The sequence below is a fragment of the Rattus rattus genome, unplaced genomic scaffold (assembly GCF_011064425.1).
Source record: "Rattus rattus isolate New Zealand unplaced genomic scaffold, Rrattus_CSIRO_v1 PGA_scaffold_81, whole genome shotgun sequence".
Taxonomy (NCBI): Eukaryota; Metazoa; Chordata; class Mammalia; order Rodentia; family Muridae; genus Rattus; species Rattus rattus.
This window is the reverse complement of record NW_022651198.1, coordinates 159,470-230,515: the sequence shown is the minus strand read 5'-3', so window position 1 is coordinate 230,515 and position 71,046 is coordinate 159,470. Positions and strand designations below refer to the sequence as shown.

General features: G+C 42.2%; 4 protein-coding genes, 1 non-coding gene and 1 pseudogene across 6 annotated transcripts; 4 read left to right on the top strand and 2 right to left on the bottom strand.

Moving 5' to 3' along the window:
• Window positions 1-6,438: 6,438 nt before the first annotated feature.
• LOC116889757 (uncharacterized protein KIAA2012-like) lies at window positions 6,439-25,943 on the top strand. The gene is made up of 4 exons (XM_032890619.1): window positions 6,439-6,508; window positions 23,001-23,091; window positions 25,058-25,220; window positions 25,783-25,943. Coding segments are annotated over exons 2-4 (300 nt in total). The 5' UTR covers window positions 6,439-6,508; window positions 23,001-23,089; the 3' UTR covers window positions 25,918-25,943.
• Trnap-agg lies at window positions 10,551-10,622 on the bottom strand. The gene has a single exon. It is a non-coding gene; the product is annotated as a tRNA-Pro (tRNA).
• Window positions 11,431-13,526, top strand: LOC116889756 (heterogeneous nuclear ribonucleoprotein H-like). Of its 2 annotated transcripts, none has more exons than XM_032890618.1 (2): window positions 11,431-12,705; window positions 12,756-12,875. In XM_032890618.1, the coding sequence occupies exons 1-2, from the start codon at window positions 11,488-11,490 to the stop codon at window positions 12,873-12,875; spliced, it is 1,338 nt and encodes a 445-aa protein (XP_032746509.1). In that variant the 5' UTR covers window positions 11,431-11,487. The 2 variants fall into 2 exon arrangements, with proteins under 2 accessions (XP_032746509.1, XP_032746508.1); XM_032890617.1 differs by having other exon boundaries at window positions 11,778-11,885; window positions 12,025-13,526.
• A 418-nt stretch (window positions 25,944-26,361) lies between the features above and the next one.
• Window positions 26,362-33,316, top strand: LOC116889763 (uncharacterized protein KIAA2012 homolog). The gene is made up of 6 exons (XM_032890623.1): window positions 26,362-26,407; window positions 27,761-28,116; window positions 28,992-29,194; window positions 29,945-30,117; window positions 30,753-30,972; window positions 33,085-33,316. Exons 1-6 carry the CDS (start codon window positions 26,362-26,364, stop codon window positions 33,221-33,223), a joined length of 1,137 nt encoding a protein of 378 aa, XP_032746514.1. The 3' UTR covers window positions 33,224-33,316.
• A 3,513-nt stretch (window positions 33,317-36,829) lies between these two features.
• Window positions 36,830-66,090, bottom strand: Sumo1 (small ubiquitin like modifier 1). The gene is made up of 5 exons (XM_032890626.1): window positions 65,937-66,090; window positions 52,487-52,561; window positions 43,400-43,477; window positions 41,291-41,362; window positions 36,830-37,677 (listed from the first exon to the last, which is right to left on the bottom strand). The coding sequence occupies exons 1-5, from the start codon at window positions 65,946-65,948 to the stop codon at window positions 37,609-37,611; spliced, it is 306 nt and encodes a 101-aa protein (XP_032746517.1). The 5' UTR covers window positions 65,949-66,090; the 3' UTR covers window positions 36,830-37,608.
• Window positions 66,091-66,128: 38 nt separating this feature from the next.
• LOC116889765 lies at window positions 66,129-70,810 on the top strand (annotated as a pseudogene).
• Window positions 70,811-71,046: the final 236 nt, after the last annotated feature.

Sequence of the window (71,046 nt, the reverse complement as noted above, 5' to 3'; positions counted from 1 at the left end):
CAAGGAACACTCACTGGTCCCTGCTAAGGCCAAGCCCCTGACTCATTGAACCTTGTTTAAACTTCCCACCTGCCTTTTCAGATCCCCCTCACTGGAAAAGCTGGTGCTCACAGAGGCCCCCACAGCATGGCCGACACACAGAGAGCTAGGTCTCTCTATTCTGCTTCTGTGAAGAATTTAATTTCACATCTTTGCTCTAGCCTCAGAACCTGAGGAGAAGCAATTTGATAATTATTTCAAAAGCATCCACAAAATACTTTATGAATTTCATAAGTTAATTTTTTATTGTAAAAAAAGAACAGGGTTTTTGTTTCATTTAACACTATTTATTTATTTGGTGTGTGTGTGTGTGTGTGTGTGTGTGTGTGTGTGTGTGTGTGTGTGTGTGTAGGGTAGAGGACAACTTTTCAGTCAGTTCTCGCCTTCCACCATGTGGATCCCGGGGATCATACTCAGATCTCCAGGCTTGGCAAAAAGTGACTTAACCACTGATCACTGTCACTAGTCCCTTATTATTCCTATTCCTTCTTCTTAGGTTGGTTGGTTTGTTGGTTGTTTTTATGTAGCCCTGTCTGCCTGGCACTGTGGAGATCTGCCTGTCTCCCACATGATGGGATTGAAGGCACGCACCGCCACCCTGGCCCTTGGGACATTTTTGCTTGTACCATTGTTTGGCAATGCTGGAAGTCAGGGTCAGGTCTGTGGTGCGTGCTGAGCAAGTGTTTTATCACTGAGCTACGTCCCAGACCCTAGAGTCTTCATAAAATGCCAGAAAAATTGGACTACTGTAGAGGTTGAAACTGTCAAACAAGAGACTAACTTTGGAGAGTTACTGGGTAGGAGCACTTGCTGCTGGATCTGAGTTTCCATCTCTAGCACTTTTTAAGAAAGTAGGGCAAGGTGTGTGTGTGTGTGTGTGTGTGTGTGTGTGTGTGAGAGAGAGAGAGAGAGAGAGAGAGAGAGAGAGAGAGAGAGAGAGAAATACTTGTCTATCATTAAGAAAGTGTTGAAAGAGCCAAGAGGTAGTGGTACACTCAGGAGGCAGAGACAGGTGGATCTCCATGAGGCCAAGGACAGCCTGGTCTACAGAGCAAGTTCTAGGATAGTTGGATACATAGAGAAGAGAATCTGCATCTTGAGGTGGGGCAAGAGGTGTTGAACCCACTTGGTGGCTAACAACCATGTGTAATCCAATTCTAGGGTATCTGATGCTTGTTTCTGGCTCCTCTGGGCCCCCAAAATTAAAGATTCTGCTTTGGGGTATCAAATGTCTTGTTATACAGAATATCCAAATGTATTTTCCAAGTTGCACATCTGGGGAACTTTCTGTAGCATCTGTCTTCTGTTCATTTCTTAACAAGGTCTTTGGTAGTACAGGTTAACCTTGAACTACGTTGCTGAGGATGGCCTTAAATTTCTGATCCTCCTGCCTCCACCTCTCAAGGGCTGGGACTTAAGTCCACCCTTAAGCTCTCTGTGTTACTTATTATCCTCACCTCTCTGACAGAGGGCCAGAGACAAGTGACAAGGCAAGTGGAGAAAGACAGAAGCCCCCTTCCTCCTTCTGTATCCCATGCTCCCCGTCTTGTGGTGCCCTGGAGAAGCCTAATGTTGGTTGGGCATTAAGGCACCATGCCCAGACAGAGCGCCCAGCCTGAGGGTGGAGGTCTAGGCTGCTAGAGGTTTTCCAAGATTAAGGAGTGGAAACTGAGGCTCGGGAGTCAGGTGGTTCCTGGTCTGTAAGTCACAAGGGCTGCAGCTAGGTCTTGTGAGTCAACCTTGGACTCTACTGGCCTGTGTGTCACTGAACTGCCTCACACACTGTCCCAGAATTGCCTGGGAGTTTACAGTGTTTTCGATGCTAACCGCTTCCCACTCAGGCCTCGAATTCCCCAACACTGTCATGGCTCTTTCTAAATACAGGGCTAGCACCAGTTTGCTTAAAAACCCCTACCACAGCCACACAGACTATTCCGTTGAAGTCTTTCCTGTCTCCGAAGTTGTATTTCTTTCACAAGTAGAAAAGTATAACAAATTCAGCTTTTCTAAAACTCTGAATTGTTGCATGTAAGATGTGGCCTCTAGCCAATTTACACCCGTCTGCCACTGCAGCCACCAGACTCCACCCTAACAAACACAAGCTGCTCCCTCTGCTTGGAACTGCTCAGCCTTCCCACTCCTCCAAGACTTCACACTATGCCTACTGGTAAACAAACCTCCTGGCCTAATTTAGCTTCACCTCCCTTGAGGTCCTGAGGAAACCTGTTACAATCGATCACAACATTTACACTCTGTCTTACCACCCGTTTCTTGTGAGGTTTCTTGAAAATTATCCTACAAGAAAGTGAGCTTTTTACAAATAGATCCTCAACTTTCTGTTCCCAGTTCCCAACACAGTACTTGGCACATAGCAGATAAATGTCAAAAACTGTCATTTGCTGAAGGAACAGAAGACACACAAATGACTTAGCCAGCGTAACAGAGCTGGGATGTGAATTTTCATCTGTTTTGATCACTCAAGATGAGCATCTATAGTTCCAAAATGTGAAATCTGAAATGCTCCCAAATCAGAAAATTTTTGGATAATGGAAAAAAAATGCCATAAATAGAAAAATTCTACATCTGAGCTCTATGAGAAATCCCAGTAAAAATGCACTTTAAAAATGTTGTGTAAAATTATCCTCAGGCTGTGTGCATAAAACATATCTGAAACATAAATGAATTTTGTATGTACATTTGGGTCTCATTCCCAGGATAGCTCACTATTTGAATGCAAATATTCCAAAATCGGAAACGTGTGTGTGTGTGTGTGTGTGTGTGTGTGTGTGTGTGTGTGTCTGTGTCTGTGTCTGTGTCTGTGTGTGTACTTGTTCTGATCACCCAGTTTAGTAATTTCATTTTTGTATTTTGTTGCTGTTTGTCTGGGTTTTGTAACATTGAAGATCGAACCAGGGGCCTTGCATGCTAGATAAGGGCTCTACCACTGAACTGCACCCCAGCTCTTGGTTTGGAGTTTTTCAGACTGGGTCGCACCTGAAATTTTGATGGTTAATCTCGAATGGCAACTTCATTGGATGGAGAAGAGCCTAGGAGATGCGTAAAGGTTACCACCAGTGTGTCTGTAAGGACGTGCCCAGGGAGGATTAACTAAAGTGGGAAAAGCCTGTCCTGAGACCATCCTTAGGCTGAGGTCTGGATGAAATGAAAATGGGAAAGGCACAGGCCACTGAGAGCACAGGCGCAGGAGTCTGTCTGCCTGCTCCCTGGCCGCAGTGATGTGAACTGCTCTGCCCCATGCCTTTCTGCCACGGTGCACTGACTCCTTGGAAACTGGAATGCCCCATCTTTTCTCCCTTCAAGTTGTCTCTCGTGGGTCTTTGTCACAGTAATGGAAGTTTTGCGCTGTTAAAGCCTGGGAGGCCGACCTTCTCTGGGTTAGCCTCCTGTATCCGGGACTGGTTTTAGTCCAGTTCAAGTTTTGAATCTGAAGTGCGCGAAGAAGACTTTTATTTACTGGGGGTAGACGGGGATGGATGACGGCTTCACACACCCACTGTGCAGCTAAGGATAACATTGTATTACAGGCATGTGCCACCGAGCCTGGCCCTGCGTGTGCTCTCACTGACGTGTAAAATGCAATGCAGATAAAAAGAAAGCTGGATTTTCACGGAAATTGGGTGTGCGACTACATTTTGTTTGGAGTCGTGGTCTTAGATTTTTTTTTTCTTTTTGGTTTGGTTTTTTTAAGACAGGGTTTCTCTGTGAAGCTCTGGCTGTACCGGAACCCACTCTGTAGACCAGGCTGGCCTCACACTCAAACATCTGCCTGCCTCTGTGTCTCAGGTGCCACCACTGCCCAGTCACTCTCAGATTTGTTGGAGTTCTGTGTCAACTCAGTTACCTTGCTCTCCCTAAATTACCGTGATTACCAAATCCAGCTGATAGGCCATGTGAGCTATTTCCAAATTTCCAAATGAATGGCTCTAGGTACATGATTTCACATGTGTACTCATATGTTGTGCTTCTCAATATCTGAAAGAACTGAATTTTAAAATTTTTTTTTTCCGGAGCTGGGGACTGAACTCAGGGCCTTGCGCTTGCTAGGCAAGTGCTCTACCACTGAGCTAAATCCCCAACCCAAGAACTGAATTTTAAAGTATGTTGGTTTCTCTAATAAGGATTCAGTTGAAGAGTTTCCAGATCACTGACTCTCCCGGCCTCCATTTCCCCATCTCAAAAATAGGAAGAATTTTCCTCACCCCTGCGGGAATAGGGATGCATGTTGTTGAGACCAGCCATTTTTCTGCTTTCAAATTCTTCCAATACAGGAAGCTCGTTTCTCTCTTTCCAGCCAATTTCCTGTTAGATTGAAAGGCATTATAAACAAGGAGGCAAAAACATATATATTTTTTTGTTTTGTTTTCTAACTCAGTGGTTTACAGTGACTAAGGAAGGGTTTTGTACAGTGTTTGGTTTGGTATAGGTTTTTCCATGTTTGGATGGCTTTTGGTTTTTTTGTTTGTTTTGTTTTGTTTTTGCTGCTGCTGTTGTTGTTATTGTTTAGCCTTTCTCTTATTTCTCTTATTTGACAAACACTTGCTAACACTGCGACCCTGTAATACAGTTCCTCATGTTGTGGTGACCCCAACCATGAAATTATTTCATGGCTACTTCATAACTGTAATTTGCCACTGTTATGAATTGTAATGTAAATATCTGTGTTTTTCGATAGTCTTAGGCAAATGACCCCGTGAAAGTGCTGTTCAACCCCCCAAAGGGGTCAAAGCCCACAGGTTGAGAACCACTGCCTTAGCAGATGATAAACTTTCTCTTCCCGACGTGGGCAATTTAATAACAAGTGGACTGTTGCCCACTAAAGGGTGGGACTATCGGAGGGACTTCCACGGCCCACAACATTCAGGCTCAATCCAGCTGTGCAACCATGGGCTTTTTCACTGGCACCCAAGTTCACGAAATAATGACTCAAAGACTGAATTATTATTTGCCTAAGGCAAAAGCTTTGGGTCATTCCCAACCCGGTTATCCTGTTTGTTCTATTCTAAGTCCCGCCAGGTCGTTGGTTACCTCTCCTCAGTTTCAGGCGACCATCTTCCTCAGAGTTTGGGAGGACGCTCTCTGGTGTCTGCCTCCTTCCCAGAATCCCAATCTTTCTTCTGAAATGTCCCACCTTCTAATCCCGCCTCAGCTCATTGGCCATCAGCTTTTTATTGACAGGTAATGCTTCCATTCAGTGCACAGAGATTTTTCTCTACACAGCTGTATCACTGAGACACAATCTCATGACAGGCTGGAGCAGAGGCGGGGATCAGCCTCATTTAACAGCACGAGGTCTCCCCGCCCTCGCCAACTCCATGGCTTTTTGGTTGCTAAGGGGCGGCCCTTCAGCTGCTAGAGGACAGGGGTTGCGCGATGGAGAAAGACGCCTTAAAACCTACTATCCCACAGAGTCCTGCTTTCTTGTTTGGTTAGTTTGGATTTCTTTAACTCTTCAAATGATTCTCGTGAGCAGCAGCTGAGATTAGACAGCTCTGTGAGATCATTCATGTGACTCAGGGGAAGAGGGAAAAGGGTATCAAATGGGAGAGCAAACCCACGGTAATCCCGGGATAGCCATCAAAGGCCAAGCTGACCCTTTGGCGTCCCTGCCTTTCCTCAGTGGTGTCTATTTGTTCTCAAGGTAAAGGATGAAATCCTTACCCTGCCTTGGAGGCTGTGACTCCTCCCCAACCTTCCCTTCTCTCGGCCTTTACTCGCTCTCGAAAACTCTCGTGTCTGCACCCTCCCAGCAGCTGGCCTTAGCTGTGCCATCCTTTGCCCCTTCACATCACAATGGTGCCAGGCCTTGGACACTGCACATTAAATAAGGCAAGGCTGCATCGAGTTCAGTGGGACTAAAGTTCCCACAGTGTTATGCACTGCCCGGCCCTCCTGGCTCCATAGAGCTGGTCTCTGCACACTTACGCTGAAAGAGGTTGGCAAAGAAGACCGGTGTGGGGGTGGAGCTCTGCCGCAGAGCACTTGTCTGACATGGGAAGACACCCTGATTACAATCCCCAGCACTGGTGGTTCAGACCTTTAATGCCGGCACTCTGGAGAAAGAGGCCGGAGGATCTCTGTGAGTTCAAAACCAGCCTGATCTACACAGTGAGTTCCAGGATAGCCAGGGCTACATAATGACACCCCGTCTCAAAAATCCAGTAGTAGTAGTAGTAGTAGTAGTAGTAGTAGTAGTAGTAGTAGTAGTAGTAACAACAACCATCATCATCATCATTGTCATCGTCCCCAGCACCACTAAGAAAAAAGGAGGTGGGAAGACAACTAAGGACGCTGTGGTCCACTTTACCCGAAGGGCATGGACAGAGGGGAGTTTGCACTTCTTTTGTCTCATTCTTCTTTTGTGTGTAAACCCAACAGGAACATGGAGATGAACTTGCCTATCGTGAAGAAGCAGGAGGACCCCACAGAGGAAACGTGGAAGGCAGCCAAGGTAGTGTCAGCTGGTGATTTGGTTATCTATCACTGAGACTGCCCAGATAGAGCTGGTGCTGTCCGATCTATGATCAGAGAATCTTTCCACTTCCCTTCAGATGGTGCACTGGAGGTTAAAAGCAGAGTCCTCTGACTGTCACAGGCAAATGTGAGAGACACGCTTTCTGTTCTTCCACTATCTAAAGATTTCTTCCCGCTGGAGACTGCGGACTGATAGTAGGGACTCGAGGGCGTGCACAACCTCAACCCCACCCCAAGCATCTGCACTTCTCTGTCTCCTGCTTTCATGGAGGTGTGCACATGCTGGTGAGGAGGCTGGAGTTCTGTGCCTACAGACATGCTGGTGTGAGGAAGCAGGACCTTTCTGTTGTTTTTAGAGACCTAGCTGCTATCATCCAGAGCTGGCGAGAATGTCTTGATACACCTTGCACAGAGGCACAGGCCTTTAATCCTAGCACTTAGGAGATAGAGACAGATCTCTGGGAGTTCAAGGCCAGCCTGGTCTACTTAATGCTAGAACAGCCAGCACCACAGAGAGCTCCTTTCTCAAACAGTACGCCTTGGTGGTAGCTATATTTGACTGTGATGGGTGGTGGTAGTTCTCTGAAATACTGAGCCTGGGACCACTGGGTGTGGGGGCACACAGTTCACAGCTCAGAGACTGAGTTAGGCTCTAAGCTCCTTTGTGGGCACCTGGGCACATTACTATCTGTAGTCAACTGGGGTTCTGGCTGTTCTTTATCCTTATTGCTTCTTGGTTTGGTTTGGTTTTAGTTTTGCTTGTGTGTTTTGAGACAGTCTCAATGTATGACTTTGGCTGTCCTGGAACTCACAGACATTCCCCTGCCCCTGCCCCTGCCCCTGCCCCTGCCCCTGCCCCTGCCCCCTGCCCCCCCTGCCCCTGCCCCTGCCCCTGCCCCTGCCCCTGCCCCTGCCTCATACTGGCATCAGAGGCGGGTGCCATAACGCCATAATCCTCATTGCTTCTTGCAGAAGTGGAAGTGGAAACCGCTTACATTTCTAAGAGTGGGTTCCAGGCCAGACAGAAGCCATGCGCTTAGTGTTGCCATACAAACGTGTGCAGCAGAGGGAGCACACGGGACAGAACGCCTAAACCATGTGAGGCACAGAGGGGCGCTTTCTCTCTTACCTGGTCCCTTAAAGTCACAAGCGAGTGCACTGCCCGGGCAGACAGCCGCAGGTCTGTGCTACTAAACTGAACTTCAACTATGTAACGGGGTACACACCTTCACCTCTCAAGCATGGCACACCAGGGGCCGCTAACAGAACTCTGCTCTCTAAGCCGTGATTAGGGATGAGGAAAAAAAATGAAGCCCCTTAATGAACACCAGTCTCACTTTGGCGTGACAGCAAACTAACATCTACCCTCTTGTGGTTGCTACCAAACTGTGAAACAGCACAGACTCTGTCTCCTTAAGAGGAAGGTTTCGATCTTCCACTATTTCTTTCCATTGACGTCCTACTCAAAAATAATTTATACCGATTTATTATTTCTAAAGATGTATTAATTTTTATTTTCTGTGAATGGGTGTTGTACTGGCATGTATGTCTGTGTACCATGTGCATGCTGTGCCTTGAGGAGGCCAACAGAGGGTGTCAGATCCCCTGAAATTGTACTTACAGACAGTTGTGAGCCACCATGTAGTTGCTGGAAATAGAACCCGGGACCTCTGGAAAAGGAGCCAATGCTCCTAATCGCTGAGCCATCCCTCCACCCCATACTGATATTTAATGGTGTCATTCTTTGTGGGTATCTGACAAGAATATATTATGGTAGTATGAGGCCTAGGTTGGTCAAGATTTTAAGCGAGGATTCTTCTAACATGAGCCCTGTCACCCCTATCCTCAAAGCTGGGTGACACTAGCCAGGAGAATGTACCCTGACCTTCAGACTGTCCCTATTGTAAATCACTGGTCCAGAATGTGAGCCCTGACAGCTCCGGCGTCTCGGCCAAGTGCAGCGGAGGCTTTAGGCAGCACAGAACAAGCTAAGCAGTGACTGAGTCCGTCAAAACAGATTTCCTGTCTCATGACGCCAGGGCAGGCTCCGGCCAAGTCCTCGGAGGTTAGCCAGACACTCTCAACGCAACAAAATGCCACCGCTGAAAGTCACAAGAGGCCTTCGCCTGTCTCAATGACAAATGCTAATTTTTAGAAAGGCTTTCCGGTCTTGGAAGGCAAGAAGGAAATACCAAGGAAGTGCTTTTAGCTGTTTAAAGAACAATTCTCCCCTTTGGTCTTAATGGTCATGCCGTTTTTCCTACTTTCAATTCAGTAGTGACCTGCATGGTTTATTATAAGGAGTGAGTCAGAGCCTGGATACAACTCAGTGTTAGAGCATTGTCTGGAATGTGCGAGGCCCTGGGTTCAATCGCCAGTATTACATATATTACACATACATACATAAGTACATTTTTTAAAAATATGAGTGAGCTAGTGAAAGGACTTAGAATTTTCTTGCAAGTTTCCACAAGATAAGGTCCACCAGCAACCTCCAAATCTTGGGCAGACTGGGGAAATGGCTCTTTTCCCAAAGTCCAAAGAAAGGATAAAAGGTCAATTCTAGTTACTTCCTAGACCAATGGTTCTTAAAGATTAGTGCACTTCAGAAGCACCTGCAAGTTTTGTTTTAAGACAGGGTTTCTCTGTGTAGCCCCGGCCATCTTGAAACTCACTCAGGTAGACCAGAGATCCACCTGCCTCTGCCTCCTGAGTGTTGGGATTAAAGATGTGTGCCCCCACCACCGCCGCCCACAGCCCAGCATCACCTGGAAGGTTTCTGGTGGCCCTTGCCTGAATTCTGGCAGTTGGAAGGCAGCGTGCAAATTCAAGGCCAGCCTGGGCTATAGACAGACCCTGCTTCCAAAATTAAACAAAGAGAGTTAGAGAGATGGCTCCATAATCCGGAGAGCTCTCTGCTCACGAGTTCAATTTCAAGCACTCACATCAGGTGCTAAATGACTGTCCGTAACTCTGGCTCCAGCATATCTGTCACCCTCTTCTGGCCACCAGAAGTACCCACACATACACAGCATACATTTACAGACACATGTATATACCGGTAAATAAAAACAAATCTTTAAAAATGTTTTAATTAAAGGAGACAAAACAAGCAGAACCAACAATGGTGGAAAAAAGATTTCTGGGCTCCTCTGAAACATTTTTAGCTTTGTTTGACCTGGACAGAGGCCTGGCAATGCGGATTTTTAGTGAATTTCTCACTTGATGCTGGAGGCCCAGGGACCACACTCTCGAGCCACAGTCCTGAAGCCTGTTTCCAGTATTATTTCTCTGAGTTTTCCAGGGTCTTTCTTAATCTGTTCTTTTAAAAGATAATAGGATTTAGGGAAGGAATTAGTGAGCAGGCAGTATTTAGAATATGCTTGGAATACCTGTCTGAGGGGGCTGAGGCCAAGGCTTAGTCAGTACACTGTGAGGCAAACACCAAGCAGAGGATCCCGTCCCCAGCACCTCACAAACTGGGTGTGGTGGACTTATCTATAATCCCAGTACACAAGAGGTGGAACCAGGAAGATTGGACCTTCACAGTCATGCTGGCTATGAAAAGAGTTCGAAGCCAGCCCTGGACACATCTCCAAAAGACAATTTAAAAAAGGAATACCTGTCATAGATCAAATGCTCACCAACGGTTGGCCGTGAGTCCATTGTTTAAGTTTTAACGTCTGTGTGTGTGTGTGTGTGTGTGTGTGTGTGTGTGTGTGTGTGTGTGTGTGTACATCTGGGTTAGATATATGTATATGATGCAGGTACCCGTGGGAGCTGAGCTGAATCAGGTCCCCCTAGACTTACAGATGCAAGCAGGTGTGAGCCGTCCAAAACGGGTCTAAGGACTTGAACTCAGATCCTCTACAAAACCGTTAGCACTCTTAACTGCGGATGGGGCCATCGCTCCAGACCCCATTCTGTCTTGTCAAAGCCTTGATTATATAGCCATAATTTGCATCCTGTCAGATGCTTGCAAAATTATTTCTTTCCTTTTTCTTTTTTTTTTTTGGGGGGGGGGGGGCTGGGGATCGAACCCAGGACCTTGTGCTTCCTAGGCAAGCGCTCTACCACTGAGCTAAATCCCCAACCCCTATTTCTTTCCTTTTAAGCACTCGGACACTTGTTCTTTGATGGACTTATTTACTTTTCTGTGGCAATCCTTCTTTCGCTGAAGTCCAGACATCACTGTGATTAAGAACACTTACTTCCTGGGTTCGAATCCCCACTCTACCACTTACTAGCTGTGTAGCCTTGAGGAAATTACTGAATTTCTCTGGACATCTTCCCTGGGGTGGTTATGATAAAGGAGTTGACTGGACAGGCCTAGACAAGTAACTGTCCCAGATGGTCTTCAAGATGTGCTATTAGCAACTTTCTTTGATCTGTATATTTTGGGGTCTTGAGATCTAGGCTGGCTTCAAACTCACTGTGCAGCTAAGGATGACTTTGAACTCCCTGTTACTTCTGCCTCCCAAATGCTGAGATTATCGGCCTGTGCCATCATGCCCAGAAATCTATTTAAAAATAAGCAGAAAAGACATCTTTAATTATATAGTCATAATTGGTATTAATACCTTATCAAGAGAGCCTTGGGCTAACATGATAACTACTTTCCAAGCCAGTCTCCATTACAAGGCACTTGTTATTAAGGACTCAATTAATCCTCTGCCTTGGTCCTTTAGATGAAGACCTGACAAGGGTGGGGATCCTGAGATGAACTAGGAAGCCTCTGTTCTGTACAGTGGGCACAATATCACTCCTTGAGAGCCAGGTGTGGCAGTCCCAGGTGTGGCTACATATATGGCTACCCTGATCTATATAGTGAGAGACTCTCTCTGAAGAAACAAAAGCATTCCTTAAAATGTGGTAGAATGGATTTTTCCTCAGCCACGCCGAGGCTTTGTGTGGAGCCCTGCAGTCTGTTTGGACGCCAGGACCAGCGAAGAGACGATGATGCTGGGAGCAGAAGGCGGAGAGGGCTTCGTGGTGAAGGTCCGGGGCTTGCCCTGGTCCTGCTCCGCGGATGAAGTGCAGCGGTTTTTTTCTGACTGCAAAATTCAAAATGGGGCTCAAGGTATTCGTTTCATCTACACCAGAGAAGGCAGACCGAGTGGCGAGGCTTTTGTTGAACTTGAATCAGAAGATGAAGTCAAATTGGCCTTGAAAAAAGACAGAGAAACTATGGGACACAGATATGTTGAAGTATTCAAGTCAAACAACGTTGAAATGGATTGGGTGTTGAAGCATACTGGTCCCAATAGTCCTGACACGGCCAATGATGGCTTTGTACGGCTTAGAGGACTCCCTTTTGGATGTAGCAAGGAAGAAATTGTTCAGTTCTTCTCAGGGTTGGAAATCGTGCCAAATGGGATAACATTGCCGGTGGACTTCCAGGGGAGGAGTACGGGGGAGGCCTTCGTGCAGTTTGCTTCACAGGAAATAGCTGAAAAGGCTCTAAAGAAACACAAGGAAAGAATAGGGCACAGGTATATTGAAATATTTAAGAGCAGTCGAGCTGAAGTTAGAACTCATTATGATCCACCACGAAAACTTATGGCCATGCAGCGGCCAGGTCCCTATGACAGACCTGGGGCTGGCAGAGGGTATAACAGCATTGGCAGAGGAGCTGGCTTTGAGAGGATGAGGCGTGGTGCTTATGGTGGAGGCTATGGAGGCTATGATGATTATAATGGCTATAATGATGGCTATGGATTTGGTTCGGATAGATTTGGAAGAGGAATGTCTGACCACAGATACGGGGATGGTGGCTCCACTTTCCAGAGTACAACGGGACACTGTGTACACATGCGGGGATTACCATACAGAGCTACTGAGAATGACATTTATAATTTTTTTTCACCACTCAACCCTGTGAGAGTACATATTGAGATTGGACCTGATGGCAGAGTAACTGGTGAAGCAGATGTTGAGTTTGCAACCCATGAAGATGCTGTTGCAGCTATGTCAAAAGATAAAGCAAATATGCAACACAGATATGTAGAACTCTTCTTGAATTCTACAGCAGGAGCAAGCGGTGGTGCTTATGGTAGCCAAATGATGGGAGGCATGGGCTTGTCAAACCAGTCCAGTTACGGTGGCCCGGCCAGCCAGCAGCTGAGTGGTGGTTATGGAAGTGGCTATGGTGGCCAGAGCAGCATGAGCGGATATGACCAAGTTTTACAGGAAAACTCCAGTGATTTTCAATCAAACATTGCATAGGTAGCCAAGGAGCAGTGAACAGCAGCTACTACAGTAGCGGAAGCCGTGCATCTATGGGCGTGAATGGAATGGGAGGGATGTCTAGCATGTCTAGTATGAGTGGTGGATGGGGAATGTAATTGATTTTGATCACTGACTCTTGGTCAAAAAAATTTTTTTAAAACCCTTCAGTTTAACAGTTTTTGCAATCCAGCCTTGTGGTTTTAATGCCTGCTCTCTTAAGTGAACTTTGGCATCGATCACTCAAAGAAGGTTCAATGTTGAACATAGCAGTCACCTAGGATGATAGGGCAAAGTTGAGTAACTTTAACTGTTAAACTTAATTCCTAGCTTTTCTCTAGTTATGTAGGATGTATGTAAGCAGTAAGTGTATTTAGGTTAAAGCAGTTGAATTATGTTAAATGTTGCTCTTATACATACATACATTGAACACTGTTGATGCATGTTGAAAAGACATGCTTTTTTTGTAAAACTATAGGAGCTGCGTCTACAATTAAAAGTGAAACATTTGACATGTTTGTTAATTCTAAATTCATTTGATAAACCTGTAAGGCACGTGAGTTTAAAGCTCTTTTCTTTTTTTTAAGTTAATGGAGAAATTCTGAGACGCGATACCATTACTTTTTAGGATTTTTGGTCTTGGTGTTTGTACGAAATTCTGAGGCCTTGATTTAAGTCTTTCATTGTATTGTGATTTACTTTTAGGTGTATTGAGCTAAGTGAACCTTGTCAAATAAATCTTCCTTTTAAAAGCTAAAAAAAAAAAAAAATGTGGTAGAATGGGGTTGGGGATTTAGCTCAGTGGTAGAGCGCTTGCCTAGCAAGTGCAAGGCCCTGGGTTCGGTCCTCAGCTCCAGAAAAAAAAAGAATAAAAAAATGTGGTAGAATGCTTTAAGATTTATGCTACGCAACAAGCTTGGGCCCTCGTGCTCACGAGGCAAAGCCTCCATCACTCCTACCTCCCCAACCTTGCCTTAAGGTAGTCTGAGAAAGTTCTCAGCTCCTTCCTGAAGGACCAGCCTAGAATAGTAATGGGGGGGGGGGAACCTTAGAAAACAGTGAGCCACTTCTACAACTCTATTCAGGAAGAGAAGGCCCAGGACCTGCTGCCTCATCAAGAGAAATGTGGGGGACTGGAGAGATGGCTCAGTGGTTAAAAGCACTGGCTGCTCTTCCGGAGTGCCTGGGCTCAATTCCTGGCACCCATGTGGTTTCTTAGGATTACTATTGTAATAAATACCGAGACCAAGTCCCTGGACCCACCTACAGAAGCTGGGAAAGTCAGGGTCCTGCAGCTGAACCGAGCTAAACACAGGGGGACGCCGCTACCCACAGGCATTAGCAGGCATGCATACAGCGGGACAGGTTATGTTTCTGTCCTGTAGAGCCCACATTCCCACCTCTTAGACTCGTAGTCACTCTTCCTCTCATGTCACTCTTTAGCTCAGTGTGTTTTCTCTCTCCACCACAAACACTAGGCTCTAGCTGCACACGCTGGGGCTTCCCTAAGAGGGACTAAGATGCTCCTGCTTCCTCCATCGGACTTTGTGGTATCAAAGTATAAGAAAGCAACATTTAATGCATTTGTGAATTGTGAGGATCTGGCGGTCTGCTCTCCATTGACCCTAGCAAGAGCTGTCTGGGGAGCTAGGCTCTCTACTTAAAGTAAGCCCTATATTAGGTAGCATCCCAAGCTGTCTGTTTCCCGGTTCACTCCAAGTCACTTGCCGCCTCCACTTTGCGGGGAGGCCTGAAATCTTACTCAGGTTCACACGTGTGTGTTGGATAACCACTAGGTGCCACCTTGGAGTCTATGACTTATGTGTGTGCTTGAAGGCAAGGCTACCTCCAAGACCTTGCATACATCCCACAAATGAGTGAAGGAAAGAACCAGATGAATGGAGGAACATGCTGTTCTTAGGAAATTCATGACAACAATGGCAAGATCCATACCTACCCTCGGGAGCTTACAGTGAAGATTGCAGTGTTGAGCACCACAGACTTCCCAATAAAGAAACAGGGCCGGCAGGAATAGCAGAGACCATAGATCTACAATTGGGGGGACTCAATGGCCACCAGTCAGCACATTCATCTCCACCATAGTCAAAGAAGCATCCATCAGGATGAGGAACACAACAGGGTGGAGAGCACAACAGGGTGGGTAATGCTGGTCTGTCAGCAGCTTCTAGATAGCTGATAGCCTGCCCACTGGCTCTGGTAACTGCCCTCAGGCTGGCTAGGGCATAAGTAGGTACATCATGTGTATACACAAGGTCTAGACCAAACGTTTCTGTGAAGTCCCCCTGTCTGGACTTCCTCTGAGAACTTGTTAAAGATGCAGATGCTGAGCTGAGCTCTCCCTCAAGACACACACACACACACACACACACACACACACACAATTCCAAACAGACAGTTAGAATGAGGAGACTCTCAGGGTTGTCTCTTTGTTTTGTTTGGTGCTGGAGACTAAACCCAAGGTCTGGCACTTGCAAGGCTACCAATGAGCAAAATCTCCATCCTCAGCACAGAGCTCAGGCCCCTTCCGCCACCCCTGCAGGACTGTATTTTTTCCCTTTGAGAAACAAAGCGGCATGGGTCATTAGGAGAGCGGACCCAAGGACAGACAGGCCTGTCACTGGTGAAGGCAACTGTCCTCAGTGCACAGGGCTACAGCTCCTGACAAAAAGACAAGTCCCCGTAGGAGCTTCAAGACCCCAGGCAGGGAGGGGGTCTCCCTGAAGGCTGGCTCTCTCCAGAGTCCTGTCCTCAGCTCTTTTTTCCCCCTCTTTGAGTGGCCCACCATGCTGCTACATGCTGGGACCACCCATGGGTGCCATGCAGGTGGGCCTAGGAGATTGGAGAGAAGGTGAGAGGCAGATGAGCCACTGGGACAATTCAGACTTTTAAATTAACACACTTTTTGGGGGGTCTGTTTGCCACACCATCACTGGAAGAGTGGAGAAAAGATACGTAATTTGGGGCATGTCTGGTATTTTGTGTGAGGCTCTGTGAGGTGCTCTCAAACCAGGAAGGGGAAGAGCTGAAATAAAAGCACACAACACAGTTTTCTACCAGGCTCTTGAGTCTTAAAGCATTGAACCATCTGTGTGCTCTAAAGAGAAAGAATGGCAGTCAGGACACACACCTGCACACACCTGCACACACCTGCACACACACACACACACACACACACACACACACACACACACACGCACACACACACTACATGCACATAGGAAATGTAGTATTTTTTTTCTAACCCCAGCTCGACTCGTGGAGATTGTTTAGAATCCCTGGAGATTCTTTTCTATTGCAAGTTAAGGGAGCTGGGGCTGTCAGGTCAGAGTTCTACAGTCCCTGCTAATTAATAAAGCCATGGTCTCTGGAGCTTGTGGGCATCTAGTTCAGTTCTGAGGGCTTTTCTGGACACAGCTCTGGCTTCCAAGAGCAAATGGCAGAGAGGGAGCAAGAGCCATGGTGGCAAGGCTGCTGTAGTGGGAGAGGCTGGGGGAGGGCAGGGAATGGCCAGGTTCCTACTCAGCTATGAAGGTGAAAAGTGTGTGCTTGGGAGCCAGGGTGACTTGAGAGGCTGGAAGGTGGTGGCACCATGCAAGAGCAGTCTCATGAAGACCACCAGACTCCTGCTCCCGGTTGCTCCCTGTACAGACACACGTTGCTAGATTCTGGGCTCAGAAGATCCTAGATGAATGACACATCCCCTACAGCATTCTACTTCATCCTGGGAGCCAGGGCGCAGAACACCTTTATAAATGCGTCTGCACACTCCCACTTGGAGTGTGGAACCAAAAATTTCCCCAGAACACAGCTGTCACCTTCAAGTCTGAAAACATCTTCACCATCTAGAAAAGAACACTCATTTCTCACAAAGAACCTACATTTGTCAAAACAAACAGCAGATGAAACTGGAGATAAAGACGGCATAAGAAAAGAAAACCACCGGGCACGATGGTGCATGTACAATCTCACCACATCAGAGCTGAGGCAAGAGGGTCTCCGAGGTCAAGGCTAGCCTGGGCTACATGGCAAAACACTATCTCAAAAACTGGAGCGGAAGGAAGGCTGGCCAGTTCTATTATCAAAAATGTGTAATTCCTAAGACAGTATTTAGGTTGAATCCTTACACTTAAACTGTAAAGATAATAATAATAATAATAATAATAATAATAATAATAATAATAGTCCAGTAAAGGGGTTAGGGGTTTAGCTCAGTGGTAGAGCGCTTGCCTAGGAAGCGCAAGGCCCTGGGTTCGGTCCCCAGCTCCGAAAAAAAGAACCAAAAAAAAAAAAAATAATAATAATAATAATAATAGTCCAGTAACTTAAATCAATTTATCATAGGAATTCAAAATAGCTGGCTTTGGGTAAAGCCAGTGGGGTGTAGCTCAGTGGGGAAGTGCTTGCCCAACTGATGTGAAGTACTGGGACCAACATCCAGCACTATAAAAATAAATAAATATGTACATAAAATAATAATAAGCTCTGGCTATCCTGAAACTCCCTTGGGAGGCCAGGCTGGCCTCGAACTCACAGAAATCTACCTGTCTCAAAAAGACAGCCTAAGCTACACAAAGAAATCCTGTCTTTAAAAAATAAAATTGATAGGTGATAGATAAGATAGATAGACAGACAGACATAAAATAAAATAAAATAAAATAAAATAAAATAAAATAAAATAAAATAAAAAGGCAAGATAGGAATAGGAGAAGAGACTTTCTGATCCAGATAAGTACATGTATAAGAGCTCTCCTGTAACCGTGAAGCATCACGACTGAGTAAAACTTCAGAAGCCATCTCTCTAGAAACAGGTCCAGCATACAGACACCCTCTGTCACTGCTTCTGCACACATGTTTACTGCGCTCATCAGCATCGTAAAGGAAAGAGGCAAGGGATGACCAGAAGGAGGAAATAGTGAGTGGACCGGAAGGAAGAGATGGTGAGCGGACCGGAAGTAGGAGATGGTGAGCGGACCGGAAGGAGGTGATGGTGAGCAGACCGGAAAGAGGAGATGGTGAACGACCGGAAAGAGGAGATGATTCTCAGTACTCCAGATGATGTTATCACGTAGGACTGTGCTGGTGTTCGTTAGTTTTGTGTCAGAGATAAAAATTAGAGCTTTAGTTGGTATTCAGTTGCAGGGGGTTCGATCCTTGGTCACATATCTCTTGCTTTGGGCTGCAGAAAGCAGAACATCGGGGCAGAGAGTATGAAGCAGAGTGGGAAGTAGAGAAAAGAAGGAACAGGGATCTCAATGTCTACTTCAAAGACACCCTATCTTTCTTCCTCTAGGCGCAAATCCTAAAGGTACCACTACCTCCTAATATCAGCACAGGCTGGTGACCAAGCTTTTTTAGCACACAACTCATGAGAGGCATCTGCTATCCAAATCCTAACAGACAAGTCATTAAAAACAAATGGACTATACACAGATTTTAAAAATCAACTGGGTAGTCTTTAAAGACACAAAATGTAAGTGAATTACTTTTCCCTTTTTTTGTTGTTGTTATTGTTGTTTGTGTTTTGCTGTTTCTTTGAGACGGGGTCTCATGTTGCCCAGGCCAATTTGGAACTCACTAGGTAGAGGAGGATGACCTTGCCTCCTGCCTCTGCTTCCCAAGATCTGGGATTATAGGTGTGTGTCACCAGGATGGATGTCGTAGGGTTTCTGTTGCTGCAACAAAATACCATGACCAAAAAGCAAGTCGGGGAGGAAAGGGTTTATTTGGCCTACACTTCCATGCTGTTCATCATGGAAAAAAGTCAGACAGGAACTCAAAAAGGACAGGAACCTGGAGGCAGAATCTGATACAGAGGCCATGGAGCCTTGCTTACTGGCTTGGTTCACATGGCTTGCTCAGCCTGCTTTCTTACAGAACCCAGGGCCTCCAGCCCGAGGATGACTCCACCCACAATGGGGTGGGCCCCTTCCCCTGATCACTAACCAAGGAAAGGCTGTGATCTTATGGAGATATTTTCTCAACTGAGGTTCCTTCCCTTTAGATAACTATAGCTTGTGTCAAGTTGACATAAAGCTAACCAAGACAATAGGCATAAGTTGAATTTAAGATTAATCATTGTTATGGAAAACCCTAAGTGTATACAGAGGCACCAGAACAGTACAGAGAGCAGTGCCCCCATTGGAGAATAGCTCAGAGAAGCAACACTCTCATTGGCCAGCATTCTCCATATAACACCAACTCCGTCCTCTCTTATCACTTCCAGGCTTATATTGTTTAACCCATGTACACCCACACAGTTCTAAAAAACAAGAGAGGACTCTTGGCATAACTGTGAAGCCATTTCTCTTGGCTAGTTTCATATCAGCTTGACACAAGCTATAATCACCAGAGAGGAGGGATGTAAATGGCATTTTTAAATGTTATTTAATAACTACTAGTTATTAATATGACCTGGCCACCTTAGCACAATTACACCTAATCTATTTTTCTATACAATAGACTGCTAACTCCCCAGCTGTGCTCCCCAAGTACTTGCTGTTTGAGTCTTGCCTGGGTTATTTTTGCTCCGTCAGGGAACATGTTGTTTGTCCATGTGCTCCTGGTCCATCTCATCCAATGGAGACCTCCTCTTCTCTCTTTCTTTCTCCTTCTCCTCCTCTCTCCTCATGGTCCCTACTTGAGACCCTCAGTCCAGTAACCAAAACCACGTACCTCTATTCCCCCCAGTAATTAACTGAGGTCCCTTATATTTAACCAATAGCTTTAACTTAGGGAGCAAGGTTTACAAGGAACACATGTGAGAATCTGCTCACCAGTGGCAACCAGGTCTTGGGGTTTAGCGTTTGTATATACAGTACCAGAGCAACTCTCAACAGAAGACGCCTCCATAAGGATCCACGACAGGCAAGCCTACAGGGTATTTTCTTAATTGGTGACTGATGGGAGAGGGCCCAGCCCGTTGTGGGTGGTGCCATCGCTGGGCTGGTGGTCCTGGGTTCTATAAGAAAGCTGGTTGAGTAAGCCATGGGGAGCAAGTCAATAAAAGCCCCCTTCCATGGCCTCTGCACCAGCTCCTGCCTCCAGGTTCCTGCTCTAGTTGAGTTCTTGCCTTAGCTTCCATTAATAGACTATGCCTCAGGATATTTAAACCAAATAAACCCTGATGTGTCACCACAGCAGTAGAAACCTAACTAAGACATCATGGCACCTAAAAATCCAAAGAATTCTTAAATGTGACTGATGATGTTTTCATAGTTTTCAAGTTCTTAATTGTTTTACGATGGTGACTTTTGATTATAATTAGTTAATATGGCCTTTAAATGTTATTTAAATTATAGATTCTACTCTATTTCTTAAATTCCCTTCTTTTAATTTATGCTCTGAAAATTGGGCCACTTGGTCCAATGGTGTTGATTTTGCTGCCTGCTCCTGTCGTGGTTTCTTGTGTCTCGTGGCTTTTCTGTTTCCTGTTGTTATTCAGTTCTTCAGTCTAGAGACTTAATCAGATTCAGGTTTTGTTGTTCCATTTGGAAAGGCCAGTTCTGTGTCCCTCAGGACACAGAATGTTCACTTGTCTCTTTACAATGCCAGTAGTTAGAGATCCATCAGTCCTGGGAGTGACAAAAATAATGCCATATGGAATTCTATCAATGCTTCCTCAATTCCTAGTTGGGAAATTCTGACACAGAGTTCCCCTTATCCAATGGTATAGTTCACATAGGGAGGGAGGACAGTTGGTCAGTCTCTCCCTCTATGGATCAGTTTTCAGTGATGGCTCCCCATCAGCCCCCGAAAGAGATCTCATTTTCAGAGTATCATTGCAAATTATTAACTTGTGGACCTTTACATGGAAAAAATAAGTTTAAGATAATATATGAAGAGTGATTTCATTTGAATAACTAAAAATAGACATGAATAAATATAATCTTCTATATAACCGTAGATAGCATTCACAGACAGTAAGAGCTACTGTCACAGAGACGGCTACTGAACAGGGCGTAGTGGCCTGGGACCGCCTGAGGCGCCTACCGAGCTTCTTTCTTTTACTATTTTTATTTCATTTTTTATTTAGTTTGGTCTTTTGTTTCTTGTTTTGTTTTGTTTTTTCAAGACAAGGTGCCTTTGTGTAGCCTTGGCAGTCCTGGAACTCCATCTATAGACCAGGCTAGCCTTGAACTCACAGAGTTCTGCCTCTGCCTCTGAGTGCTGGGGTCAAAGGTGAGCCACCACAGCCCAGCTGCAAGATTCTTTCTTCAGAAAGAAAGGAAGAAGGAAAGAAAGGCAGACAGTGACCCATAAATTAATCTATCAGTTTGAAGCAATCATAAAAGTCCCGTCAGATGGACTGACACACGCTTTCAATCCCACACTTGGAAAGCTGAAACATGAAGACTAAATTCCAGGCAAGCCTGGGCTACATAGTGAGACCAAAAAGCAATTATATCACAGGGACACCTGTCTTGTGAGAGGCTTAGTGTAGCACCCTCGGTGGGTTAATTGCTGCAAGGGCAGATTTTTTTTTTTTTTTTTTTTTCCGGGGCTGGGGGCCGAACCCAGGGCCTTGTGCTTCCTAGGCAAGCGCGCTACCCCTGAGCTAAATCCCCAACCCCAGGGCAGATTGTTATAAATCAAACTGCTTCCCTGGCTTGCTCTCTTGATGCATAACACAACTGGCTCTTCTACAGGTCTCTACTTCTTCTCTTCCACAAAGCCATGATTCTTCCATAAATAAATACTCCATTTCTTTATTGGGAAAATGTGAATCAAATATGTGAGAGTATTCAAATCTCACATAACTAAGTGGGAAGTCCATGGGTAGTGAGTACACAAAGTTTTTGTTCTACACTCTGCATAGTTACATAGATGTCAGAAGTCAACGCCTAAATACCAAGTTATTTTTCTAAGGGAAAGACACCCCCTTCTCTGGCTCCATACCCATTCAAAGATTCAATTCTGATCACGAACGGTGGAGTAACACCAGTGTAAGCCTCCTTCTGGACAGTACAATTGCACCCTCTGGTGGTCATCTTGTGCTCTGTACCCAAGTTCAGAAAAAATTGTACAAAGCAGGGTATGACTTCAGTGAGAATGTGTCATGTCCCATCCTGTCTTTCTTCCCTACTCCCAAGCAGCCATATTCAAAAAGAAATTACCACAAAGGTCCACTTGTCATGGATATATCCTAGGTACTGTAGTCATCTACTACTACCTGATAATGTCACATACAGAAAGCAAAAGAAACTGTCAGGCACATTCCTCAGTCACATTGACATTAATAGTCTCTCCCCACTCCAAAGCCTGGAGGTGATGTATAAGAGTATCACCTGAATGTGTGAGAATGGCAAGGGGGAACCCAGTTGCAAGGAAGCCCTGGCAGGTAGGGGAACATGATCAAGTGAACACTGGAGGATGCTTGACCATGGTATTAGAAGGTTGGCGGTGTGATGTGCATAAGCCTCCCCCATAAGGATAACACTGTTTAAAGCAGTTTATTTTTAGAGTTATAACCACACTGGGGTTTCAAGAAAACAAGATTAAAACTTCTAATCTAACATAATATTCTCTTGTCTACTTTTTCCTCCAATCTGCAGCCATCTAGATTTTTGTGATTGTTGTTTGATTTTTGAGATGGTCTGAATGTTAGCACTGGCTGGCCTGGAATATGAGGCGATCCTTCTGTCTCCTCTAGATTTTAATGAATTCTTGAGGTTTTCTATAGTCTTATTTTTTGTTGTTATTCAATTAATACTTTCCATATTTTAAGTAGTTATCTTTTTAGCCATAACTTTCTTTCCTTTCCTATGACTGGTACTAAGGTTTGAACACAGAGAGAAAGTAGTTCTACCTCTGAGTTATTCCTAGCCCTTACCTATAATTTTAAGTACCATAGTCATGTATAAGTCACTTCCAAAGTCTGTTAAACAACTATCTCTAATTTATCATTGCCAACAAATAAAATAAATAAGTTATTATAAAAGTTGACTTGTACTTTTAGATTGTTTCCACTGGTAAATACCCAGGTGAGAGTCCTGATTAAAGGCTAAAATAGTTTTCTGGGTCTAGACGTATACTGTCCTATCACTTTCCCAAGGATATTTTAGTAAGTTTAATGTCTCTTGCCACAAGCCAGCCTGGTCCCCAAACAGGTTTGTCACTCTCATCTGCATTGCTCACAGCTTAGCATAGACATTTTCTCTTGTCTGATTCCCTTCCAGGGAAAATACCTGGGTCATTGGCTGATGGAGGATTCTCTGTTCTCACAGACCCAGAACCAAGGAATGTGACCTTTGAACCCCTCAGCACTTCCCTGGCCGAGGACAACCAGCCCTCTGAGGCTGACACCTTAGAAAACATGTAAGTGTGCAACTTGTAGTGACTTGGACATTTGTTTTCATTAATGTGCTTTCTGGATTCTGTCGGTTGGTTTTGGTTTAGTTTCGTGAGATAACATGCAGGCAGTTGGGTTTAAAGGAAAGAGGTCCCTGGGTAGAGTGCCCATTGATAAGTGAGCTGCTTAGGTTTGGGTGGGGTGGTAAATTTTAACCATCTAGAAGCAGCCTTTTTGTGTGTCCATGCACCTGAGGTTAACTGAGACTCTGGAAGGCTTTGGACCATCAACTTACCCTGATTCCTCTCTACAGAGTTCATTAACCCTAGGTAGAATAAAGTTGGCAAGACACCATTGTGGCTTCTTCTCATCCCTGCCAACACAGGAACACCTTCCTGTGTGCTTACTATGAGCTCACTGGCCAATCCCAGGCAGCCTGGCACAGTCCTTTGTCCCCAGTCTCCTTTGGTTGTGCCTTCGCTGTAGACGTCTTTGCTACCAGCTGCAGCTAGACCATACTGTGGATTCCAAGAGCTGAGGTTGACTTGAGACCAGCAGTTTTGATCTAACAGAAGACTCACTTAGATAAAAAGGCTAGGGGAGGAGGGGGCCTTGACCATCAAGGTAGCCACAAAAGAGTTGGATGTTGTTTTTTTTTTTTTTAATATTCTATCCCTTTTCCCTTGACATATTTTAAACAGGTTCTTACAACTCTTCTTCCCCTAGCCAAAACCAATAAAATAATCAAATAATTTTTTTAATCAAGAGAGTAATAAAAAGGATAAAACACTCCACAAATTTCATTATAGTTATTGTGACTAAAATTCAGATTTAACACAAATTCCTAAATGAGAAAAAGAAAAGCAGCCATGTAGTCAGGTCTGTGGTGTTCATTTGCGGCCTACTTGTTCCTTAGGGGAAAATAGAAGTTTTCCTAGCACTAAATTCTAACCCAGACTTCTGTGAGTTTTTATAGAGTGACATTGAGTGATTTAAAGACTCGTGTATTTACAGGAAATTCCATCTACCTCATTCAACAAATATTTTTTAAGTTTCCACAGTAAAGCCCTGGGATAGCACACTGCAGTGAATACATTGATTTGACTAAAAAGAAAAAGACTAGGCCCAACACCCAGCAGGCACACAGCATACCTGCTGCTGTCCTTGCAACCCCCAGGCATAGGCCAGTGACAGCAATGACAACTGGGACACATAAGACAGAGCACCCATGGGGTTGGGGATTTAGCTCAGTGGTAGAGCGCTTGCCTAGCAAGCGCAAGGCCCTGCTCGGTCCCCAGCTCGAAAAAAAAAAAAAAAAAAAAAAGAAAAGAAAAGAAAAAGGAAAGACAGAGCACCCATGACCTTGTAGTAGCTGAATCCAATTAAGAATGAAACTCAGGGATGTCAAAGGAATGACTGGGACAGCTGCATATTTCCGAGATCATCTCTCCGAAAGGCCACGTTTCCTTTTCCAGCCAAGCCTTTGAGAGAAGACATTTCCGTTGTGTGGTTTTACTGTTAATTAAAGGCATAGAATGTGAGCATGCTCTGACTGTGCCACGTTGTCCCACTAGTTGATATCCAGGGTTGATTCAGTTGATCTGACTGGCTAGGTGGGTGTCCCCTTCCTCCTTCACTGTTCCATGTGTACCCCTCCCCAAGCTGCCAGCTTCATTACTGACAACACCTTTAACCCGAGAGAGGAGAGCCTGTTCTTCTTTGGTCAAGGGCATCCAGGAGACACACTTGAATTTCCCTGCTAAAACCTCCAAACAAGCTCTCAAAGGTGTGAATATACAATGAAAAGAAGCAAACTATTTTCCAACTGTCCATGTTTTAGGGCTTACCTTAAGTATCCCCCAAACCCAGAGTGAAGACACCATCTCCCTTATGCAGGAACAAGGTACCTGCACACATCACATATCACGTGCTCTCTTCACCCCCACTTGGCTTCCTCCATTCAACTCATCTGCTGTCTTGCTCTTTTCAAAGGGACAGAGATTACAACGTGCACCATCTGCACAGAGGACCTCTAGAACATGAGCCTGCATTCCAAAAGAAGTTGGATTCTGAGACTACATCTCTTCTTCCAAGAAAAAAGAAGAAAAGGAGACCAAAATTGATCCATCAGAAGATTCTAGTTGCCATCCACCATGTGAGTGTGAGAATAGAGAATCTGGCCCAGAAGCCCTGCCTGGACCCCTCCCAGGCTCCTTGTAGATGTCTGCAGGTTGCTAAATAGATAAGAACACCTGACTAGAGGGGCAGTGAGGGCTGAGGTCCAGTGATGGTCTGCTCACCAGGCCCTGCCCCTTCCACTAGGCTGCAACTTCCTGAAGGACAAGGGCCCCATTGCCAAACAATAATGCAAGTGGGTAACTATGGCCCCACTCTGCCAGCTTCTTTTAGGGGGTACCTCCATGTTGTTCCCATCCCATAGGGAGAGGTGAAGGCTGGTATGGCTCCTGATGCCTGCCTGGGCTCTTGTCAAAGTTAGTACAGGATGCAACATCGAATAAAGCCGACTATGACTTTAGTTAGTTGATCAACAGTGGCAGCACTGTCTCACAAACATGAAAAAGCTTCCTTTGCTTCAAGCTCTGCAGACCCATGACTTAACCTCAAAAAAGAAGGCCACCAAGGCCTGTTCTTACTCTTTCTCATCTAAAATTATTCCTATATGTATTACAGTTCTCTTCCTAAATTTCTTCCTTCAGGGAAGGGATTTGGTTGACAAAGCTAAGAGGAAAAAGAGAACCAAGACACACCAAGCCAAAGCTCCTAAGAAAGAGAGGGAAGGAAGGGGCCTGAGGCCAGCAGAGGCTGCAGGAGGTAAGCAGATATGCCTGTGAGGAACAGCCTGTGAGGGCCGACAGTGAGTATGAAGCATTAACAAATTGCATACTTGGGCTTGGATACTATACCCGGGGTTTTATATTATACACATTCGATATGTGTGTGAATGTCCTGACAGACAGGAGATGGCTCCTAGGGTCAAGCTTAGCCTGAGTACCTGGCTATGCTGGCTCTGCAGCCAAATTTCAGAGCAGTTGTGTCAGTGCACATGGACAGAGGAAACCAGGGCTGAGCGGAGACCTGGGAGGATCACGAGAGGAGACGGTAACGGCACTGAGTGATAACCATGCTATTTGGGTACCTAACAGGGGATAAGTAAGTGACATCAGCGTAAAGGTGGACTGACCCAGGGACCCATGAGTCCCAATGCACATTACTGCTGCCATTACGAGCTAATAACTACATGCTAAGAGCTGTAATTTGAAAAGCTGAAATGCAAAATGTCCCCAAGTCTAAAACTCTCTGAACTTCACCAAGATGCCACAAGTAGATTCTATACCTGACTTCACTGAAAATACTGTAAAGGGTTCATGATCACTCTAAGTCGGGTCTTGAAGTGTATTTGACCTACAGTTTTATTTTGAGTCTGTATAAAACCCCTTGCTGCTTTAAGAAAAACATATAAAATTACCTTTAGGCTGAGGGCCAAAAATGTATATGAAGCATTAACAAATTGGGTACTTAGGCTTGGATCCCATCCCCAGGATTTTATATTATACACATTTTATACATTTATAAATATTCTAAAACCAGATATTATCCCCAATCTGAAATGCTTCTTGTCCCAAACATCTCAGGAGGAAGATGCTCAGGTATTGCGAGCATTGAGAAAGGGAATCTGACTGCTTCTCACACCTCCCAGTCCTGCACCTTACAAAGACCTCAGATGCCTCCGAAAGTCCCATTAGCCTAAACCTCACACCTACCTTTGTTGCTCCCAAGGTTTGAAGACCCTTTAAACAGACCACACTTGTGTGGGCAACATTAGATACATCCCTAGAGGTCCATCTGGTTTTAAAGTTTGTTTTTTTTTTTTTTGTTTTGTTTTGTTTTTTCCTTTTTTTTTTTTTTTTTTTTTTTTTTTCGGTGCTGGGGACCGAACCCAGGGCCTTTTGCTTCCTTGGCAAGCGCTCTACCCCTGCGCTAAATCCCCAACCCCTTAAAGTTTGTTTTTTAAACTCCTGCTGAATCTACATGTGTCTAGCCCTTAGCATTGGCAGGAATAAGAAAAACAAATGCCCTTGCCCCTCAGATAATTAAACTTCACCCAGTTAGAGCTGTGACCTCAGGGCAGGACTTCTCCGTGTGCTGAAAATCTCCCCTGGAGTCCTGCCCCTTTGTAGGCCAGGGTGAGCTGGGACCTTTGTTTGCTTCTGGGACTGGGATTGACCCTAAGGCCCCACTTACTAAGCGCGTGTTCTGCCACTTAACTGCATCCCAGCAGATAGGCGACCTTTGCAGTAGTAAGATTCTGCTGAGGGATTGGATCTTTATTGATCTAAATATATTGTTGCACTGCTTGTCTCGAATCATTACAATACAGATGCTATTCACCCAGAATGTGGGAGGATTCAGGAATATGCACCCCAACTTATCCTACTGTGTGCTGAATCTTAAAAGCTGTTAAAGAGCTGGTGTGGTGGCACACTCCTCTAATGCCGGCATTTAAGAGGCAGATATATAAGGTTCTCTGTGAGTTTGAGGCCAGTCTGGTGTATATAGAGTTCCGAGACACCCTGAGCTACATAAAGAGACCCTACCTCAGAAAAAAGTTAATAAACAGAATCAGAGGTCGTACTTCTACTCAGCCACACCCTCTGTCCCAATTGTTTCCCCTAGGAAAGCCAAAGCACTCAAAAACTAAAAAGAAGTCAGACCTGACTCCAAATGAGCAGGAACTGGGAACCAAAGTGAAGAGGACGCATAAAGAAAGGAATATGGAGCTGGCAGCAGGGCTCAGCACGTCAGACACCACCGACTCCAAGGAAGCCGGTGGCACCTCACATCGAGGGCTCCTCCGCCCACACTCTGCCGCTGGGCGACTCCACTCACGCTCTGCCGCTGGGCGACTCCACTCACGCTCTGCCAAGTGGCTTTCTCTTGAACTTGATGCTCTGGATAGTCAGGTTGCAATAGATGGAAGGTTATCACGCTCCCAGGCCACGGACGTCACTAGTGATGTGGAATCTGAGGAGGTGAGAGGCCATGGAGACCCTTCCAAGGTCTGGGCAGGAGCTCTCACCAGGGAAGTTCTGTCCTCACTTGGCAGAACTGCAGATGTAAAGGAAATGTCCCTAAGTAGGCTGTAGTGTCTAGAACAGCCACATCACATGGTGGTCTCACATGTTCTACTTTGATGCCTTCTGACCCTACTTAGAAGCCAGACCAGATCAAAGACACAAGGAAAAAGGCTTCAGCTGTCTGAAGTGGGCAAGGCATTCTGTGATGCCCCACATTGCCAGGGAACTTATCCAACTCTAAAGAGTAGGAGGCCGGGGCTGGAGAGATGGCTCTCGGTTAGGAGCACCGACTGCTCTTCCAGAGGTCCTGAAGAGCAGTCAGTGCTCTTAACCGCTGAGCCATCTCTCCAGCCCGCGTCTGACTCTTCTATAGCCAGACTGCATCTAGTAAAATAGTCTCTTATCAGGAGCCTGCCCTCCAGCCTAGCTTTAAACTCCAAGTTTTTAAAGCTCCAGGAGCAGCTCCCTCCCAATTCCACCCAGAGATTTTCATTTGTTGCACCAGGTGGAGCTCTGGCATATTTTAAAGATCCCTGGGCAGTTCTGAAGCACAGCTTGGGTTGCAAAGGCCAGAACTTCTGATACCCTGAACATTATGTGGGCACCTCTGTTATCCCAGTGAGTACTGGACACAGCCCATGAGGAAGACTGTCTCAGAAAAGCTGTGCTCTTGACTGTAGTCAGTCCAACCCCATAGCCAGGCAAGCAGAAGCAGATTCTGCCACTCAGGTGGTAGTGTGAACTTTAGGACTCCATCTCTGACTAGAAAAGGGCCTGTCTGGGCTGCAGCTGGCTCTGTCCCTTACACTGATAACACTCTGGTCTCTTAGGACCTCCAGGATAAGAAGCAGCAGCTGAAGGCTTCTCAGGACAGAATTCGAATACAGAATGCAGAAATGAGGTGGAAGGAGGTGGAGCAGGGAAGAAGGGAGCAGGAGAAACTGATCCGGCTCCAATGGGAGCAGCTGGAGAAAGCAGAGAAGATAAATGAGGAGCTGGAGTTGGAGCAGCAAAGGCGCACTGAGGAGATCCGGTGGGCCAGCAGCCCAGGGACACAAGGCAGGGCAAACCTTTACCAGGGGCGCAGCTCAGTGCTAGGCTCATGACCTGACACCAAGTCACAGGAACAGCCTGGACCAGAGATCAAATTAAGATACTGTCTTGATCACGTATGTGGGTTACTCAAGATAGATGCTTATGGGGAATTCCTGGAAAAGCTTTAAGATTCGGCCCAATCTATCAAGCTCCTCCCACAGTCTGCACTGTACTGGGCCTTTCACCTGTCTTCACTCTAACTTTACAACCCCATGAGGCGCAGAATTTCAAAATCTACACTTTAGGAAAACGTTGTTTAAAAGAACAGAAAAGAGGGGGCTGGAGAGATGGCTCAGTGGTTAAGAGCACTGTCTGCTCTTCCAGAGGTCCTGAGTTCAATTCCCAGCAACCACATGGTGGCTCATAACCATCTGTAATGGAATCCGATGCCCTCTTCTGGTGTGTCTGAAGACAGCTGCAGTGTACTCACATACATAAAGTAAAATACATTAAAAAAAAAACAAAAGACAGTGCAGAGAATTTAAGGCTCTTAAATCCTGGGCAACAGTGCTAAGCTGAAACTTCTAGGTTTCTTTCTAGGCCTCTCTTGCCTCTCTGCCCTTCAATCCAGAATGTAGAAAACCTGTTCTCTGAAGGGGCACTTCCTGGGGCCAGAAGGCTATAGAGTTAAGTGTCAGTTGTTGAAGCCAGTGTTCTGCCATTCCTCTGATACCTCCCGTGTTCTCAGCCTAAGAAAGCAGAGACTGGAGGAAGAACGGCAGCAGCAGGAGGAAGCAGAGAGAAGACGAAGGCTCCAGTTGCAGGCAGCCCGGGAGAGAGCCCGGCAACAGCAAGAGGAGCTCCGCAGGAAACTGCAAGAAATGCAGAGAAAAAAGCAGCAGCAGGAGGCAGAGAGGGCTGGTGAGAGAATTCCTGAGCTTTTTGTATCTCCCATCCCTTGGACAGAAAATATTTTAAACCCACTTTAAGCAATTTTATTCCTATCCTAGGCCTTAGTGCACAAGGCACTCCATGTATAGGCTAAGTGTTCCAGAATGATAATTACATCTAGCTATAGTGGGTTGAAATAAAGAGATGGAATGTGAACGGAAGACTCAGGTGGGAACAATCACAGGGTAGGACTACTGCTTCAAGAATTGCCCTTGTCAGCTCAAACCCCTCTAGTTGCTCCCTTCCTCCTGCAGGCAGAGACAATCACACATCCTTCAGGTGTGGATCAGATAATGTTCCAGCATACTTCTCAGGATGAGGGTTCAGCAGATGATGCTGTGTCAGTTCCTGGTGTTTCCTCTAGAGAGACCAGTTAAGTAAGCACTCTCTAGATGCTCATCTGACTGACTCTCCTCCCTACAAACAGCACACTGTGAACTCAACAGACTCTGGGAAAATCTTCCCTAAGGTTTTTAAATGTCCAATGGTACTTTGACAGGGGACTTGGGTAGTAAACCCAGAGGATCTAGCAGATTAAAAGGAGAGACCAAAAATATCAGCTGCTCTGGTGATGCCTGCTGAGCCCAGCTCTTTCTGCTCTGCAGAGGCAGAGAAGCAGAGGCAGAAGGAACTGGAGCTGCAGTTAGCCGATGAACAAAAACGCCTGATGGAAATGGCTGAGGAAGAACGGCTGGAGTACCAGCGGCAGAAACAAGAAGCAGAAGAGAAAGCTAAGCAGGAGGCTGAGGAAAGGAGGAAACAGGAAGAGGAAGCAGCAAAGCTAGCTTTGGAAGAAGCCACAAAACTAGCCCAGGAACAAATCAGGTACTGGTACTGAGGGGGTTGGGGGGAGGGGAACAGACTGCTGTCAGGGATTGTTCTGAGGCTTGAAGGCCCAGTGCCAATGCTGACCACTGCCTTTAAGCTCGAAATTCTCTCAACCCCTACAACATGGCTAGAAAGACCAAAACACAGAGCCATTCTTCAGCTACAAACAGCGCAGGATCTATCTTGGTTTACGGAATTTGTATTGAAGCTTGATGGAAATTTAGAGATCATTTATCTTGATCTTGTTTACAGATAAAAGCGAATCCCAAATCAAAATAAACCACACAAAAAAACAAAACACCAGGGCTAGTGTACAGCAGGGTGGTAGAAGCTGCATTGTTTGCTGGATTTAACTCCCCAGTGAAAGAGAAGCAAGATCTCTACCAGGACCAATAAATGAGTTATGGCCAAAACCAAGACCATTATGCAAATTGTAGACTCTCGGAATTCAGAAGTAGGTACATTCTAGGGTTAAGGATGAAGAGGTACTGAAAAGAAAACTGTTCCCTTTTTAAACTAGCAACAAAATGCTATGCAGAAACACTTTAAACTGTGACAGGAAGCTTATTTTAGATTGGTAGCTCAGAGCAAAGGCTTCTGAAAAGGAATGTCCTAAAGGGCGATATTTTATTAATTTTTAAAGATTTATTTATTTTAGTTATATGAATACACTTGCTATGTTCAGACACACCAGAAGAGGGCATCAGATCCCATTACAGATGGTTGTGAGCCACCATGTGGTTGCTGGGAATTGAACTCAGGACCTCTGGAAGAGAAGTCGGTGCTCTTAACCACTGAGCCATCTCTCCAGCCCAAGGGTGAGGTTTTAATAATAGAGTTAACCACACAAGAATGGAGATGAGTATTTCAGGACACAACAGTAAGTGCACAGCGTGAGGAAAGCAATGAGACTCAATGCTGAATGAACATGAAGCCTTGCTGGAATGAGACTGAACAAGTGGTCCTTTGGATGAAGACCAGACCTAGTGAGTGTCGTATTAAGAGAAACTACACAAAGTTAACTTACCTGGGCCAACAGCATTTTTCTTTTATCTGTTACAATCATAAAGCACTGAAAGGTAGCTGGGTGTGGTGGGTACAGGCCTATAATCCCAGCACTTGGGAGGCAGAAGCAAAAAGGCTCTTGGAAAACTACTGGGGGAGCTGCAGTAAGATTCTATCTCAAAACTGACAGAAGAGGTACAACCTCTGAAAGGTAGAGGGACAGCCTGGAAAATCATGTTTCCAACATGAAATGTAAACACTTCTCCCTTGAGTTATAATTTTCCACTAATTAAATTGAATCTATAATACTCTTTAAGAGGTTCAGAAAGAGAAGGCATCAAAACTCTCAAGACTTCTCATTAACTTGGAGTTGTTCCTTCCCTGGACTTTAACTGTTAGGGGAATTACAAAATAGAACATTGGAAGAATCCTAATTCAACTTCAACAGGGCAGACATCATGTGTCATGACAGTAGTAGTGTGAGACAAAAAACAAGCTACTAGAACACCGACTTTCCAAGAAAAACTGAGTTATTATGGAGGTACTGAAGTGATTATAGAAAACTAGTCCAGATAGCTGAGAAAAGGAAACCAAATAACTAAAGGAACAGTGGGTCACAACACCAAGGACTAGAACTCAGTACCAACTATTTCATCTGCATCTACGACATCTGTCCCTGTACTTTAACCACTCTGTTTCTTCAAGTCACAAGCAAAAGAATCTACTTTAATCCCAGCAGTTAGAAAGCAGAGGGAGAGACAGATGGATCTCCATGAGTTCCCAGGCCAACTGGTCTAAACAGCAAGTTCCAGGACAGCCAAGGGTTACACTGATACTATCACAAAAAAGCAAAAAACTAAATAAGGCAAACAAGCAAGTCTCTTCCAGCAACACGAGAACTGAAAATTATGTCTTTCCTTTTCCTTTTCTAACAGGAATCTCATGATGCTCCCAAATGCTCTTCCACTAAAACCCATAACCAACAGCCCAAATCCAATTACCACCCAACCCAAATCTAACACTCTACAGTGTTACTGGATGGTTACACTTACAGTACTGGATGGTTAATCATTTCTTGAATTGGGGGTGGGGTTGTCTCCTTAGGCAAAAAGCTGCTTTGGAGAAACACCTTCATTTCCATCAAGAACTCTCTAAAGAAGCCAGTGGTCTGCAGTGGACACAAAACATTTCCAGACCATGGGTCTACTCGTATTTCCAGTCCCTACAAACTCCCAAGCCATAAGGCTAGAAGAAACAGTAAGTTGAGAAGTGGTGACAGAAAAAAGCTATATTTGTATAATAAAACTCTGGCCTGAGCTCCGTTAGTTCCATTCCACCTCAACCACACCCTAGGACTTTCTTTACCCTGGAACCTCTCTATTCCCAGCACTCCTGCATTCCACATACTGACCCAATTAACTCTTCACCAACTTAAACCAGTTGTTTCCTTTAGAACTATATAATTTCAAAAGCCTTGGTATCTAGACTACCATTACATAGTTCCAGTTGGAGATACTAAGTCTTAGGATATTCTATGTATTTCAGTGTGTTCAAGAGTTGATGGTAAATAAAAACTGTCATGCAATAACTCTGGATAAGCTAAGAGTAGCTAATCACATCCCTCTATAAGGTAAAACGACAATTTCACCCTGAAAATCTAACACAAACTTCAAAGGCATGTTCAGAATCACTTGATAGAAGTTCAACTGACCAAAATGAGCTGTTTTGTGAGGAAATTCTCTCAATCCTCAAAGTGCAGATCTAGAGCAGCATATGTGAGTATGGGAGCAACTGCTAGCGTGTAGCTGCTAAAGCTAAAACACTCTTCCATCATACTAGCCACAGTGAAGTTGCTGGGGACTACGTCTGCAAAGAAATAGAATGATTTTTTTTTCTCTTTTAAAAATTTATTTCATGTATGTGAGTACACTGTCACTGTCTTCAGACACACCAGAAAAGGGCATCAAATCCCCATTACAGATGGTATGAGTCACCATGCGGGAGCTGGGAATTGAACTCAGAACCTCTAGAAGAGCAGTCAGTGTTCTTAACCACTAAGCCATCTCTCCAGCCCAAAACAAAACTATTTCATCACCTCAAACATTCCATCATTATTTTTGATCCTTGAGAACGAGATTTTATTCCCAACTATGCCTTGAAGAACTTACTCATAAAACTCTAATCATCCTATCAGAAGTCCCAAGTCATTTAACAGCTCTTTCAATGTCTAACAATCATCTCTTAACGAAGCATTACAGGATGCTCATTAAGACTGTTAGAAATAAAATATAAAAGGATGCTAACTTAAGTAGTATTTGGTTTTGTGGTTTTGGTTGAGAAGGGATTTCTCTGTGAAATAGTCCTGGCTTTCCTTGAACTCCCTTGGTAGAAAAGACTGGCCTTAAATTCAGATACTTGCCTGCATGACAACCAAGGGACGAAAGATGTGTGCCACCATCCCCAGCTTATTTTTCCCAACTTTTAATCCACACTTAAGTCTTCTCATTACTTCATCAAAACACACACACAAAAACTTATAAAGAGGTAAGTAGTTGGTCACCCCGTATCAATAGTAAAGTCAAAGACAAATGCTGGCGCTTGTCACTTTTATCCTTTTTACTCAGTCCTGGATTCCACAGAATGGCAGGGCCCACACCCAAGTTAGGAATTCCCACCTCAAACCTTTCTAGACACACCCAAAGGTCTTTCCAGAGTGATTTTAAATCCAGGCAAGTTGACAATGAAGACTTAATCATCACACTGTCCACATTAATTCCCTCTAATTCCTGTACAAAGCAAATACCTTGCATTTGTGAGGACTATTATTAGGGATTAATACTCACAAGGTATTTGCTTCCTCCATATAGGAATTACACTTCTCCATCCTAGAAATGTAGCTAATTTTCCATTCTATACTGCAGGAATTGAGTAACTTCTTGTTTCATGTAAAATAGAAATAAAATAGCCAGAGACAGGAGGAAGAGAGTGAAAAAAAAGAAAAAGAAATAGCCAAACACTATGGATAAGACCTGCGAATTTAAGTGTCACCCCATTTTTCTGCTTGCCAACCCTACTTGCAGTCATTAATACTTAGCCAGACAATCAATACACACTCAAGAATCCACTTGCAAGGAAACTGCCACTGCTCATTTTATTTTTCTCCCTTCTTTTGCAAATCTAGGATGCTGCACTCATGCACCACATGGAGAGAAATTATTTCTACAACTTAACTCCACCACCAAATGCTGAGACTTCATTTAAAATGCAAACAAAATTATAATTCTTAACTATATAGTCATGAATTCTGGGCGGCTCAAATAACAGTTCTGTTACTTGATCTTGACAAATGATATAACTCAAAGATTTTCTACAATCAAATCGAAATTCCAGTTAATTTAAAATTATAATAGTAAATGCCAGGTGACAGTCTTAAAAACTCCACTTTAAAGCTAGGGTCAAGGGGTTGGGGATTTAGCTCAGTGGTAGAGCGCTTGCCTAGCAAGCGCAAGGCCCTGGGTTCGGTCCCCAGCTCCGAAAAATAGAAAAAAAAAAAAAAAGAAAAAAAAAAAAAAAAAAAAAAAAGCTAGGGTCAAATGTAAGTTTCTCAAGGCAATATGCTTTTTGAGCAAGTTACCTGAGAAGAGTATGTAAGTTTTTCTTTTTTTTTTTCTTTTTCTTTTTTTTTTTTTTTTAAAGATTTTTTTATTTTATGTACAGCATTCTGCCTGCATATGTGACTGCAGGCCAGAAGAGGGCACCAGATCTCATTACAGATGGTTGTGAGCCACCATGTGGTTGCTGGGAATTGAACTCATGACCTCTGGAAGAGCAGTCAGTGCTCTTAACCACTGAGCCATCTCTCCAGCCCGGGTATGTAAGTTTTAACAGTTTATAAAATGCACATGCAATAGGTTTTACTTGCTGAAGTAGTCAGTGGCACTATACTTGGATACCATAAAACTGGATGTATACGTATATAAATTCTGAGTCATTGAGACTTAAAAAGTACTCTAAGAGGAAAAAAATAAAACCAGTAATGATATCCTATATTCTTTCCCCCCTAATTGATTAGATAATAAATACAAGAAGCCAATCACTGGGCAAGAAGGAGGTCCGAGAGAGGAAGAGGGAAGGCAGGCAAGGACTTTGCTTTGGGCTACAGGAGCAAGGCAGACAAGACGTAGGAGGAGGTCGGAGGCTGTTAGTTCGTGTGGCAGATCCACGAGGATGCACTACAGACGATTTCAACAGAAGAGTTGATAAATTTAGGATACTAGGTCCTATGCCCAGCTATCTGCCGATTCTAAACTAAGATTGATGTCTTCCTTCTCAGGGCTATTCAACTGAGTTCCAAGGAAAGGTAACCTTGGCAGAATGTGGGTTTGCGAGGATGGGCCCCAGCTAGCTGCAGAAATTTGGGAGTGCTGAGCTGGTTTGGCAGCAGCCAGCGGCAGGGTGGAGAGCGATTTTGGAGCTCTGGAGAAGCAGAGCCAGCCTTGGTGGGACAGGCTCTGGCAATAGGGAAAACATGTGGTCTTGAGATCAGTACCCGGCTGGGAACAGACCAAGACCTCTGGCGGGTGCTTAGCCAGTGATAGCCAGGATTGTTTTTTTAATATTACACACTACAGGAATAGCACAATCTAAAGATATAACAGTAAGTTTTTTAAAAGGAATTTAGCTAGTAGCCATAACTAAATTCTTGATTCAGAAGGCATTCTAGAAACTTTAATACTTCAAAGCCATTAAGTCATTACTGCACAGTGCTAAAGAAATACTCATGCAAGAAAATCCTATCTGGGGCATTTTTACTTTTCTCCCTACATGGCTAAAATAAAAGGAGCTTTAGTACGGTTTTTACAAATATTGTTTATTTTAATGAAGCTGGTACAGATGATGTCCCTTGAAAACCCATGTCCCAGGCCAAAAAGTACAACAGAATCAAAAGGAGCAGTGTCTGTTGCGTACACTTCTGTATGAGTAACTTTCTTATTAACTGCTGATGAAGATTAGAACTTTCCTGGGATCTTCTGACAATACTGTCTTGCTCAAGACACTTTCTTTCTCTCCAGTGAAGCCACCTTTGGAGTTAGCTGTTACTCTCACTGTATCTGTTACCTTGACTACAAACATGATGTTCTTCTTTTGGTCCAGACCCTCAGATTTTAAAAGTAGCTTCAAGCTGAGAAAAGGTCATTTTCCACAGTTCGGTTCTCTGAAAAATCTCCATCTCCCACTGAAAATCATAGTCCAGGAGTGAAGCAACCACATACCGGAACTGCAGGGCCATTGAAAGGTCACAGGGAAGCTCCCATTGGTCGATCCTTTTATCATCACAACCCTGAAAATGCACAGTCCTGGAAAGGGTGGCCTCTCTGTGTGCACACATGAAATCTCTTAAAGGAAGAAGGGCAATGTTAAGGGAGCTGAGGTCTGATCACCAAAAATCAGCACAACAAAAACAACCAATAATGAATATTGAACACTAGAATTCAGATTACCAGATGTTCTAAGAGATGGAGTGCCAGTATTCAATTTTCATTTTGAACACCACATTACAAAAGAACTATTTTTAAAAATAAAAAAGGATTGAGGGAAAAGGAAAAAATAAAAAATAAAAAGAATTATCTAAACCGTCGAGTGACCCCCCGTTTGTTCCTGATAAACTTCAATCACGTCTTCTTCCTCCATTCCCAGCTGGAAGAAAAGAAAAACATGTTACTACTAGACTATAAAAGCATTATTCTTATATTAGCTGCAATTATATGACCACTATTTTAAGGTAAAGGAAGAAATGTCATCTATAATTAATAAGCCTCTAAAATTGAAAACCTGGGCAGTTTAAGTAAGAGGATAAGGAGTCCAAGTCCCTCTTCAGTTAATTCCAAACCAGCTTTGGCTACATAAGATTGTCTCAAAAACCTGGAGAAAGACGGGCATGGTGGTGTGTTTTAACCCCAGTACTTACAAGGCGGAGGCAGGCAGACAGATCTCTGAGTTTGAGGCAGCCTGTCTGCACTGTGAGCTCCGGGAGAGCCCAGACTACACAGTGAGTCCCTGACTCAAGAAGCTTAAGAGGAACAACAATGTCGACGACGACGACGACGACAAAAATCCAAAAGCAAACAAAAAATAGTTCTTGGACAGCATGTACAAACCCGTGAGATTGTTCTAGCACAGACTAGACGGGAAGGAAATGGGGGAGGGAGTAGAGCAGGGAGAGGGGAGGGGAAGAGAGGAGAGGGGGCAGAAGGGGAAGGATGGGAGGGAGGAAAGGGGAAGGGAGGGGATGGGGAGTGGGGGAAGAAAGTTAAGAAGGGGAAGGGGAGATACAGGAGAAATAGAGGGGGGACACAGGAGGAAAATGAGGAGAAAGGGAAATTGGGGGGAAGGAAAGGGAGGGGAAAGGGGGAAGAAAGAAGGGGAGAGAAAGGGAAAGGGGAAAAGGGAAAAAGAAAGGGGAACAGAAGAAAGGCAAGATAAGGGGAGGAAAAGGAAAAGAGAAGGAAGACACAGGCACAGGTCTTTTCCTACTGCTTTGTCTACTCAATTATTCTTTTACTCCTAAAACAATTTCACACTCCAGTTTATTTATTCTATAACACAAATATTTTAGCAACCTTTAAAGTCCATGAAAAAATGTTAATAGTTCAATGGCGTATTTTCTAAAACACATTTTTTAGATGTAACTGATACTCACATTTAAAAAAGAAAGAGGGTTCCAAATATATAGTTTTAGTTGGATAAATGCTGCCTGCCCTGAGGATCCATTCCTAAGTAGAATTTTGTCATCTACAATTCCCTCTGGCATCTAATTTGTGGTTTGTTTTTGTTGTTTTGTATTTTGAAAAGGGCTTCTAACCCTTGCTTTTCTAGAATCATTCATAGCCTCAAATTTACAGAGTTCCACCTGCCTCTGCAGTGCTGGAATTAAAGCTTGCATCCTAATTTGTCTTTTTTTTTTTTTTTTTTTTTTTTCTTTTTTTTTTTTTTTTTTTTGGGGCTGGGGACCTAACCCCGGGCCTTGTGATTGCTAGGCAAGCGCTCTACCACTGAGCTAAATCCCCAACCCCCTAATTTGTCTTAATAGTGAGCTTCTAACACAGAAGATTTATGTAGTTGTCTGCTGCAGTATAATTGTTCCAGTTTTATAAAATGAAGGGAAAGGGGGAAAAGAGACTAAAACACAAAACATGAAGTCCTTGTATACTGTTTAACCCCAAATGGTCTGGGAAGAAGGGCAGAGCCACCCCAACACAAAGAGATGAAACAAAGAAACTAGGGAAAATTAGGTAAGGAATAGATTTTTTAAAATTCTGTACTTGTAACATCTCTGGTAAGCTAAAAGTATTTCAAAATAAAATCTTTTTAAAATGTGAAGAAAAGGGGTTGGGGATTTAGCTCAGTGGTAGAGCGTTTGCCTAGCAATCACAAGGCCCTGGGTTGGGTCCCCAGCTCCAAAAAAAAAAAAAAAAAAAAAAAAAAAAAAAAGGTACCAAGTTGAAGGGACTCAAATGGCCAATATCTAAAGGACAGCCACACATTTTCTGTGTAACCCTGGCTGTCCTGGAACTCATTCTGTAGACCAGGCTAGCCTCCAACTCAAGAGACTACCTTTGCCTCCAGAGTACTGGGATTAAAAGTGAGTACCACCATCTAGACAGCCACACATTTTCAAGAAATCTTCCCAGGCCACTGATTAATTCAAATGGAAAGGGTAACTGTGATGGCTATTCTTGGTTGTCAACTTAACATCTGGAATTAACTAAAACCCAATCAGCAGCCACACCTGTGAGAGATTTTAGTCTTCTGAAATAGTCATTGTAAGTCTTTAATCTGGACTTGTTTTTTACTTTTTTCCTTTATTTTTTATGTATGGATGTTTTGCTTGTATGTACATCATACACCATGTGCACGAAGCACCCTTGGAGGCCAGGAGCGGGTACTGTAGCCCTTGGAACTAGAGACTGTAAGCCTCCATGAAGGTGACTAGAACAGAACCTGGTCCTGTAGAACAGTCAGTGCTCTTAGCCACTGAGCCATCTCTCCAGCCCTTGTTTTTGATTTTTTGAGACAGCATTTCTGTATGTAATGCAAACTATCCTAGACCTACCTACACTGGCCTCCAACTCAGAGCTCTGCACTATGCCCAGCTTAGCTTAATCTGGATCTCTGGAGGTAGAAAGATCTACCTTTAATATGTGTCACACCTCCTGGTGGCGCCTTATATAAAAGACATAGGAGGAAACTTTTGTTCTTTGCCTGCTTGCCCATGCTCCCTGGCAAGTTCATTCCTTTACTGGCATTAAAGCCCACTTGTTCAGAATACTCAAAACAAGCTGAGACATCCAGCCTCGTGGACTGAACAATTACTGGATTCTTGGACCTTCCACCGATAGACAGCTACTATTGAAATAGCCAGAACTCAGCCTGTAAAACACTATAATTATCTCCTTTACATATATATTTCTTAACAATTCTGTTCCTCTAGAGAACCCTAATACAGCAAAAGAATCTGGCACTCATCATTTAACTGTATCAACGAAGTTAACATTACTCTTAATGAAAGGCAGGGGTGGGGGGTGGGGAGTGGGGAGCACACACTTGGGAGGCAGAGGCAGAGGCAGGCAGATCTCCATGAATTCAAGGCAAGCCAGGGCTCTAGAGACCCTGTCTCCAAAAACAAAAAACAAACACACAAGGCAGTGGTGACACACACACCTTTAATCCCGTAACTTAGGAAGCAGTGGAAGGTGAATTTCAGTACAATACCAGCCTGGTCTACAGAGTGAGTTCCAACAAGGTAGGGCTATGTTACACAGAGAACACCCCACTCCCTGCACTGTGTGTATGTGTTTTACCTGCATATATGTATATGTTATGTTTGTGCCTGGTGGCCAAGGAAGTCAGAAGAGGGTATCAGATCCCTTAGAACTAGTTACAGAAAGTTATGAACATGGGTATCATGTGGGTCCTCTGCAAGAGCAGAAAGTACTCACAACCTCTGAACCCCAAGGGAAAAGATTTTTTTGTCCACATGTTGTTGAAATGGGCACTGAACCCACCCGCAGGGTGCCCTCAGTAGAGAGAAATGGCTCCCACATATGCATCAAGACTTTTATGGACCCCATGTGTGCATTCAGGCACACGTACATTAATAAATTAATTAAATATAAATTCTAAAATCTTATTTTTTACCTCTTTTTTGGTGCTAGGGATCAAACTCTGGACCCATGCATACTAAGCACATGCTCTACCACGATCCCAACCCATTTTATCTAAAATCTTATTTCAGACTTTTCATACTTACTTCTTTTGGAGTATGATTATCAGCAATTCTCTGACCTTCAAAGAGAAACCTGAGTGAATTCATTGGAACTCCCTAAAAGAAGGAAAAGGAAAGTGAGTATAAAAATCTTAGATTAGTAACTATGATAAAACCAAGAGAGAAAAAGAAACAGCATGAACATGAAAGGCTTAACAAGCCTTGGGCACCATGACTTTACAGCCCGTCATGAGGTTCTTGACAAGGACTCAGGAAGGTTATCTCCTCATCTTCACTGCACAAGCAGGGAACTTAAGGCCTGTAGATAAGGAGTAGCCAAGAATTCCCGCTCAAAATGATTGATAAGCCTCTTCTCTCAACCACTACTATGTTCCTTTCCCCTGAAGCCTGAGCTAACGTAAAATAAGGACCTGGACATGGATGTGCTTTCTAGCTTCTAACTATACAAGCAACACTAGTTTTAAACATTAAATCCAAAGAATGTGGTAATGCAAAGAGATAGCTAGGTAAGGCACAGTAACGTGTTTGTATGTACACACATATGCATCTGGGTAAGTCTAAATGCTACAAAGGATGTTTATGTTTTTTAACCACTTTAATATGATAGCGAAAGGGGAAATGAGTCTTTAAGAGAAAGTTAACTTCACAAGGAAGTAGGAATCAAGAATGACCCATTTAAGGGCTAGAGAAATAGCTCTGTGTTTAAGAAGATTTGCTGCACTTTCAGAACTCAGATTCAATTCCCAGAATTCACATGGCAGCTATCTTAATTCCAGTCCTAAGGGAATCCAATGCCCACTTCCAGCATCTGAGGGCACTATGGACATAATGCAGACATACACGCAAGCAAATACCAAAAGTAAAATTTAAAACAACAACAAAAAACTAAAACTTCTATCTGTGGATGTTTAAACACTGTAACTGAAACAAACTGCAAAGAAATTAAAATATACCAAGTGTGGTGACCCACAGCACCCAGGAGGCAAATGCAGAAGGATCTCTGAGTTTCGGGCTAGCTTGGTCTACATAGTGAGTTCCAGGACAGCTAGGGCTATGCAGAAAGGCCCTGTCTCAAAACAAATGAACAATTCAACGTTGCCTATCTCTATATATTGTTTTTTAACTTGTTTTTAGTTTTATGAGTCAGGATTTCATACAACTCAGGCTGACCTCAAATTTCTTATATAGCAGAAGATTACCGTGACCTGATGACTACATCACCCCATCAGTGTTGGGATTCCAATGTACCCCACCACACCCAACATAAATTACATTCTTATACACAACTTTATTCATTCACACACACACACACACACACACACACACACACACATATATTCATATTTATGTATTTGAGACAGGGTCTCACTATGTAGCCCTGGCTGTCCTGGAATATTTTATGTAGCTGAAGATGACCTGGAACATTTTACCCAATGTTTATTAATTATTTGTGAGTATAAAATGTGCGAATGTAGACAACTAAACAGATACTTTTAAAGGAGTTAATTCTTAAGAAATTATCTTGAAATGTTTGAAAAAATATAGCCACAATCTATATTATTTATAAAGCAGAAATACTTGTTTTTTATTTTTGTGTTTTGCCAGCCTATATGCCTGTGTACCATGTATGTGTGCAGTGCCCACAGGAGGCTGTCAGATCCTCTAAAACTGGATCTGCAGGTGTTTGTGATCAACGAAGTGGGTGTTTGGGAATTGAACCCAGGTCCCTTGTAAGAGCAGTCAGTGTTCTTAAGTGCTGAACCATCTCTCCAGCCCCAAGAAAATATATTAATTATAGATTTAAATTTGAAATGTGGCTAAAGCTCCTGGTTAGAAGAACAGGGATATCTCATTGTAATCACCTAAAGCTCCTGGTTAGAAGAACAGGGATATCTCACTGTAATCACCTAAAGGCTAGCTTCGCTGCTGTATACCAGAATGCAAACATCCAAAAATATTCATCTGAGCAGTCAGCAAAATGAGTTACTTTCAAACTATTTCTATGTTTTATTAATTCAAATTTTGAAATGGGTCAAGAGAAAACGATAACATTAGGCTTTTTCCTTAAGTTGCTAATGGTGAAAACAGACCATCTTTTGGCGAAGCACAGTTTTTAGGTCACAATACACAAACCTGTCTTTGACAGTACGATTCTTTGAGCTTCTTGAGATGTGTTGTCATTTTCACTTTGAAATGGATCTCACTGCTGTCCTAGGGAGACAAAGAGAGACACTGTTTACCTGCAGTACTTAGTAACTCCAACCGAATTATTTACTTATGCCTTGTCAGTGAACGTTTCCCACCAAAATACTCTTTCTAGCATTCCTAACTAGTTTTATTAAAGCAATCTAATCAAATTCCAAGTAACTTTTTAGCAATCCATTATAAAAAATTAGTAAAAAAAGATGTTTTGGTATCAAAATTATTAATGTAGATTTGTGTAGAATGCATTCCTTCATGATAGCATATCCATCAAAATAATGTAAAAATAAAATGAACAGTCACAAACCCTCATAAGCAACACAAACAAAACACACTCTCCACTCATACCAACTAAAGTGTCCCGAAGGTGGTCACACTAGAAGAGAAATCTAAACTCTGAAATAACACAGAAAACGTTTCTCTACCATGAAGTGACTCATTGAAGCTGGTTTGTCTAACATGAATAAAAACTTTAGTAATTCAAACATAAGGTTTGGGGCTAAAGCTGCCAAGTGGAGTACTTGTCTTAGACTCCTTCCCCAGCATCTTTTTTATTGAAACAATCTGTTTAACTACAGATGCTTTTCTTCTGTCCACATTGTCAAGCAAATAATCAGAAAAAAAAATACTAGCATTTGCATTATCATAAAATTTCAAGACCAATTGAATGTGCGCTGCATTCACAAATATATTAGCCTATTTAATGTATTTGTGATAATTTCATAAAAAGATAAAAAAATATTTACAGCATGCCTAACATAATATAATTCCAAGCAAGACACGGTGGTGCATGCCTTTAAACCCAGCACTGGGAGGCAAAGGTAATCAGATCTCTGAGTTCAGGTCTACAAAGAATTCTATGGTAGCCAGAGTTACATGGAGCTATCCTGTCTATTTAAAAAAAAAAAAAAAAAAATCAATGGAATAAAAAAAATTAAAACTCGTTGGGGATTTAGCTCAGTGGTAGCAAGGCCCTGGGTTGGGTCCCCAGCTCCGAAAAAAAAAAAGAAAAAAAAAATGTAAAAAAAAAAAAGGGGCTGGGATTTAGCTCAGTGGTAGAGCGCTTACCTAGGAAGCGCAAGGCCCTGGGTTCGGTCCCCAGCTCCAAAAAAAAAACTAAATAAATAAATAAATAAATAAAAAAACTCATACCTATAGTTGATTCTTGCTCTCTCTCCGCCAAGACAGTTTAATATAAAAAGGAGCCTTTGTGATACTGGTAGGTTGAAGCCAGCCTATATGCTAGGTAACTATTCCACCTCTGAGCTTATATTCCTAGTCACTTTTTTTTTTTAATTTCTTGAATTTACTATAATTACATCTTTTTTCCCTTTCCTCCATCCAACCATCCTGTACACCTCTACTTACTCTCCAATTTATGGCCCCTCGCTTTTCTTTAATCACATATACACATATAATCCTAAACGTATAAATAGAATCTGTTCAGTCTGTACAATGCTACTTGTATCTGTAGGACTTTAGGACTGACCACTTAGTATTGGATAACAGACGAGGTGAGCTCTTCCTAGAAAAGACTATTTCTCCCACTCTCAGAACTCCTTATATGCCTATAATTTTTTGAGAAATGTTGGGCCCCTAAGAGAGTGTGCCCTTTCCATGTTAGAATGTGTGGTGTCATTCTCTCTGGTCTTCTTTAGGCAGCCATGTTGAGACTTCATCCTAGGTAGGCCTTGAAACTAAGATCCTTCTAACTTAACTTCAAGTAGCTAGAATTACAGCCCTGAACTATAAGGCTCGGAAAAAATGGTCTTTTTAACTAATGGCCTAGGAAAACGCTCATACAAAAATATCTTAATAATAAAAGATACAAACCTAAGAACTAAATTATAAAACTCTTAGAAGAAATCACAGGTATAAATCTTTGCAACCTTGGATTAGACAAGTTTTCTTTTTTGTCCTGTTTTTCAAAAGAAGGTTTCTGTTTTTCTTGCCTATATGAGCTACATAAAATTTGATGTCTTTGCTAAGTTTTCTAGGTTTTGCCATTTTCATCCATGCCTCCTATGACCAGATATCTTTGCCATTTATCTGCCAGTCGGTGGTTTCCATTTTGATGACCGTATAGCTGCTGTGCCACTGCACACACCAGGAATTGTTCCTGGTTGATCATCTTATGGCCAGCAGTGCTGCACTGACTTTGTGGTTCCTTTCAGTATTGGCCATTCCATTCCCCGAGTCTATGGCGGCCACTGTCCGTTAGCTTTGGTTCCATCAGGGGTTGATAAATCATTGGTAAACCATGCATTAGCCAAATGTAGTGACCATTCCCTCAGTCTCCACACTTCAACAGGGGCCTCTTTTGGGGAGCAGGGGAGTGGTTTAGGAAAGGGGATTATAGGCAACTGAGCTGTTTCCTCAGTGCCCCTTTGCTGCCACATCCTGATCATGAAGGAATTCAGTTAGGTACCAGTTCCACTGTTAATACCTTTCCTTCCATGGCTGAGCCTTCAAAAGACTCTGCCTTTAAATGGAGCCAATCCATGATTATATGACCATAGGGTGGTTGGCAATGACTGAGTATGAGGTTCTCCATGCCTCATAAAATGCCCAGATTTACTTCTCAAAGAAAGAATATTCTCTGTATGTGGAAAGTTGTTTGCAATGGAAGCCAACAGGCAATTGTTGATGGGCTCCTTTTTGCTTTATGAAGAGTCCCATGTGGTTTAATATTGGTCAGGGTTGCATGCACAGAGATGAGCTTACCGGCAGTCACAAAAGCTGCTCTTTATTCCTATCCCCATTGGAAATTGGCTGTTTTTCTAGTAACCCTGTAGAGGTTTTTATAATAAACCTATAAATATGGTATGTGATTTCTCTAGCGTGCAATCATACCAATTAGGAGCTGTTATCTGAGTTTTGTCCCTGGGTAGTGGGATTAAAGGTGTGCACCACCATTTTCTTCACTGTAATTCTAGAATTTAGAAAACAACTAACTTACAGAGATCTGCCTATCTCTGATGGGATTAAAAACATGGGTTACCATTGCCCTCCTCAAATATTGTATCTTAGCTCCAAATCACACCAACTCTTAGAGATTTAGAAAAAAGTTAGGGGCTGGAGATGACTTAGTGGTTAGGAGCATTGACTGTTCTTCCAGAGTTCCTGAGTTCAAATCCCAGCAACCACATGGTGGCTCACAACCATCTGTAATGAGGTCTGATGCCCTCTTTTGGTGTGTCTGAAGACAGCTACAGTGTACATATATAATAAATAAATCTTTAAAAAAAAGGAAAACAAGTTAGAACTCTAGTAATCCTTTGAATTTCTTAAAACTTTTAAATCTCTTAACTGTGTTTTTAATACCAAACAACAAAAATATCCTTTTTATTTAAAAAGAAAACTCAAAAGCATTTTATACTAGTAAGGCAACTGTGCCTTTGGTAAATTACTAGTCAAAAATATTATTTTTTTTTAGTTTTATTTTCTTTCATGACTGATCAAATGAAAGGTGTTTGTTAGTCTTTTTTTAAGTTAGTTTAGATTGAATGACCAAGCTTCTGATGAACTGAACTCTATTGCTTTTCCTTATTCAGGAGATCTCTCCTATTCAAATCTTATCTTTATCAATCTTAATTGTATCCATAGCTTTTCTTCTCCTGTGGAAACAAAGACAAAACCTCTTCTGCAACCTAAAACATATCCAGGTTTCCTTCTGAGGTCAAGACATCTTTAAAACACACAGGCAGTTTTTTCTACTTTCCAATTTCTCTCCACAGCTGTTATTCCTTTCTCATTAGCATTTTTTAAAAATAAGTTAATAAAGCTTTGTGTAATCGATCTCTGCATGTCTTTAGTACCCCTTTCTGTCTATTCAGCATATCCTTTAAAGTGAGATTAATTTTTCTGTAAGTGCTTGTCCTGTAAGATTGTGTGATACACCTATAATATGCTTTCTGTTGTAATATGCAAAAAAAATTCATTTTACTAGATATACATGCTGAAGTGACACTGTTAGTCTTAATTTGTATAGGTATCCCCATAACAGCCATAACTTCTAACAAATGTGCAATTACAGAATCAGCCTTTCCAGAACTTAAAGCAGTTGCCCACTAAAACCCCAAATATGTGTCAATGTCATAGTGTACATTATTTTAATTTTCCAAACTTCACAAAATGAAACACATCCATTTGCCAAATTTCATTTCTTTAGGTACCTTTTGGGTTACTCCCTGCAGGTAATGGAGTCTGGTTATACAAAGAACAAGAAGGAGATTTCCTTATAATTTCATTGTTGGACTATTTAACATTTCCTTGTGGAAGAACTTTCTAATACCTTTTAACGAGTAGAGAGATGGCTCAGAGGTTAAGAGCACTGACTGCTCTTCCAGAGGTCCTGAGTTCAATTCCCAGTAACCACATGGTGGCTCACAACCATCTATAACGAGATCTGATGCTTTCTTCTGATGTGTCTGAGATAGCTACCATAGTTAAATCTTTAAAAAACAAACAAACAAACAAACAACAACAAAAAACCCAGGTTGATCATTATCATAAGTATTTGCCTATAAAGGCAAATATTTCTTTATCCTATTCTTGTATAGTTTTTTTTTTTAAAGCAGTCTTTTAAATCAATCACTATTATAAACTATCCCTTAGGTAATAAAAAGGGAAAGGGAATTCCAGGCTGTAAAGAGCCCATTAGCTGAATCAGCTTATTTATAACTCTTAATTTTGTTAACATTATTCATTTTCCAGATTTCTTTTTAGTGACAAAAAAATAGAATTCCAAGGACTTGTTGACTCTTCAGTAATTTGAGCATTTAGCTGCTCTTGTACTGGCTATTCTAGTCCCTGTGATTTTTCTGATGTCAAGGGTCATTGCTCCACCCACACCGGTTTGTCAGTTAATCATTTTAAAGGTAGGCCTATTTCAAAGGTTGTACCTTTGAAAGACCAACAACTGCTGTATCTATCCTGTTTCTGTAAACCTGAATGGTCTGTGACTGTAATGTATTAGGTATGAGTGCTCTATCTCATGCCGCTTCCTCAGGTGGGAGACTAGCAATGCAACTAAGCTGAGGGCAGTTTTGGGTTGTTGAACAAGGAGAAGGTAACCAGGGCACTAAGCTAAGGGCAGATTAAGAGGTGCTGAGCTGGGCTGGAGAGATGGCTCAGAGGTTAAGAGCACTGTCTGCTCTTCCAGAGGTCCTGAGTTCAATTCCCAGCAACCACATGGTGGCTCACAACCACCTATAATCAGGTCTGGTGCCCCCTTCTGGCCTGTAGTTGCATACATGCAGGCAGAAAGCTGTATGAGGTATACATAATAAATAAATAAATGTTAAAAAAAAAAAGAGGTGCTGAGCTTAGAGTATTAGAAAGGGCATGCTAGTCACAAGAGATTAGGAGCACCAGTGATTGAGCCAATAAGGCAGGTTGAAATTAAGCAATGTATATGTGCTTGTACTTTTTTTTATCCACAGATCCAATATTCTCTGGGCAGGGGCTGGTAGTAGTCTGCCCAGAGCTTAAAACAGGATAGTGGGAACTACACACAACAGATGTGTGTGAGCTGCCATGTGGTTGAGGGGAATTGAATTCAGGACACCTCTGAAAGAGCAGCCAGTGCCAACAGAGAGCCACAGAGCCATCTCTCCAGCCTGATAATACCTTTTAAATATTTTTCTCAGAATAATGGTTCTTTATTTTATAGTTTGCTTCTGAGATTGGAGGAATATTAATCTGTTTTCCATTGCTGTAACAAATCACATCCCCATAAATTCATGGCTATATTAGTCACATATGGCTTTCATTTTCCTATGTGTCCTTCTGGCTCTATGCACTTCACCCATCTTGCACTTTGCTTCAGCTGAAATAAAGTTCCAATCCCTAGAAGCTGAATATTTACCTCCTAAAGAGGCCAATTCGAATGCCAAGAATTGGTGGAATTGTTACATTCGTTCTTGTGTCAACTAAACCTTCAATTTCAATACCATTTATTTGTATCTTCAGCACTTTGGTCTCTGATCATTTATAGCAGTTTGTCAAAACACTTGCTTTCTAATCTCTCCTGAATTTTTTGTTTTATCTACTAAAGCTATTCTGTCCTTGATTACATCCAGACTAGTGTTTACACACACACACACACACACACACACACACACACACACACACACACACACACACACACAGAGTTTATTTTTATGTGCATTGGTGTTTCTTCTGTATGTCTGTTGAAGAGAAGGCGCCAGACTCACTAGAATTGGACTTACAGTTATAAACTGCATGTGGGTGCTGGGAATTGAACCAAGGACCTCTGGAAGAGCAGCCTGTACTCTTAATTGCTAAGCCATCTCTCCAGCTTAGAGCAGTGTTATTTTTAACAACGGGCATTAAAATCTTTTAATTGGTCTGTCTCCAATGCTATCAGAGAATGACTGAATTAAACTTGATATCAGGGCGGGGGTGGCGGGCATTTCCCAATGGCAAAGGGTTACCTTGCCTGTCTCTTGTTTTACATTTATTAGTCCAATGCTGGCACTGGACACACCTTCTGCATACTCCAGAAGGCTAAGGCCCTTTTCGATTATCTCTAGAAAAACACAGTGCTTTTGCCAAATCTTCCCAGTCTTGGGGGGGATAATTCTGTTCTGAGTTGCTCATGAATTTAATTTGTTTCACATAAGGTAAGTACAAATTACAAAACAAACCACTTCCTTAAATCTCCTCAGATCTTGTCTATAGGATTCCATTTAACTTTATAACCTTGGGGGGTGAGGGGGTACCTATCATTTGCTGGTAGGTCATGTATAACTGGATAAACTAAAATTGGTTTTCTAACAACCAACAACTTTGGGCCACCCCTTTTCAGTTTCATCATGTGGTGGTATGGGAAGTGCTTATCTAAATTCCTCTTTTTGTATCTGAGTATTTTTCTTATTTTCATCTTTTAAGTCTTTCTAAGGCTTGTATCTTATCAATCCACTTTTCATATTTGGCATAATTATCAAACCACTTTTTATATTGGCACAAAACCCACTATGGCTATTAAAGATAAAATATGGGTCACCAGACTGATAGTAATAATAACTGATTATTATGTTAATCTCAATTAAGTCATTCATCTTTCCATTTTCTACTTCTACTTTTCAAGCCATCTAAAGTAGCACTATACAGGATCAGTATTTCCTATCTTTAATGTGGGAAAGATTTTTCCTTTTAATACTACTTAACTTTCTCCTTGAGGAATTCCCAGGTGTTACCAAATCTGATGGCTTCTCAGTTTGTCCATAGCTGGCATAATTTCTTTGTGTGATTGTGCCATACATTGAGGCACCAAACGTTATTTAGCAAAATATCAATTGTATATTTTTACCAATGAAAACTAGGGAGCCAGATGTCAGGGTAAGCGTACTAGCTCAGAGAGGCAGAGAAATCACCCAGCTGATCTTCCTCCTTAGCCAACATCCCTCCAACAATCCATCACCCTTTCTCACTTGTCTCAAACAACCTCCTATCCTTCCCTTCTACTTCTTGTGCATCTCCCTATCCATCCTCTTATCTCTTATCTCCCTCTTACTGTCCCTGGCTTTTAATAATCCTATGTTTGCTTCCTGTTAACTGGTTGCTTGCTCATTTCTTAACCTGTGTTTGACTTTATTTAATATTGTTTACAATATTCAAGCAGAAAACTCCTGGATTAAAGATGTGTGCTAAGGCTGAGCCACACCACAACTAAAAAGAGGTTTTCCAGTAAATAATACAATGTTAGGGTTCACAGTGTGATTAAATATCCTGCAACATTTGCTTTTAAACTGAGCACTCAAGAAACAAACAGAAGCAGGCAGATCTCTGTGAGGTCAAGGCCAGCCTGGTCTACTAAGTGAGCTCAGCACCTGATGAGGCTTATACAGTGAGAACTTGCCTCAAAATAATAATGATACTGATGGTGATAATAGTAGTGTCAGCAGCTGGACAGGTAAGTCAGTGGTTAAGAGCACTGGCTTCTCTTTCAGAGGACCTTGGTTTGATTTCCCAGCAATCACACTGCAGCTCACAAACATCTATAACCACAGTTCCATGGATACCAGGCATACAGGTGCTATAAAGATATATGCAGCCAAATACCCATACACATAAAATTTAAAAAATAAAATAAAAATATTTGAAAACAGAGAAGAGTGGAGGGAAAAGAAAGGCTCAGTAGGTAAAATAGCACAAGCACAAGTTCAGGTCCCAGTACAAACACTAAAAAGATAAAAGCCAGACCAAACTCTGGTGCTATGAGAAAGAGGAGGAAGCCCTGAAAATTGCTGCCGTAAGCCAGCTACAGGAGCAGTGAGAAGCCCTGTCTCAGGGAATAAGGTGAAGAGCGTGAGCACACACCTAAAATATCCTCCTCTGACTCCCACTATGTGAGCACAAGCACATGCAACTGAGCATGTACAACGCATGCACACACACCATACTCAAAGTAACAATAAAAAGAGTAAACGGATGGCTGGGGATAAAATTCAGTGGTAGAACACTTACCTGGCCAGACGCTAGGTCCAATTCCTACAACCACCACCACTAACTACTACTACAACACACATACACAATAAGCACCCCCGGCTCCCCAAATTCTTAATGATCAAGGAAATATATAAAATTCTCACAGTGGTGACACTAATCTCACAGCTGAAAGAATGTGGAGAAGTCTCATATTTTGATAGTAAAAATATATTTCACTAATTCTAACCTTTAAAAAAAAAGTTAATAACATTCCAGGTATGGTGGCACATATTTTAATTCTAGCACTTAGACAAGGAAGCAGGTGGATCTCTATGGTTTGAAGCAAACCTAGTCTACCAAAGTAAGTTCAAGACCTATATAGCAAGGGCTATATAGTAAGACCCTGTCTCAAAACAAAAACAAACAGTATCACCTCTTTTACTTCCAACAGATTTATGTATGATAAGTGAAAATGCAATTTTTAAATAACTTGTTTTATCTGATATTTTTCCTATGTGTTCATATACTGGATGAATGTCAAAGCAGAAAAATAATAAAACTTACCTGTCCAATAACTTTGAGTTTAATGTATTCTCCTTCTTTCTTATCTCCTAAGTCCTCAGTTGAAGGTTTTGCCTCCTGAAAGAAACAGATTAAAGATTCCTAAATACTATGTTAATTACTTATGAACACCCATTATGTTCCCCCAGGTAACAGACTGCATCTGAGAATACAGAGTGCATTCATTTCTCCTCTATTCAATTATTATTCAAACTCCCCATTCACTAAAGAACAAGAAAGTTAAACCAGGCGGTGATAGTGCATGCCTTTAATCCCAGCACTTAGGAGGCAGAGGCAAGTGGATCTCTTTAAAGGGGAGGGGGGGAGGTATGTGCTTTAGTTTTTCTTTTTTCTTTTTCTTTTTTTTTTTTTGGTTCTTTTTTTCAGAGCTGGGGACTGAACCCAGGGCCTTGCGCTTCCTAGGCAAGCGCTCTACCACTGAGCTAAATCCCCAACCCCTTTTCTTTTTTTTAATCATCATATCCTACAGTAAGAATCTAAAACTTAACCACATGCTAGTCACCTGAAAGATCTAAAAGAGAAACCGATAAGCCACTACACTGGGAATTTGTTTGTGACAAGTTACCAGGTGACTATCAAGAGGAGTAAGCAATGGAGTAAGCAATTTAGAAACTCTTGCCCTACAATCAATTCCTCTTAATCAGAAGTTCATCCTAGAGTTCTTTTTTTTTTTTTTTTTTTTGGTTCTTTTTTTCGGAGCTGGGGACCGAACCCAGGGCCTTGCGCTTCCTAGGCAAGCGCCCTACCACTGAGCTAAATCCCCAACCCCCCTCCTAGAGTTCTTAGGAAAACATTCTGAATCTCAGATTTTGTTCTCACAGCTATCCCGAGACTATTAGTTGTACGAAGATATGTAAATACATCACAACAAGCAAAGGCTATTTAGAAAAGACAATCAAAGTACTAGTCTAAATACTGGAGTCCAAAGAAATCGGTTTTAGGGCTGGAGAGATGGCTCAGCTGTTAAGAGCACCAGATACTCTTCCAGAGGTTGAGTTATATCCCAGCAACCACATGGAGGCTTACAACCATCTATACTGAGTTCTGATGCCCTCTTCTGGCATGTGGGTATACATGCAGACAGAGCACTCATGCATAAATCTTTTTTTAAAAATCAGTTTTATATCATCTATTATTTTAGACTATCTTAAGTATTTTCATCCAAATTTACTAGGTAACAAGGCCTGACTGAAAACAATGACAATAAACTGGGAAGACTGGACTGGAATCTAGGAGTGATGGAGTAAGAAAAAGGAGATTCATGGGAAGACAAGAAAAAAGATTTACAAACTCATTTCAAATAAAGGAGTACTGCGGGCTGGAGAGATGGCTCAGTGGTTAAGAGCACTGACTGATCTTCCAGAGGTCCTGAGTTCAATTCCCAGCAACCACATGGTGGCTCACAACCATCTGTAGTGGAATCCAATGCCCTCTTCTGGTGTATCTGAAGACAGTGTATTCGTGCTTAAAATAAAAAAAGAGTACTGCAAATCTACTGAAATTAGCAGACGAAGTTAGCATAAAGCACCTCAGTAATTTTTACTCAAATAGTATTCTGGAAAATGCCACTAACAGTGGATTAAAGTAGTCCCCCAAACAACTTAAGTTCAACTATCACATTAAATATTTAAAATTTTCTTCTGCTATTCATACTAATTCAAAAAGTTAATCCAACAGAGAACATTCTTTGAGCTGTGGAGGCACTAACAATGGACACCCAGAAAGATGTTCAACCAAAGCTGCAGCCAATGATATTATTTGTGGAGAGTGTCAAATCAAAAATGAAATAAAATCCAGGGATCCAATCAGATGCAGAGACTGTGGAGACAGAATAATGTATAAGAAAAGGACTAAAAGATGGTGGGTTTTGATGCTCGATGAAACAGGGGAATTCAGGAATGTCTTCATTTATACATTTGCCCCGTTATGTTTCTCTATAATATATAACGTTTAACTTCGTTTACTTAATGACTACAACTATATACCTACGATTTCATTTTAGAAATGCAATTGTATTTAATACTTTGTATAAAAGAAATTTTGGTTCAACATATGACTTAATGTATTGTTCTTGCAATTCCTCACACAGTGAAAATTAAAAGTGCCATCCCTCTTCCTTCCCCACCTCCCAAAAATGTCAATCCAATTCTGTGAATTCCTGTGAGTTTACAGCTATCCTGGCCTACATAAGAGTTCTATACCAACCAGGGATACAAAATGAAAACCCTGTGTCAAAAAGAAGTTAGTCCACACTCACTAAGAATTAGCACACTGGGCCATGTGACAGTGGATGCTTTTTATCTCAGCCCTGGGAGGCAGAAGCAGGTGGACCTCTGTGAGTTTGGGACCTGGTCTACAAAACAACTGCCAGGACTAACTGTTACACAGAAACAAACAACAAAGAAGAATTAACTGAATTTTACAAAGAAAGCAGAGAAACTACCTATACAGCGGGTGGCAGTAAACTGAAACTGAAACTACTAAATTCTCTGACATTTAGAAATGTACAATTCCAATAGCACAGGAAATAATCCCAACAACTGATAAAATGATATTGCATGAAATTAAAGTTTCTGCAGAAAAGAAAACTATCAGTAGAGTGAAAAGAGCCTACAGAATAGGAGATATCTTTGCCAAATATTACATCCAAAAGGCAATCACTATCTAGTATTTATTTAAAAAAAAAAAAACTCAAAAAAAACCCCAATAGTTAATGTTTTCTCTCAAATGTATACTCTAGATGGAAATATTTATATTCATTTCACACATATTTATATGTATGCTATGTATGAAGGGAACTATGAAAAGGGTGAGAAAGATCTAAAGTGGGGGAATAACAAGAGAAGGTAACAAAGTGTATGTACTATGAAAGCAGAAGGGGAACTATATGGAGGAGGAGAAAAAGACCAAAGACAGAAGGGAGACAGCAGTGTATCTGGAGAGGAAGCAAATATAAAGATGTATACTATAAAAATAACAAAATGGAAAAAAAAATAACAAAATGAAACCCATTTCTTTATATGTTATTAGGTGTAGGTGTGGGAGGAGGGGAGCAAGTGAGTAAGCAGGCTGAGTTCCGAGAAACATTTAACTCCAAGATTCAGTCCAGAGTCTAAGGAAATGCTTAGATGACAGAAAAGACAGTAAGAAACAGTAGATCTGATTTGTATTTTGCATGCTTTCAATGCTTGTTGAGTATTATGGCAGCAGGCAAAATTAACCTTCTTTAGTTGGACAGTATTTCATATGAAAACTAAAAGACTAACTTCACACGTTGTCTTGCCACATTTCTATGAATTTACAGTTCGAGTTGCTTCTTCCTGTAAGTATCTAAAGAGCAAAGGGTTATTCTCTGTAATGAAGGGCAACAAAAAGCAACCAAACCTCTCCTTCCCTCAGGAGAGGAGTGAGAAGTTTTGTTTAAGTTAGCACAAAAAAGATAGCTGCCCCTTTCCCTAGCAGCAATATCTCACTAGGATACAAATGTTTCCTAGTTTAGGGTAGCTATAGAGGACACTCAGAAACAAAACATTCCCTCTAATCAATCATCCACAGAACTTCAGAAACTTCATTCTGAAGCACAGCTTTCTTGGATCCTGCAGTACTCAAAAAGCATAAATGGTTTCCAATACCTTAAAAGTCTAAACACAACCTCCACAACATTTCAATCACTATCCCCATTTTCATTTTTCTCTTACCATTCCTTTTTGAAACCCAAGAAATCTGTTCACAATTTGTTAATGTCTCTCATCTTAAGATATTGTTCTACTGCTTTGATAAAACACAACAAAGGCAACTGATAAAACTGATGGTGGAACAAAAGATAGCAACATCTCAAACCACATGTAGGAGGTGCATATGTACTGGGAATGGCTAGATTTCTCAAACCTCAAATTCACCGAGTAACACACTCCTCCAAAGGGGCCATACCTCCTAATCATTCCCAAAAAGTCACCAACTGGTTAAATATGTGAGCCTATAGGGGCCATCCTCATTTGAACCCCTTCCCCCACAAATATGTGTATCAGCCTTCCATTGTCAGCCCTTTATGGCTCCAGTTTCCTTTACCTGAAATAAAGGTAAAGCCTTTCCCAAGTTGATCTGCCCACAGATCAACTGAAGTCTAATACTGAAATACCTTCTCAGAGCCAGAGCTCTCTCCCAACCTATCTTCCTTTAATACTTCTACTTGCAATTCATACATATCCTGCATGGAAAATACTGGCCTTCTTGACCTGACTTCTCTGCTCTTTTCCTTATTTTTCCATTATTGGCAAAATTTCACAAGTCGGTTTTGTTGTGGGCACTTTTACTCTCTACTAGCTGTAATCTGGGGTATCCATCAACATTCCATTCAACATAGCCCTCACCAGTGAGTTCCAGCTGAACTGCTTACTGCTAAATCCAAAGGACACTCAAAATTTCTCCATCTCTGCTTTCCAATACTCATTGACTTCTCTCATTTCAGTTGTTTCCTTAAATGCTGACCTACAATTCTCTGCTTTTCTTCCTTGCCTCTGGGTAACTAACTACCTCTTAGAGACTGTAATGCTACCCTTGAGGAAGTTGTCCTGGCTTTATATAAGAAAGCAAGCTGAGTAAGCCATGGAGAGAAAGCCAGTAAGCAGCATTCCATTCCTCCAAGACCTCTGTTTCAGTTCCTGCCTTCAGTTGCTGCCCTGGCCTCTCTCAGTGATGAACTGTGACTCGGAAAAGTAAGCAAAGTTTGGTTTGGTCAATGTTTTATAAAAGTTACAAAAAGCAAAACAGAACAGACACAAATAACAAAACATCATCTCTAACCTGAAAATTTCAGAGTTTACACACTTTTATCCAAAGGCCTGAATATCTATAGTTGATGTCTCTTGGGCATGTAAGTATCTACAACTAAAGGCATTATTTCTAATTTGTTAGCTTTAATTCCTTTTTCTGAAAACCAAAATCAAAACAAACTATAGGACTAACAACATAGATCAGGGGCAAAAAACATCTGGTGTGAGAAAAGTTGAGTTAACTCCCAGCACTAAGCCAGCAATCAAACAAACAAAAAACTAACTCTTCCTAGATTCTCAACTACAACTACTACTATACAGACTCATCTGACTATAACAAACATTATTTGTTGAGATTACCTTTGGCTTCTCTTTCTTACATTTCCTGCTTATTCATCTTTGTAAAAAAAAGTCTACATGAATCTAGGTAGACTAGACCTGGTTGGCCATGAATTCAGAGATCCTCTTGCTTCTGCTTCCTGAGCACTGGAATTAAAAGGGTATACCCAGTTCATTTCACCCATACATTTCAGTCTCTACAATCACTGAACACTCACTATAAGAATGAACATCTCTACCACTTGTGCAACTGCCTCAATGCTGTCACGCGCCTTTTCTTGGACTCTATCTGTTTTCTTTTTAAAGTTTTTTCAAGACAGGGTCTCAACTATTTATCTCTGGCTGTCCTAGAACGCAGGCTAGTTATGTAGACCAGGCTAGCCTGGACATCAGAGGTCCACCTGTCTGTCTCCCGGAAGTACTAGAATTAAAGGTATATACCACTATGTTCAGTAACTATCTATCTTCTACTGACAGTCTAGAAAATAAAAGAAACGAGTCTCCAATAATCTCAGTGTCTTGTATCCTCTTTCCTTCTCTGTCTGTTTAAAAAAATAAAAAGGAGACAATACAGAATAGTACATAGTACAGCGCACTAGTTACAGAACAGTGAAAGCATTCAATCTAAGTCTGGACAGTAGGTCATCAAAGAAAGGACAGTTTCAGAGAGAGCGAACTGTCTTGACTGGCAAGAGTAAACAGCCAACAGAGCAGAAAAAAGTCATGACAAATTTCCAGAGACTGAATCCTCCTGACTGGAAAGGTAAAAGAATTTACTAGGAACTAAGCACTACTGACTCTTCTCTCCAAGGAACAACACAGAAACAGATGGCTGGCTCTGGGAACTGAACTGAACTGAAAAATAGGAAAGCACAACAGTGTACATTTAAAAGGGGGCAAAACTCATGAGGGTTAATGTACTATTTCAAATCAAAAGTTCTTCACAAAGATGTACTCTGGTAGTCAGCACACAGACAATTCAGTCACATGGACAGAGAATCTCATTTAACTAATCTATCACTGGAGTCCTTTCAGCTACACAAGGATTGCAAATTCTTACTGGAAGAAAAGGGAGAGACTCTGCAGAAAAACTAAATTTTTTCTTTTTTTTCTTCCCTTTTTTTTTTTTTTTTAATTTTTTTGAGACAAAATCTCTTTATATACTCCTGGCTGTCCTGGAACTCACATCAAATGTAGACTAGACCTGGCTGGCCATGAATTCAGAGATCCTCTTGCTTCTGCTTCCTGAGCACTGGAATTAAAAGGGTATACCCAGTTCATTTCACCCATACATATAATTTATTTTATGTGTATAGGTGTTTTGCCTGCACATGTCTATATACCATATGTATGCAGTGCTCAGAGAAGCCAGAAGAGGGATGTTGGATCCCTGGAAATTACAGTTGTAAGCTATCATATAGGTGTTGGGAATCAAATCAGCGTCCTCTGAAGAGCAGCCAGTGCTCTTAAATGCTAAGCCATCTCTCTGGTATCTATTTATTTAATTCTTGAAAGTAGTTTCCTTTTGAAAAGCAGGATATGAAACTGGGCTGGTGGTACAGGCCTTTAATCCTGCTTTAATTCAGCTTTCAGGCTAATCTCTGCAGTCTGAAGTTGGCCCAGCTATGCCAGCTAAGGCTACATAGGAGACCCTGCCCCTTACCAAGGGGGGGGGGGGTTAGAGGGAGTAAGAGACAAAGTAAGACACAGTATTGTGGAAAATAAAGGAAAATAAAGTCCTTTGCAAGATTTGCTATGAAAGTGTCAGAAGCTACATACCCACAGCTGCTTAAACAAGACCTGAACAGGGGGTTGGGGATTTAGCTCAGTGGTAGAGCGCTTGACTAAGCGCAAGGCCCTGGGTTTGGTCCCCAACTCCGAAAAAAAAGAAAAAAAAAAAAAAAAGAAAGAAAAAACAAGACCTGAACAAAGAGGAGGACAATGGAAATAGCAATGTGGATAGGAGAGGGTGTGCTCAGGAGAACTACTAAAGAATACCAAGAAGGGAACAATAGTCTTCCCCAGTAAAGAACACAACAACTTGTTATCCAATACCAAGTGGTCAGCCCTGAAAACATATATACAAGTAACATCATACAGACTGTGCAAGTTGTACTTGGAAGCCACATGCACACACATAAGAAAAAGAGGCTACGAATTTTAAAGAGCAAAAGGGAGGGTTTGGAGGGAGGAAATGAAAAATTATAATTATATTACAATTTCAAAAAAATGTAAAGCCCTATTTACATGTGACTGAGATTGCCTAAAAACTAACATGAAATGTTACCAGATGCTGTGGATTTAAAAAAAAAGAAAAGATATGAACATATGAGGTATATTATATACATTTACATTTTCTATAAAAATTTTCACTAAAAATGTACTTAAACTTTAAAAAAATTTGTAGACATCAACTTATTCCACTTTTATTTCCTAATGAAGAAAACACAACAAAATAAAATCAAGTAATTCTAATTCTTCAGTCTATTATTAAAATGTAAAAACTGTCTGGGCAAGATAGTATGGTGGGCACTGGATCAAACTGAATGAAACAAGACCAAATAACTGGAATAGAACCAATTAGATATAACTCACCTCAAAGTTTAAGTCAAACACTCAAAATAGTTAACTACATCAAGATACATTATATTACATTACAACCCTGAACTGTGGCTTAACACTAAATACCACAGCTTATCAAGAACTAAAAATTGTAGCTGAGAATCTGCTGCTAGTTGTATTAAAAAAACTGTTTTGGGCCTAGACTATAAGAGCTCTATGAAGCCCGGAACAAACTGTTTTGTTTGTATCCAGAACCATAATCAAACTAACTGAAGATGTGGTAGACATTGTCAATCACTTACACAATGTCTACTTTCCTTCCCTCACAAGGAAACTTAAATTTGCTCAGAAAAACAAAACAAACAAAACAACATCATTTCATCATGTAAAGTAGTGCAACCTGTGAACGAAGCACCTGAAAGCCAGAAGCAGGAGGATCTCTGAGTTTAAGGTCAACCTGGTCTAAAGGGCAAGTTCCAAAACAGCCAGAGTGACACAGGAAAAAAGAAGTCTCAAAAAAAACAAAACAGAACAGAACCATTATTCCACCCTGTAATACAGACTAACCAATGAAACATGAAATAATGTTTTCTTTCTACATTTTCTCTTACCCAGTACACAAATACAAGCTTTATCTACACTTGTTTCATGAAAAGAACACCTAGCAGCATACTTGTCCAACCTAAGATCTATCAGTCTATTTATTAATCAATCCAAAAGCATCCTGCAAACAAGATTGGCTTATGTTTAAAGCAAGTCCTATACTGGATGGATCCTCATCAATGTAATAATCTCAATATTCAGGAGGCTACAAGCTAATATGGGCTACAGTAAAAGAATCTGTCTCAAGGAAAAAAAAGGCCTAAACAACCACTTTAACATACTTCAAAAGGCAGACCTCTCTGTATGTCCAAACGCCTTGCAGTAAAAACAGACTGGAATGTAACATAGCAATGACACTCAATGCACAAAGAGGCTAGAGAGATAGTTTGGCAGTTAAGAGAGGCTTATGTTAAGGCTTATGCAAAATACCAGAGCGCAATTCTCTCACAACTAATTGTAACTCCAGCTTCAAAGAATCTGATACCCTCTTCTACCCCACTTAGGAACCCAAAACACAAGTGGCACACAATTATAGGACATACAAATAGAAATAAATAAAAACAAAAACCCCAAAAGCACTACTATGTGTGGGCTAAGAAGACGAATCAACGAATAAAAGCACTTGACAAGCTTGACACCCTGAGATCAATTCCTTAAAATGACATAGTGGAAACAGAACCAACTCCCCAAAGTTGTCTTCTAAGCTCCAAGTGAATGCATGGCATATGTGTGTAGAGACACATACCCACAAAAACAAACAAACAAACCAATATAATAAAAAGATACCCCTAGTATCTGTGGGGGTTTTTTCCTCCCTTTTCTACTTGTTCTTTCTCAAAAAAAAAAAAAAAATTTTTTTTTTTAATCAGTATGTGGACTCTTGATGTGGGTGCAAGTTACACAAATGTGTTCCATCTTTAAGTCTCATCAAACCTCACACAACTGGCCCTAGATATGGCAAAAGAATGTAACTCCACCTTTCTTCTTTCCTTCTTGTCTTTTCCTTCAGATCCTCATTAACTCCAAAAAGGCAACTAAATGCAAAGAACCAAGAGGAGGAAGAGAAGGGGATCACACATAACTTTAAAGATATGCTTCAGGAACACCCAATTTTTGAACTACAAAACTGAGGTGCTCAAGAACACAAGAACTGTGAATTTGCCTACAAGTCACTATCTAAAATTGAATTTCAGAAGGGAATGCCAAGATGTTTTAACAGACTATTATCTACATAATCCCAGTGTATGGCTAAGGACATGGTTCAATGGTTAAGAGCACTGACTGCTTTCCAGAGGACCTAGGTTCAGTTCCCAGTATCCACGTCAGCTCACAAATCATCCCTAACTCCAGTTCCAGGAGATCTGATGCCATTACGACCTCCAGAGGCACCAGGCATGTACATGATACATATACATACATGTAAGCAGAGCACCCATTAACATAAAATGAAATAAATCTTTTAAAAAATTAGAAAAATACTTATTAAAGAATATTGTGTGTTATAACAGAGCTAACATAACTATATAGGAATATAACAATTATTCAAAAAATGTTTTACTTGCAGAATGTGGTAGTATATACCTTCAATCCCAGGAGTCAGAGGCCATCCTGGTCTACATAATAGGAAGTTCCAGAATAGTTAGGGTTAGAGAACCTGTCTCCAAAAAAAAAAAAGAGTTTTACAGTTCTGAATTTCCAACTACTCAACTGTGAATACTCTAGCCATAATTATCATACTGTTTCAATATCTTATAAAATAATAATTGGAATGCTTCATTATAATCGGCGTGCAATATCCACTAGCAACATCTCACTAAATCAGCATATAGCGCTCCTCTCCTAGAATACCTAAGGTATCCAACCCAAACTAGATGGTAAAGTTAACTGCTATAGTTCAATATGTTCTATAATATAAATGGTATACACAACTATACATTTTAATATACAACCATTTATTTTCTTGCATACTCAAGCTGTTACCAAGACCAGCAGACATTAATAACAAGCTATAAAGAACACTGTAAAACTAATGATATCACAGCAAGCAGAAATACAAGTCATGAAAGACTAAAGATAACTTCAAGTTTAACTTTTTAACTACTATTGAGAAATAAGCTATGTCTTTTCCCTGAATCTGGGATAACCTTTGGGATTTGACTAATATAGGACCTACTTCCACAGCCAGGTTCTAGAAGTGGTATTCCCAACTGGGTGGATTTTGTTTTGTTTTTATTATACTAAAGGTACAAGTTGCTTTTGATGATTTAGTATAAAAAGGAAAACAGTTTTCACTAAACTATAAGGAACGGGAAATAATGGTTCAAATTAATCTTATCATTTTGATATGCTTCTGGTTTTAAAGAAATGTGAAATTAGGCTAAACAAATTTCTATTAATGGTTATAGAATGATCCTCATTCTTTGGGGAATCATGTACCAATGATGGGACCTATAGTACCTTCTTTTTAAAAAAAACTGCATAATTCAGTGAATTCTCAAGGTTTAGGCATTAGATTGTGATCTATTTTAGATATAAAGATCCACTCATTTTAAACTGAAATTATGGCAAGACACAGTGGCATACACATACACCTGTAATCCCAGGACTCGGGAAAGTAAAAACAGAAGGATCACTGCCAGCCTAGATACACAGTGAGAGCATCTCAAAACAAAGAGAAAAGCTGAAACTATTACTCAATGTGACTATTTTAAGCACAAGATACAAGCTTCTAAGAGTTGCCTCAGAAAATAAAATGTGCATGGGTACTGGAGGGCATCTTGTATTCAAGTCAAGCACATTATCGAACCCCCCAACTTGAAAAAGTACCCCCTAAGGCCACCTTCTGAAGACAGCTCAGTCTCAGGCTGTTGCTATTACACACAGTACTTGGGGATTCCTACTCTCACTTATAAACCTCTTACAGGCAAGGATTCACTTAACCGTTTTCTCCAAATCTTTAACACTCAATACTGAACTTGTTCTGGGAACTAAGATTAATGTTATCCATCAGCCTAAAGCAACAGCTCCCAAATCCATTATCACACTCTCAATGATTTAAAAACCTATCAACCCAGCTGTCGTGGTGGTATATACTCTGGGAGGCAGAGGCAAGGCAAGGAAAATCTGAGGCCAATCTGATCTACATAGCAAGTTCCAGGACAACTAAGGCTACACAGAGAAACCCTTGACTTGAACTAAATAAACCCCTAAAATGTTAGATACATTTTTATTACTTTTTTTAAAGACAAAAATTTTAAGAGTAGCAGCACTATTTCCTATGCAAATTGCTTTAATGTGTAGCTCAATTAAAAAAAAAAGAAAAGACTTGTTTTGCCAACTGTGGTGGTAGACATCTTTAATCCCAGCACTCAGGAAACAGACACAGGAGAAACTGAGTTCCAGGCCAGGAAAAGCTACATAGTTAAGACCCCGCCTCAAAAAAAAAGATTTGTTCTACTTTTTTGTCATGTTTCTAAAATTTTCATTGAACATCCATGATAGAATGAGAAACACACACACACACACACACACACACACACACACACACACACACGCACACACCAAGTGTGGCAGCATAACTCTGTAATCCCAGCTACTCTGCAAGGCTGAGGGAGTCCAAGTTGAAAGACAAGTGTGTTACAGTCCAACCTAGACAACTTAATGAAATGAAGTAAAAGGAGAAATGAGGGTTTAGTGCTTGCCTGGCAAGCACATGTGGGAGGCCCTAGGTCCAGCACCCAATGACCCCAGTGAGGTGAGAGAGTCCTAAGCAAGCATAGAGTGACTTTGCAGACTCCCTGAAACCTTGTGTCCAAGGGTCCTCTTTTCTTTCTTCATATCCTCACATAATGTAAGTTCAAACTAGAGCAAAACTAATCCTAAAACTTAAAACTCTTTCTGTATGTTGCCCTCTCATCAGGCTAACATGCTTTAAAAATAGAAGTCTGATGAAGCATAAGCGTTTACACAGCTGATCTCTCCTCTCTGGTAACTAAGTAAACAACTGTCATAAACAAATTATGGGCTTCATAAAGTTATTTCTAGCCCAAAAGATTAATAATCCAGATTATTAATAAGTAAATCCATCCCACAACTAATTTACAGTGTAGATAGGCTATAAAAATAGAACCACTATGGCCAGTCTGGGGTGGTTGCAAGCCTTTCATCCTCAGGAAACAGACAGGCGGATCTCTATAAACTGGAGGCCAGCCTCGTCTACAGAGGGAGTTCAGGACAACCAGGCTACAGAAAACCAATGTCTCAAAAAAAAAAAAAAAAAAAAAACAAAAAATTTTTAAAAAGCTCAACTACAATGTAAAGTAGAATGAAAAAAGTTTGCTGAATTGTAACTAAAGAAGTAAAAATTAAAAAAAAAATACTCTGAAAATTAAGTCATCTGAGCAAACAAAAGGAAAGCCAGACAAAAACCGTATGGATGGCATGTTGGTGGTGGCACTCTACGCAGTTTGTTGTTTCTCGGTTATTCTGAGCGCTCCTACAACTGGAGAGTTGATGGACCAATCCCGAGTAAGAAATGGAAAGTACAGAGAAAGAGTCGACCGCTCCGCACCCCCGGATGGAAAAATGACTCTGAAGTGGGCAAAGACGGACTGACCCTCCGGGCAAACACAACTGAAAAGCAGCGTCTCCTGGGTTCCCAGTTACCCCAAACAAGGATCCCTGCCCGCCCCCCACTCTCCGGGACCAAGAACCCAAAGTAGAATCGAGCTGCTTTTCAGGGCCACCTAGCCTCCCAGGCAGGGATTCTCTCCCGTTACATAACTGGGCCTAGGGCCTTGTTTCTGCCATCGGTCCTCTGAAAGGGAAACGGTCGTTTTCCCCCAGGTTGCTCTCACGGACAAGGGAGCGGGCCTGGGCCCCCAGCGAGCCCGAGAGAAACCTGGGAGCAGTCGAAGAGACCCGGCGCCGGATGGCGTGGGGGTAGGGGCCTCCGAAAGGGCCGCGGAGGGTGCGTAAAGCCCGGAGACCCTCGATCCCAGGCGGCTCGGCCCGACTCTGCCAGGCGCTCGGCGTCCCTCGCGGCCCCCTCCCCACCGGCAGCCCCCTCCCCCAGCATCACCCCCTCCCCCCGCGCCCCATTCCAGGGGCTCAGCCAGCAGCCGACGGCCCTGAGCCCCAAGGCCGTGGCCCGGTACCTGGTCAGACATGGTGACGGTGGATTCACCCGGGGGTCTCCGCACCACAGCGGCCTCCGGCAGGCAGAACCGCACTCTGAGGTTTACAAATCCGTCTCTTCTCCACAGCACAACACCGCGGCTGCAGGGACTTCCGCTACGTCTTGCGTCACTTCCGCAGCGCGCAGAGGAGAGTTTGGGAAGACGGGAAAGGGAAACGGGAAAACGCCTTAGGGAATGCGGGAGATGAAATCGTCAAGGTTAAGCTACTTTCCTGGAGCAAGAGAACCGCTAGGTCTTCAGCGGGGCCGGGAAAACCGACCGGCTGCCTCAGGCCTTAGGGAGACCAGCGCTTTGCCTGCAGGCTGTGTGTGTTTGGGGTCAAACTGACCGCTTAGGCTCCTCCCTGTTGGACATCTTGTACGCTTCTGAGGCCGGAACCAACCCTCCCTGAATATAGTGAATTCCCTGTATAATATCTTTATGGCCCCCTCTTGCTTGCTGCTGCCACATTCATGACTTTGATTACTAGAAATACAATAGTAACAAGTTTTCATTTTCTACAAGAGAGAAAGTGAAAGCGATTTGGAAGCCACTAGCATATCAGAGTGAATGAAGTTAACCACAACGAGCTGAGTTATGGTGGCGTACTCCGAGTGATAGAGGCAAGCAGATCTCTGTGAGTTTGAGGCCATCTTGGTCTACAAAGTGAGTTCCGGGACAGCCAAGGCTACATGGAAGAACCCTGTGGGAGTCTGGGGGTGGGGCATGAAGAAACAACCCTTCGGGTCACATCTTTGGTTTTGTTTTGTGTTTTGAGGCAGGGTCTCACTAAGTAGCTCTGGCTATTATAGAACATTGCTAAGTCAACCAGACTGGCCTCCAACTCGTAGAGATCCTCTTGCCTCTGCCTCCCCAGTGCTGAGATTAAAGACCTGGGCCACCACATCTCCAGCTCTAGAACAAAGTCTTGGTGGCTATAGATGACCAAAATGCTATTGAAAGTTGAAGTTGCAAGAGCTCCCTCCAGCTCATAAACTAGTTGCCTTACATCATAGACCTAAACTTCTTCCTTTGAATACAGTGACCCTCTTGCACAAACATTCAGGGAAGATTAAGGTTATACTAAGTAAAGGGGGGGGGAATGAAAACTAAAGTAAGTCAAAAACCTTCACAGTACAAGACATTAATAAAATAATCTTTTCTGTAATTAGTAATGAGCCGATTATAAATGGCCCAGCAGTCAAAGAGCATTGGCTACTCTTCCAGAGGACTCAGGTTTGATTCCCAGCACCCGTATATGCATTCAAAAATGCCTATAACTCTAGTCCCAGAGAACCTGATATGTTTTTCAGCACTGCACCAGGCCTGAATGTGGTTCATAGACACACATTCGGACAAAAACACTCATAAAAATTAAAAAATTATTAACAATTACTAATGAAAATATGAACATTCACATCAAAAGGAGAAGGAATTTGAATTCCTATTTCATTGCACATACGAAATTAAAATGTTTCAACGATGTTTCTGTAAGACTATCTTAGGGTTTCTATTGCTGCAAAGAAACACTATGACCAAAAAGCATATTGAGGAGCAAAGAGATTATTTGGCTTACAGGACAGGAACTCAGACGGTTGGCACCTGGAGGCAGGAGCCAATGCAGAGTTCATGGAGGGTGCTACTGACTTACTCTCCATGGCTTGCTCAACCTGTTTTCTTTTGGAACCCAGGAACCATCAGCATGGGATGGCATCACCTCAATGGGCTGGGCCCTCCCTCATTGATCACTAATTGAGAAAATGCCTTAAAGCTGGATCGCATTGAGATATTTCCTCAAGTGTTGCTCCTTTCTCTCTGATGAGTCTAGCTTGTGTCAAGTTGACACGCAAAACCAGCCAGCACAATATACAGGTATATTACAAATTACATATGCATCACATATAATTATAATATATAATATACAGTATATACACACATATATAATGTTTTTCAAAACAGGATTTCTCTGTGTAACAACCCTAGCTGTCCTGGAACTCACTTTGTAGACTAGGCTGGCCTTGAACTCACAAAGATCCACCTGCCTCTGCCTTCTGAGTGCTATAATTAAAGGGGGTCATCACTACACCTGGCCAGAAAATAACATATTTCAAAAGAAAGATTATTCTTTGAATATGATCCACAGATCTGAGTCCTGATCTCCAAACACACACACATACACACGAACATATTATAAAATAGTATTTTTAGCTTCATTTCGTAAGATGAGAAAATGGGGGCAAAATTGAACAACTTCCATGAGTGATTACATCCTGCTCTTTTTTTTTTTTTTGGTTCTTTTTTTTTTTTCCCCCGGAGCTGGGGACCGAACCCAGGGCCTTGTGCTTCCTAGGCAAGCGCTCTACCACTGAGCTAAATCCCCAACCCTACATCCTGCTTTTAACCTAGAGGATTTTTACTTCTTTCTTTTGGTGATTTACAACATAGATAGGGCAAAACAATGGAACTATAAGTGTTCCTCAGAGCCTGAGCAAGAGGCTAGATGTAGCTGAATGGTAGAATGCTTGTACAAGCATTCTCTCTCTCTCTCTCTCTCTCTCTCTCTGTCTCTCTCTCTCTCTCTCTCTCTCTCTCTCACACACACACACACACACACACACATGCACACAAATGTATAGCCCAGGCTGGCTTTTTGAACCCAAACTGATGCTCCTGCCTCAGCTTTTTACTGCTGAGATTCCAGGCCTGAGCCAATACACCCTAATGTCTCCTGATGAACTTGGAGTTTTTCACTATTATGTTCTCTGGTCAGCAAATTCCAGGGATCCTCCTGTCTCTGCTCCACTCCCAGAACTGGGGTTGTGAAGGAGAGCACCACGCCTAACTGTGGGTGCTGGGATCTGGATTTGCCACTCTATGCTTTTGAAGTGAGCACTTTATCCACTGAGCCATCTCTACAACCCTGATTGCTACTTTGTTAAGAGGAGGTCTCATGAATCCTAGGCTGACCTTAAGCCTCTGACCACACTGCCTCCATCGCCCAGTGCTGGGATCATACACGTGCTCCTCCATGTCCAGCTCCATCGTACCGAAGACTGAACCCGTGTAAACGCTCTACCAGCTGAGCTGCAGCCCTAGCCTCTGTTAATTAGGAGATAGGGGCAGGGAGATCAGAAGTGTAAGGATTTCTCAGGTCCACAGTGAGTTTGAGGACTGCCTGAGACACATGAGACCTGCCTTTAAAAAAGAAAGCAAAACAAAACACTGAATATTACTAAAGTTTTCCAGAAATAGATTGATGGAAGTATTTCATTTTGTTTTATTGAGATGGAGTCTTATTCTGTAGCTAAAGATGACCTTGAACTCAAACTGATACTCCCCACTTAGCCTTTGAGTGCCAGGATCACAGGCTACCGCTCAGCTGGCCCCAGTTTTTTATGTTTCCAAAATTCTTCCATACTAATTCCAAACCTGCTTCCTGTTGATACCTGTCAGTCTCATTTTCTAGCTCACTGTCTTTCCTATATTCTGAAGTTCTGTTGTCATCGAAGGCGAATTTAATTTCCGAATTACTCATCTAAGATTCTAATATTTCCCCTTCTCCTTTTTCCCAATGCTTATCACCAGTTATTCTCCCCCTCTTAAATTGTAAATTCAAACCAGCTGCTTGCCATAACACATCTGACGATGTAACAAAACCTCAATAAGTGGTTTACTAAAGCAGGTATATTATAAAGCTAAAGACTAAAGAAGGGTAAATTCCCAAAGACATTTATCTATATCTTGGGGGTTTCCTTGGTTTGAAATCTCCCACAGCTCAGTGTGTGTGTGTGTGTGTGTGTGTGTGTGTGTGTGTGTGTGTGTGTGTGTGTCTGATGTTGGGGTTCCAGCCAATGGCTTCAAGCATGCTAAGCTCCCGCCTTACTCAGCTACATCCAAGGCTTATCTTGCCTTTCTTGATATCCCATGTTGATCATAAACAATTTATGTATAATTTTTTTAAAGATTTCATTTTATGCCACCTCCCTCGCGCCATGGCCCCGAAGCGGCAATCTGCGATCCTGCCTCAGCCCAAGAAACCCAGACCCGTTGCTGCCCCGAAGCTGGAGGACAAGTCGGCCTCTCCCAGCCTGCCGAAGGGAGAAAAAGAACAGCAAGAAGCAATTGAACATATTGATGAAGTACAAAATGAAATAGACAGGCTTAATGAACAAGCCAGTGAGAAAATTTTGAAAGTAGAACAAAAAATATAACAAACTCTGTATTTTTTTAGAAGAGGTCAGAATTGATCCTTAAAATCCCAAATTTTGGGTAACAACATTTGTCAAACATCCACAAGTGTCTGCACTGCTTGGGGAGGAAGACGAGGAGGCCCTGCATTATTTGACCAGAGTTGAAGTGACAGAATTTGAAGACATTAAATCAGGTTACAGAATAGATTTTTATTTTGATGAAAATCCTTACTTTAAAAATAAAGTTCTCTCCAAAGAATTTCATCTGAATGAGAGCGGTGACCCATCTTCAAAGTCCACCGAAGTCAAATGGAAATCTGGAAAGGATTTGACAAAACGCTCAAGTCAAACACAGAATAAGGCCCGCAGGAAGAGGCAGCATGAAGAGCCAGAGAGCTCTTTACCTGGTTTACTGACCGTTCTGACGCAGGTGCTGACGAGTTAGGAGAGGTCATCAAAGATGATATTTGGCCAAATCCTTTGCAGTACTATTTGGTTCCCAATATGGATGATGAAGAAGGGGAGGCAGAGGATGATGATGATGAAGAAGAGGAAGAAGGGTTGGAAAATACTGATAAAGAAGGAGACGAGGATGAAGGTGAAGAAGATGATGATGAGGATGAAGGGGAGGAAGGAGAGGAGGGTAAAGGCGGGGATGACTAGCACAGAAGACCGATGGATCCAACCTTCTTTTTCATTTTATTTTTATTTTTTAAATTTCCCCAGTCCCTGGGAGCGAGTTGCAGTCCTTTCCTCCCTGTCCCTCTGTGCTCAGTCGCCCTGTTTTTGAGGTCTCAACATCATGGTTCTCAACTAATTTGGGGGAAAATATCTTGAGCAAAATACAACAGGAAAAGAATCTTCACGTTTCTGTTCTAAATTCATTTTTATCCTTGTCT

Bases quoted from the DNA above. Each gene is read 5' to 3' on its own strand.
- LOC116889756 (XM_032890618.1), top strand. From the start codon at position 11,488: ATGATGCTGGGAGCAGAAGGCGGAGAGGGCTTCGTGGTGAAGGTCCGG. The intron at 12,706-12,755 runs GACCAAGTTTTA...AAACATTGCATA, and splicing joins AGAGCAGCATGAGCGGATAT to GGTAGCCAAGGAGCAGTGAA.
- LOC116889757 (XM_032890619.1), top strand. The intron at 25,221-25,782 runs GTGAGTGTGAGA...TTCTTCCTTCAG, and splicing joins TTCTAGTTGCCATCCACCAT to GGAAGGGATTTGGTTGACAA.
- LOC116889763 (XM_032890623.1), top strand. From the start codon at position 26,362: ATGTCCCCAAGTCTAAAACTCTCTGAACTTCACCAAGATGCCACAA. The intron at 30,118-30,752 runs GTGAGAGAATTC...TCTGCTCTGCAG, and splicing joins GCAGGAGGCAGAGAGGGCTG to AGGCAGAGAAGCAGAGGCAG. The intron at 30,973-33,084 runs GTACTGGTACTG...TTGTCTCCTTAG, and splicing joins CTAGCCCAGGAACAAATCAG to GCAAAAAGCTGCTTTGGAGA.
- Sumo1 (XM_032890626.1), bottom strand. The intron at 43,478-52,486 runs GTAAGTTTTATT...TTGTCTCCCTAG, and splicing joins AACTCAAAGTTATTGGACAG to GACAGCAGTGAGATCCATTT. The intron at 41,363-43,399 runs GTTTGTGTATTG...TCCTTCTTTTAG, and splicing joins AATCGTACTGTCAAAGACAG to GGAGTTCCAATGAATTCACT.